General features: G+C 44.6%; 1 protein-coding gene and 1 long non-coding RNA gene across 5 annotated transcripts; both read left to right on the top strand.

The window, feature by feature from the left end:
- The first annotated feature begins 42,616 nt into the window (after positions 1-42,616).
- Positions 42,617-47,209, top strand: DOK2 (docking protein 2). 4 transcript variants are annotated; one of them, XM_011219174.3, is made up of 5 exons: positions 42,617-42,842; positions 43,879-44,175; positions 44,402-44,489; positions 45,385-45,569; positions 46,071-47,209. In XM_011219174.3, exons 1-5 carry the CDS (start codon positions 42,780-42,782, stop codon positions 46,689-46,691), a joined length of 1,254 nt encoding a protein of 417 aa, XP_011217476.1. In that variant the 5' UTR covers positions 42,617-42,779; the 3' UTR covers positions 46,692-47,209. The 4 variants fall into 4 exon arrangements, with proteins under 4 accessions (XP_011217476.1, XP_019650289.1, XP_002914830.1 ...); XM_019794730.2 differs by having other exon boundaries at positions 45,388-45,569; XM_002914784.4 differs by having other exon boundaries at positions 43,879-44,160.
- Positions 47,210-52,395: 5,186 nt separating this feature from the next.
- On the top strand, positions 52,396-58,386 carry LOC117802393. Its single transcript, XR_004625754.1, has 2 exons — positions 52,396-53,599; positions 55,874-58,386. It is a non-coding gene; the product is annotated as an uncharacterized LOC117802393 (long non-coding RNA).
- Positions 58,387-71,725: the final 13,339 nt, after the last annotated feature.

Here is a 71,725-nt window from a genome sequence, read left to right on the forward strand (position 1 = left end):
GAAAGTGCTTCACATCAAAATAACAGTAATCCCACATATAAAGGTGAGCATGGAATGCAGAAAATGGGAACTGCCAATGCTGGAGAGACATCAAAGAAATCCCTGGGCGGGCGCGGAGGGAGATCCTAGGATGATAACTGTGCTATCCATCCAAGCAACCAGCCTTTCTCAAGCAAAGTAGCTCAAGGGCCAAGTCTGGTTCAAGAAGTCATCACTAAGATCCCTCCTGCCATGGAGAATACCTGGGTGAGGATTCTTATGTTAGGAAGATTTCACCTTAATCCACGCTGAAGTAGAAAAGCCCTCAACTGGCAAAGTGACCACTCTCTATTAAACTTTGGAAAGCTTTTCTATAGACTGTGTAATCATTTTAAGCGAACATTCCAAGAACAAAGGCAGTTGTGCAACATTAAAGGATGGCTTTGAAATTAATACTGCATCGTGTGGTTACTCACAGCATTTTAAAAATCTGTAACAGGCTTTAGGCATAAACATTTTGCACCCTATGATTTATAAATGGAGTTCCAATAAGAAAAAAAAAAGGAACAATATACTTGGTTTTTGCCACCTTCACTTCCTTTATAAATAAGGTTGTTTGTCTCTCAAATGCCTTTTATGGAACTTGATTCTGTCATGCTGACAGTAGTAAAAGACCAAAACAATGTACTCTGCTATGAAAATGGCTGAGAAAGAGAGTAGACTATGTAGGCCAAGCATATCACCTTACAAAAGGAAGCCAACACCCAGCCATTTGGCAACCCGAATTTGCAGTACAAAACAACACACCTTTAAATTAGCTTTTTTGGTATATTAACCATCTCCCTAAGACCTCTTTTTTTAGTAGGCTCTACACCCAACATGGGGCCTGAACTCACAACCCCTAGATCAAGAGTCGCAAGCCAGCCTGAAACCTCATTATTAAAAGCAGACCTTGGGGCGCCTGGGTGGCTCAGTCGTTAAACATCTGCCTTCAGCTCAGGTCATGATCCCAGGTCCTGGATGGAGCCCTGCATCAGGCTCCCTGCTGAGTGGGAAGCCCGCTTCTTCCTCTCCCACTCCCCCTGCTGGTGCTCCCTCTCTCGCCGGGTCTCTCTCTGTCCAATAAATAAGTAAAATCTTAAAATTTTAGAAATTTTAGAGCAAAGAAAGGAATCAAATGCAGAACTACCAATTATCTTTGGTCACCAATCACCAAACTTGATTATTATATTTTACAGTGATTAAATAAAAAAGGACTCAGATTAAAGGATTTATACTTAGTTTTACCAACAGGCTATCCAAATAATGTGACTGGCCTGGTGAATAGTCAGGGAATTTCAGGAACCTTAGGGTTTTCCCCCTTCTCTGCATGTTGCTAGTTCTTACAATTTCCATGGCTGATAGGAATTCCATATACAAATAGAATCTAATTTGCTTAAGAGAATGAAAAGACCAGCTACACACTGGGAAATACCTCTGCAAAACATATAGCTGAGAAAAAACTGGTATCCAAAACATACAAAGAACTCTTAAAACTTGACAATAACAACCCAATTAAAAATTTGGCAAGAGACCTGAACAGACACCTCACCAAACAAGATATACAGATGGCTAATAAGCATATGAAATGATGTTCCACATTGTATGTTATCAGGGAAATGCAAATTAAAACAACAATGACAAATTACTACACATCTATTAGAATGGCTAAAATCCAAAACACTGAAAACCCCAAATGCTGACACGGATGTGGAGCAATAGGAATTCACATCCATTGCTGGTGAGAAGGCAAAACAGTACAGCCACTTTGGAAGGGAGCTTGGTGGTTTCTTAGAAAACTAAACATTCTCTTACCATATGATCCAGCACTTGCACTCCTTGGTATTTACCCAAATGAGCTGAAAACTTATGTCTATACAAAAATCTGTACATGAGTGTTTACAGCAGTTAATTCAGAATTGCCAACACTTGGAAGCAACTGAGATGTCCTTCAATAGGTGAATGGATAAACAAACTATGGTATATCTAGACAATAGCACATTATTCAGAGATTAAAAAGAAATGAGCTTTCAAGCCAAAAAAGACATGGAAGAACCTTAAATACATATTACCATGTGAAAGAAGCCAATCTGAAAAGGCTATATATCTGTGTCATTCCAACCATATGACATTCAGGAAAAGGCAAAACTACAGAACAGTAAAAAGAGTAGTTGCTGCCAAGAGTCTGGTGGTGGTGGGGGGGGAGACAGGGATGAAGACTACGTGGAGGTGGAGCCCAGGGAATGTTAGAGCACAAAACTATCCTGTATGATACAGTAATGACGGATGCATGTTGTTATACATTTGTCAGAACCTACAGAATGTACAACACAGTGGACTTTAGTTAACAATTATGCATTAATATGGGCTCATCGATTGTAATGCAAGATGTTTATAAGAGGAGAAACTGTGTGGGAAAGGATAAGTAGGTATGTGGGAACTCTGTGTACTTTCTGTTCAATTTTTCTGTAAACCTAGAAATGCTCTAAAAAGTACATTAAAATATAGTCTATCAAAAACAAATCTAATCTGACAGTTTAAAAGTGCTACTTTCCCTCCTCAAATTTTATTTTAATGTTGTCTGGTTTACTAACCGATGTTCTATAATAAAACATTTATATCCTAGCTTTCACCCTGCTGGTTCATCTGACAGAGCAATAAAATGGTTAAAATTCTCTAGTTTAATACATAGGCATTATAACACCGCTATTCACAAAGATGATGTAACTGACAGGGACGCTCTGCAGATCTAAATTAATTTTTTTAATTAAAAAAAATTTTTTAAAGTAAGTTCTACATCCAGTGTGGGGTCCAAACTCAACAACTCTGAGATCAAGAGTCACGTGCTCTACCAACTGAGTCAGCCAGGTGCCCTTCTGCGTATCTAAATTAGAATCCATGCTGCCCCTGTCTGATAAACAACGTTCTTCTGCTAGAGGATCTACGTAGGAAAAATCGGTAAAAGTTCGATTTATAAGGTCATACTAAATGAATGTTCATTTTAAATAACTTACTGTCACTTTCTTTAAAGATTCATTTATTTGAGAGAGAGAGAGAGGGAACATGCACATGTAAGCAGGGGGAGGGGCAGAGGGGGAGGGAAAGAATCTCAAGTAAACTCTTCCGCAGAGCACAGAGCCCAACTCACCACCCTGAGACAGTGACCTGAGCCAAAACCAAGAGTTGGACACTTAACTGACTGAGCCACCCAGGCACCCCTGTTACTTTTATTACCCCCTGCCACCCAAATATTATATACATATAGAAAAGATCAGCAAAATGTATCTTGGTTTGCCTTATGGATCTTCTATTTTATATAGCCATGTTCCGTCCTTTCAAAATTCTGAATACAATTTTGGCACACTTTGACAATTGAAAGGATTTTCTCTATAACTTGCCGCAGCTTAATCATGCATTTGTCTCAGTTTAAAAAACAAAACAAAACAATACTCACTTCACCTGAAGAACCAAGGTTACTGTACATTTTAGAAGATCTGTTGCTACATATGAAGTAACAAAATGTGCACTAAAAAATGTAGTGTGTGCAACATATCAGTAGTATATTTGGACAGTCCTAATGTTTTCATTCACAAACTTATTGCAGGAAATGACTACTGGTATTTTACCACCTCTGACATCCTAAATTGATATGTTTTCTGAGCTAAATTCTCAAAAGAAATAGGCAGGCCAAAGGAATTTGATATCCTAGAAAAGAAGACAAGTGACAGCTGCTAAACAGGCCACTAATACCAAGGAGGAATTCTAACAATAGCGGGGGATGATACTGAAGAATTTTTATTTAAATTTGTTGAGACTGCGTTGGGTTATTACCAGTCACTTCTATCTTGATTCTGTTGTGTCTCAATTAACTGTTTTGTCTCCATCACCTTTAAGGATTCTCATTGTTCAGACAGCATTGGGATCTTCTTTCGAAGGCAACATATGAGTCACAGTTAACTGTACACTTTATATACTCATAATTAACATAAGATCTTAATGTAAGTTCCAGTACCATAAACAACATAAATACTCTTCAAAAGCAGTTTTCCAAAAATACTGGGAAGGGAACACAAGGCTCTGAAAAAACATTAGCAGTAGCTGAGACCAAAACAAAATAGTTGCTAACACATCTAGATGGCTCTTGGCTTCTCCAAGTGTGACCAAACGCTGGAGGGCTGCATCAGTATTCTAACCACATGGGCAGAATGGCAGGCTAAGGAAAAGAACAGTGAATTTTAAAGTTAGGAAATGAGAGTTTTACCTAGCGGGTTCACGGGCAGCTCTGCTTTAGACTCTTTATGGGACTCTGGAAGTTCCTCAACTTGATACCTCTACTCTATCACATAGAAAACAGGACTCATTCATTCAGTGACAGATATGTGAGTCCCTACTATGTGCCTAGCACTGTTCTAAATGCTTGAGATACAACAGTGAACAAAACAAAGACCCCTGCCCTCTTAGAGGTGACACTATAGTGAGGAAAGACAAATCATAATAAACATAATACATTAACTTCAGGGTATGTTGGAAGGTAATAAATACCTGGAAACAAAGGGAGCAAGGAAAGGATGATAAAGACAGTGTATGTGTATGGGATGAAGGTAGAAGAGCTGCAGGTTATATTATTCTAGGGTAGTTAAGGCAGGCTTCATAGAGAGGTGAAAAAATGAGCCAAGTGTTTAGAAAGTGAGGGAGTTAACCAAAGAGGGCACATCTACTTATGACTCCTAACAAGGATTCCCTATGGATTAAGACAATACACATGAGGTCCTTAAAAGGCAAAGACTACTCACTTGGCTGGGTACCTACCAACTATGTGTTAATCCCTGTGCTACGTACTTATATATGTCTCATTTCCTATACAAATAAGGCAGAATATTAAAATCCTATTGGTAGTTATTGTTATTTTTTAAAAAGTAAAAGGCAAATACAACTTTATATGAGTTAATTTAAAGGTTACCAAAAAAGAAATAGGAATATATGTGTAAATATACATAAAATTCAACCAATCAATGCTGTTTTTTGAAGCTAAGAATGGCCTATTGCAAGATACTTCCGAAGAAAGTCCATGTGACACTTGCAGGCTGGTAAAGATAACCTGAAATTGACAATCTAGCAGCTGAAAAAAACAATAATAATCCCGGAAACAGACATGATGTGACCTAAACCTCTCCACATAACCTCACCAACAAATATTACTTATTTGATGGGGAGAACAATTTACTCTTCCTTTTAGGGACAAAAATCAACTCCTACAGTTTAGGAACATGAAATATTCCTTCATAGAATGGTACAAATGCTAATTAAATCTTCAGACAAGTGTTTCTTTGAAAATGTCCATAAGAGCCCGTGAGACAAATGAGATTAAAGCAACTACTTCTAAGGAAATGAAATGACTTTAGATCCATTCAGTCCAACTAGAAACAAATATTTTAGGATATGACTGTGAGTTAAGCAGAAGACTAACCCATCTAATAGTTTTGTTTTGTTTTAAACCAAACCAAACCAAACCAAACCAAACCAAACCAAACCAACACCAACCAGATTCCAGTAAGAAAGACTGTAAAATTACCTTCTGGAATTTAAACCTGTTCCTACTTTGGTAATTAGGTTTAAAGCAAAGTGCTCCTAACTATACATTTTTAGAAAGCTAAAAAGACTTCCTAAACTGTAATAAAGGAAAGTTCTGTCTGCATTTACCTACCAAAAATAATCAACAGTGCTCCGTAAAGTTTAGAACTGAACAATAAAGACAGCGAGACTCAAAAACTGAGGCGGACAGCTTTTTAAGAACCTTGCCCTTGGCATGAAGAAGCTTTACCTGACTCCTGGCAGAGTTCAGAGCAGCCGCTGAGACACCTAAGTTGTCACAGGGGGAAAGGAAGTACTTAAGCACTGAGCCTTTAAAGCCACAGTTAACTCTACTTTTTAGACCACACTGCTTTCCTCCCCCTCCCCCAATCACATTGCTTTTAACAAATTAATTCCCAAATGCTAAACATGTCTGTAACTACTCTGGCACAATGAATGCACAAATAATGCTTTCATTTGAGTAGTGATGATGGTAGAAGTATTGCATACAGCAGGAATCTCAGTTGCCTGTCAGTTTCGTTATTCAATATGTAGCCTTTGGAGAAAGGTGGCTATGCTAGCAATTGCCTCTGGATGGGCAATGCACTAAGGATGATGTCTGTGGCAGCCTTTTACAGTTACTAGAGCAAGAACGGAATCCAAAGGACAAAAGTTGGTTAAGACAGGGATACTTACGTTACACAAGGAAAAGTCACTTAATTATAAATGTGGAAATTAAACTTCACAGTGTGAGAAAAATAAACTCATTTTGCCTAGGATGTTAATATCTGGAAAAGTGTGTCTGCACTTTTGTATGAGATTTTCTGAAAAGTATAATAGTTCAACAGAAACCAGAAAACAGAGGGCATCTTGAGTTTTGAACACAGAGATTAGCAAAACTTTAGAAAATTATTTTGAGTTGTGGGAACTTTCAGGACCCTGTTCCTATCTCAGGACCCTTCATTTGCTATTGTGGGCAAAAGTCCCCAGGCCCAGGGGCAGTGTTTCTTTGTGATGATTCAAACAACTATGTATGAGACCACACATTCAGTATCAAGACTCTCTAGAGCACTCCTGGCTCTTTAAGAATCCTTGGAGAAGTCAAGATGGTTTCTTTGAAATAAACCCACCACGTCCTTCCAGTCAGAAAATATGTCATTACCAAAGCCTGAGACATCTTCTGAAGTATAAAACATTAAATAAATTAAAGAAGAGTTTGGCACGGATGCTTCTGATAGGATGTTGAATTCTGGCTTACTAATACTTTTTTCTGGAAGAGATAAATTAAAAAAAAAAAAAACCCGAGAAAAGCTCATTTCTTCACCTTGTATTAGCTTGAGCTATATGAAAGTGCCAAATATCCAATCACTCTTGATCTATAAAAGTGGCAATTTTATGTGGCTCAACCTAATACATATAAAAATAACACTTTAAAACGGCATCAAGAAAAGGAAAAAAAGGCTTCAAAGTACTTTGATATCTATGTTCTGCTTCTAATTAAGGGCTGGATTTCAATTTTAAAAAGCACTTTTTTTTCCCTTAAGATTTTATTTTTAAGTAATCTCTACACCCAATGTGGGGCTCGAGCTCACAACCCTGAGATCAAAAGTTACGTGCTCCATAGACTGAGCCATCCAGGCACCCCTTGATTTCAATTTTAGGTCAATGTATTAGAGTGGGTGCTATTTCAAATCTGGTAAACAATCTGACTTGAAATCTATCCATTCTAAACCTACTTTCCACTCACAATACAAGCCCTCTGGTCTCTTTGGTTTTCAAATCCATCATGCTCATTCTTCTGGGCTTACAGAGCCTGCTTACCACTCCAGTTTTCTTTTCTTTTCTTTTTTTTTTTAAAGATTTTATTTATTTATTCGACAGAGATAGAGACAGCCAGCGAGAGAGGGAACACAAGCCGGGGGAATGGGAGAGGAAGAAGCAGGCTCATAGTGGAAGAGCCTGATGTGGGGCTCAATCCCACAACGCTGGGATCACGCCCTGAGCCGAAGGCAGACGCTTAACCGCTGTGCCACCCAGGTGCCCCTCCACTCCAGTTTTCTAATTCTTGTTCATTTCTTTCTTTCTTTCTTTTTTTAAAGATTTTTATTTTTAAGTAATCCCTACACCCAACGTGGGCTCAAACTCATGACCCCAAGGTCAAAAGTCCCACGCTCTGTAGACTGAGCCAGCCAGATGCCCTCGTACTCCTTTCTGCAGCTATTCCATGTGCGCTTAAGACCATGTTTGTGTATGTTCATCAAATCCAACCTGTTAACGTGTATTCAAATCTTCTGTAGCTTTATTCTTTTTGGCTCCTTGCCCTATCAGTGACTCAGTGACTTATATTTTTACTATCCAAATAGTAAAGATTTCTAGTTTTGCTCTACACTTTTACCAGTTTTTATTTTATACATTCTGAAGCTATTTCATGAGGCGTATAAAAGTACAGGCGCCGAATCTTTTGTTATTTAGTGACTTTTTGATCTCTAAAGCCTTTTTTTTAAAACCAGTTACTGTTACCAATCTCTCCTGCTACTTTGCAGACTTTTTTTTTGTTTTTTGTTTTTTCTTTTTTTACTGTTGATGGTGTCTTTGAGGAAGAGAAGTTCTTAATTTTAATAGTCTGATTTATCATTATTTTCCTTTATGATTAGTATTTTGCTTGCCCTGTTTAACAAATCTTTTCCTAAGATCACAAACCTATTCTTCTATATTATTCTTTTAAAGTTTTGTTTCTTTTACTTTCACCTTCAGATCGAAAAGCCATTGGAAGTGACCACGTCGCGGGGGTAGAGGTCAAGCCTTACTTCTTTTATATTATTATTTTTAGTCCACCCAGACAAACTGGATTTTAACTCTGAGATTACTTAGTACTTGTGATTTCTAATGCACCTAGGACTCATTCTTCTTTCTTCCTTTCTGCTACATCTGTCCTAGTTTTCTGTTTTTTCTTTCCATTTTTTTGGATTTAAAAATGTTTTTGTTTGCTGGTTTTTGAATTCTGTTTTTCTCCTCAATACTAGTTATCACACACTCTCAAAAAAGTCCAAAGTTAGGATAAAGTTCCCTCCTCCTGAATTGTTTTTTATTAAAGGAGGGGGTTATCATTTTGGTAGTGGGTCCAAGTCAGGGGGGGGGGGTTGGGAAGATTGGCAATGTCCCATTTCTTTTTTTTTTTTTTTTTAGATTTTTTATTTATTTATTCGACAGAGATAGAGACAGCCAGCAAGAGAGGGAACACAAGCAGGGGGAGTGGGAGAGGAAGAAGCAGGCTCATACCAGAAGAGCCTGATGTGGGGCTCGATCCCGGAACGCCAGGATCACGCCCTGAGCCGAAGGCAGACGCTTAACCGCTGTATAATGGCCTTAGAACATGAACTATGATCAGTTCTCTCTTATGTTACATTGTTATTGTCCATTATTTTGGTTTTTGTCTTTTTAGTTCTAAAAATTAGACATTACTATTATTTCATAAATTTGTTTAGATTTGCTTATATTTACCAATCTCTTTGCTCACCTTTACTTCTCACACAGCCAAACCCTTCAAGGATATTTTCCTTCTTAAGAATACTTTATACAAGTTTTTAAAGATTTACTGATAGTACACTCAGTTTCTGTTTATCTAAAAAGGACTGATAACACCTTCATTCTCGAAAAATTCTTTTCTTGGGCACGCAATTCCAAGCCGACATTTATTCTTCTCTGTACTATCCTTTGGGTTCCAGGTTGCTGTTGAGATGGCTCTCTTCCATGCTTTCCTTCTAGGTATGTTAGATATTCTGCCCTCCATGTCCCTTGACCATTCATATTTTTCCTGTGCTTGGCTCCCTGTGTTGTATTCTGAATAATAACTTCAGATCTTCCAGATCTCTCTCTTCCTCACTGTGTCAAATATACTAACCCATTCACTGGGTTAAAAATTTCAATGGTTATATTTTTAAACTTGTACTCTACTTGATTTTTTATCAAATGTGCCTTGTCATTTTTGATGATCACTCTTTGCTTGATTTTTCTTTTAAACATTCATTACTTTGCTATGCATTTCAAACAGTTTAATTTGTTTTAATTCTCTAATGATTTCCAGTATCTGGGGTGAGCAGGAAGGATGGGGTAATCTAAAACTGTTGCTTCTGGTTTCTGCTAAAGCTCATTTACAGGGGCCTTTTTTGTTTATGGGATAATAGAAACTCCTAATTGCTCAAGATAAGTCTGCGGAAATCCTGAGTACCTATGTTTTCTTATTTCTGCTAGTGGCCAGCGAGAGTTAACAGCTCTAGTTGTTTTCTAGGGTCCTGGATAAACAGAGAAATTTCAGCGTTAGCTTCTTCACTTTGCAGTAGGAACAAGTGTTTCATTTTGGCATCTGACCCTAGAGCAATGTTCACTTCAACACTCCCTCCCCATACTCCAGTTTGGGTGGGTTCACTGAAATTATTTAATAGGGCCGGAGGATTTGGAGATTCCTTTATTTCCTGCAAGCTTGTCAATGCTTGTTCAAATTCTAACAGATCTACTTATAGTGACAATGTACTTCAGAAAAAATAGTTTGCCATACAATAGGAAAGGGAACTCTATCTTCCTACTAATTTTTGCTCCCAAGGGACTTTCCTTACTTTTTTGGTGTAAGGTTGACTATGTATTTAAAAGGAATTATTTTAATTTTAATACTTTAGTAAACATTTTTGAGTGTTGTACAGAAGAATTGTACTCTGCCACTCTGCTAGAAATTTCAGAAGTCCTGTTTTTTTCCCCCAAACATGTAGTTACACTAGATCTCTCCCATTTTATACCCATGTACATGCAGGATGTTGCATTTATTTGTATAACATTTTATCTTGTCAGATTTGGAGAATTTTTCTAGTCAATATATTGAGATCTTTCTAGTTCACATTATCAAACAATCCACCCCTTTATCCTATATATGAACAGTGTGTTATACTTATATTCTAGCAGTTATTTGTTTATATGATTTATTATTATTATTTTTAAAGATTTTATTTATTTATTTATTTGACAGAGATAGAGACAGCCAGAGAGAGAGGGAACACAAGCAGGGGGAGTGGGAGAGGAAGAAGCAGGCTCATAGCAGAAGAGCCTGATGTGGGGCTCGATCCCACAACGCCGGGATCACGCCCTGAGCCGAAGGCAGACGCTTAACCGCTGTGCCACCCAGGCGCCCCTATATGATCATTTCTTTTATTGCCCTTTGAGATTAAAAAATAGGAAATATCTTAATTACTTTTGATTTCTGAGCCCATGTTGGCGTATATAACTCACGGGGGTATTCAATAAATGCATGTTGAATGACTGTCCTTAACTAAGTTACTGCTAAAAATATTAAACAGGATAAGCCCATGACCAAACCCCTAAGCCGTAAGAGGGACTTGGTTCCTAGGTGTCAATAATCCATCAATAGCATTCTTTGTTATGGTCATTCAACTAGTTATCGAATTCAGTGATTCAAAAATATCTAAGACTAAGAACAAATATCTAAGGAATTTTACATTTCAGCCAATTATCTAATGTCTATGACAATATTCTGAGAGATTTTATCAAATGCTTTGCTGAAATTCAGATATATTCTGTCTACGGTATTTCCCTTTTCTACTAGCCTTACTGACTACCTTAAATCCTTCATGAAGCCTTTTTGAATATTCAGATCAAACTGATCTTACAAGCACAACACTGAACTCAGAAACACATATTTTTACACTTTAACTAGAAGCTGCCTTACTGTTCTTTTTGCTTTACTGAGTAGTGAACTTATAATTATCTTCCCATGACATTTGGGATTTTTTTGCCATTTAAAAACTAATTTATTTTAAAAGAATTATATGCACATGATTAAAAAATTCATATAGTAAAAAAAGATTTTTAAATAGTATCTTCCCTCCACCCTAATCCTTTGTTTCATCTTCTAGAGTCAACCACTGTAAAAGTTGCTTTTATCCTTACAGAAACTTTCTTTATGCAACAAGCATAACTGTGTGTGTGCCCACAGACACAAACATCTGTGTTTCTACACAAAGAGAAACAATTTTCTTACACAAACAGGAACATTCTGTATTTAGTTCTAGACCTTGCATTCTTGAATTAATAATACAAATGGGTAATCTGTTTTCATATCCACACATATAAATACACCTTGCATCTGAACGGCTACACAGAATTCCTTTAATCTAGTGTGACGATAAAGCATACCAACAGAGTGATGCTCAGTGCTCCCTGCATTCCTTAAAAACTGCTTAGGGTTTGGGATCCATGACATTTAACATAGTACCGAACAAACAGCAAACAATCAATAAATTACAGCTTTCCCACAGCAGAATGTCTTTCAAACGTATGCTATTTGGGGGAGAGAATGAGAAATCTCATTGCTAGTCCCACCCTCGCTAGGGAAAATGGAAGGGAAGAAACAGGAAATAGAAATTTTATTTCTTCCAACAAAGTAGAGCTACAAACACTTGTGAAAGAGATGTATTCAGTTACAGCAATCCAAAGAATAAAGGAGCCTATACGTCTCTCAGATGATATGAAATAATATTCTGAAACACACTGTCAATCACCATAGCATCCTAACACTACTGTCCTAAATATTTTATTTGATGACACCCAAAGGAACTTCAATAAACTATTAAGTTCTTAACTTGTGGCAAGCCTGGGAAAGCCATATTGTATGCCAATTCCTTAAAAACACAATAAATTATTTCATATCTTTCTCAAAAAATAACCAAGCTCAACAGAACAGCTAGTAAGAAACCATAATGTTCTCTAGTTCAGTGGTTCCTGAAGTATAGTCCATGGACCCCTGGGAGTTACTGAAACTCTTTCAAGTTTATAAGATCCAAGGTACTTTTGAAATAATACTAAGATGTTATTTACCTTTTTTACTGTATTGACATTTGCACCAATGGTGCAATGATGGAACAAAGGCAGTGCTGGGTAAAATTACTGGTGTGTTGGCACAAACCAAGTCAGAGGCATCGAAGTGTACTAGCAATCATTGTACTCTTCTTCACTGCCACATACTTATTAAAAAAAAAAAAAAAGGCCAGTTTTCACTTAACGATGTTCTTGATGAAGCAGAAAAATTATTTTTTACTAAATCTCAACCTTGAGAACATATCTTTTTAATATTCTATTTGACAAATAGAAAGCATGCATTAAAACTTCTGCTGCATGCCAATGGGTTTTCGTGTAATAAGGGCAGTTCAGATATGGTTTCGATTCCACATTACAGCTAACCTTCACAAAACTACTTGTCAAAGAAGTATCGAAGAAGAACATCCATAATTATCCGAAAGGCTATTAAAATATTTCCCCCTTTGCCAACTACATATTTGTGTGAGGCTGGATTTTGTTCATACACTTTAACAGAAACAATGTATGGTAATGGACTGAATGCAGAAGTAAATATGAGAATTTTGGGCGAGCCCTGTTCCGTTTCACACACAGCAGGACTTAACACACTACCTGATTTTTTTCCTTAGGAAGAAATAAAACTTCAGATCACTATTTGCAGGGCGCCTGGCTGGCTCAGTTGGTAGAGCATATGACTCAGTATAAGGGTTGTGAGATCAAGCCCCAAGATGGGGGAAGAATTTACTTAATAACAAAAAAAATAAAGAATTATTTGCTACCTATACATCTTCCCCAGTATTACAATGTAGGACCTAATAAATTATTGTAAGGTGAACACCAGTCAAGTCCAGAAACAGAACTTTACCAGCCACCCCAGAAGCCCTTTCTCTGCTGCTCCATCCCAGTCATAACACCTTCCCACTCTTGCTGCAAGTAACCATTACCCTGACATTTATATTAACTACTCCTTTGACATTTTCTTCTTATGGTGTACTTGCCTTGACACTGCAGCTTTGTTTTTCCCATATGAAAAATTTTAGCGTCTTTTAGGTCTCTTTTAAGCCACAGGAGAGCCAGCATCCCCTTCACTTCCCCATAATTTAGCTCGCGAAGGACCTGGAGCTCCCCAGGCTTGGATTCTGTTGACCGCAGAGTCTTGCTGCACTTCAGCATGTTCCTGTGTTTGGTGTGACCTAAAATTGACAGATGAATCCAGAAACCGGACTACACTCAGGTTCTGTCCCTCTTCGGCAAGACTAGAGGAGACACACAATGCCCAATTTGGTCTTTCTGCAATCTTGGGAGCCACTGAGGCTCACTGTCTGTATCTATTTAGTCGGTGTAGACTGTAAAATATAATTTTATAATTTATTTTTCATTTATTAATTGGAATACATTTTTAAAGCGATTCTCTCCCTCAGCTACTATTGGTTATCTACTGGTTCAGATCACATAGAAAAGGCAGGGGAAATACCTGATGCTTTTCCTTTACAAGTTTTCAAGATAATGAATTGGTTTCCTATCATCCTCTGATGGTGATCAATAATTTTAATTATTACTTTTAAATATCATTAAGAATTAATGGATTTAAACATACTTAATTAATCTTCCTGTCAAATTTTCAAACAGCACATTCGGGCCACCAAGAGCTAGATTTAACTATATTAGATTTAGCTATGTAAAGATCAGCTTCACACCTGAAAAAGTACCTCTCCACAAGCAAAGACATTTTAGTTACGGAAAACACTGGTAACTACTTAGTTCTTAAATGAAAAAATTCAGGGTAGATTAAAAAATATGATTTTCTTGGGGCGCCTGGGTGGCTCAGTCTTTAAGCATCTGCCTTCGGCTCAGGGCTTGATCCCAGAGCCCTGGGATCAAGCCCCACATCAGGCTCCTAGGCTGGGAGCCTGCTTCTTCCTCTCCCACTCCCCCTGCTTGTGTTCCCTCTCTCTCTGGCTGTCTATCAAATAAATAAATAAAATCTTTAAAAAAATTTATGATTTTCTTAACACTTATGTGGAGATAATAAGTTCAGATAAAATTAAAAAGGCTGGGAAGTGTTTCCTAATTATATTTTAAAAAATTCTTTAATGACTTCCCCCTTGATTTTCAAAATACAATGAAATCTCATTAGCTTAGCTCATAGAGCACATCACCATTTGGTCTCTGGCCTCATCTCTGGCCACTCTGCCCCACTAACCCTCTCATCTTTTTGGGTAGTATAAATTAAAAAAAAAAAAGAAAAGAAAAAAGTTGTCTGTTTTGGTGATGTTGTTTCCCTGACACGTTAAAAAAATTATCCATGTACATCTAAACACAGTTCATACTACGATTATTTTATAAGAATCTGACTCCATTAACTTGGGCATTAAGTAAAAAAAAAAAAACACTGCCACTCAGTTGTTGGAAGTAATTATTCTATTAATCTCTACACCCATCACGGGGCTCAAACTCACAACCCTGAGATCAAGAGTTGCATGCTCTACCAACTGAGCCAGCCAGGTGCTCCCGGAAGTAATTACTCTAACGTAATTTTAAAAATCCAAAAGTAAGTTACTGCTTGAAAATCCTGGGCACATTCTACAATTTTTTTTTAAAGTTATAAAGATATATAAGGAACAAAATAAGAATAAAAGAGCTAGAAATGAAGTTATTTCACTTTATTATCAATATGAAGTTTTCAAAAGACAGAAGTATCGTGTTCCCAGTGGGGGAAAAATATGTAAACAAAAACCTTGTTTTTACTAAAAGGAATAAGATTTTTTCAAAAAGATATTTTCCACACCACAGGAAAATTATTGTAAAAATTTTAAAGTAGAAGAGATTTAAAATGCCCATGCTCCCCATTCTCATTAAGTACACACAAGACCTGAACAATTATATATTAACAATGTTTCTCAGTCTGGGATCCTCAGAAACAGTCTTAGTGTTCCTTGCATTCTCCAGAAGAATTTTATAATGATGTATCCATATTTATGATTGTTAAAACAAACAACCATATTTTGGATCATCTGGCTGATCACCTTAATATCAAGTACTGTCTCATGACTTTGGCGCTCACATGCCTGCTTGGGGTTTACTAGTGCCAAGTGTTATACTTTAATAATTGAGGGCTAGTAAAAAAGGTGCAGAGGTAGACTTAATATGTAAACAAGGCATTCTACAAAGTAAAGGTCAAGTTATAGTATAAATAAGAGTTTCCTAGTCCTCTGAATACAGAAAAATGGTGGCAGGACTGGGTTTTCACATGGCACCCAGTAGTCCTGGCATGCTGAACTCAAAACAGAACTTACAGAAACTTCTTAATGGGTATGGGGTCTCCTTTTGGGGTGAGGACAATGTTCTGGAATTAGATAGTAGTGATGATTGCACAACACTGTGAATACACTGGGAAAGTGAGTTATATATTTTGAAATGGTGAATTTTATCTCAACAAAAAAGGAAGAACTCAGAGCACAGCAGTCAGTATTACAGACATCCACACCTGGCATATTAAATCCATGTGGCCAACTGGATATAATTGATCTTGTGGCTTGTTTTAAATTTGTAATTGTTTATAGTGGCGGAAGAGTGACAGCCCGGTGGAATTTATGCCTAGTTTTATCTTTGTTAATATCTCTTAAGCCAAAATAACTTAAATCAATGTTGGCGTTCTGTGACACCATCTGCCCTTTTTAAGAGGGACTACACAGTTAAGAAAGTTTGACAAAAACTGTTATGCAAGATTCATAAACATCATCCACATTCTATTTCTCTGAAACTTTAGAAAGTTTAGTAATAAAACAGTTTAAAACAAATGGGACTTCATACAAATTTTATCTCTTCTTTATAAACTACTCTAAGACCTCTGAAGATTCTCATTTACCCATACAACATTTCTACTGGCAAAAACAGAATACCAATTTGAACATAGCAGCTGCTCAACAAATACACAATGCTTTAAAAAAGAGGAACAAAGATACCAAGAATCAGGCACTGAGAAACAGAAATGCAGGTTTCCGTGTTGGTCCAGGGTACTTCAGTTTCTGCTGATCCTCTACAATTAAACAAAGTTACTAGTCAATAACTTCTAGTGATTTTAGTGAGCCTTTCAGTAACTAATAAACTCAAAAAAGGAATACCATCCCTGCTTTGAAGACTGTTAGGCTGTTACAGATGGGGACACTGCCGTGACTAGAACACTGATGGGAACAGGAAGGAAACAGCTAAGAGCTACTTCAGAATCCTAAACAACTAGACAAGCACAGTTTGAAAACTATCCTAAGCTCAGCTCCTATCGGTCAGCCAGCAAAACTTGAGATACCAGTCTCTCCTATTATGTGAATACTAAGATTTAATCTCCTTGGGAGTAGAGAGAGCAAAGGTGCTTCTGCCTGAAACAGAACAGATCAAGATGTTTTAAAAAGCAAATAAAAAGTTTAATGACTGAACTCAAGTGTGTTTTGGAAATACATTTAATAAGCCCAAATAAGACTGACCGATTGATTCAATCAAAATGAATTTGTGTGTGCTTTATGGTGGCTAAATTATAATCTACCAATAATTATGTAAATCACACACATGCTGTAAACATTTCCAGCCATGTTGAAAATTCCAGAAGATATGCAAATATGAATTTTTTGAGCTCTTATTGTGCTAAGTATTTTAAATACAGTACCAACTTTGGAGCTCAAAGATTTGATTAGCCAAAGTCTGAGTCTGTCTCAAATGACAGGTTCACAGGCTGACGACAAAGTTAAGTTTTTCATTCTGCCTGAGCCTGGTATGTAGTAGCAAGGCGCTTACATAGGCGGCGAGCAGCCTAGCTACTCAACATTTACCTCTCAACTCTCACCTCATCCTCAGAACCACCCAATATGAAGTAGATATTATTTCCTCTTTCAAATGAAAACAAAAACAAAAAAACACAACAGAAAATTCTGCCTACAGAGCAGTGCATGTTCGGCACTGGCTACTAATAAAATTGCACAAATAAAAGAGCTTCCAGTTTGGGAAGTGACAAGTTGAACAGAGCAAAGAGCAGTTTTCACCTGAAGAATTTCTAAGGGTCCCTCAGTGTGCTAATGTACACCCTAAATTTCGGAGAAATACAATATATAGTTTCTCAACTTCTTAGACCAAATAACTGTTTTGTGTGTGGAACAGGTGACAGACCAGTGAGCCAAGAAATACATTACTTCACAAATGCTGCTACTATGGTCTCACAAAATTTGAAGATTCATGAAAGTCTGGGGATTACTCTTTTGAGACTAACAGAATATGTGTCATTTGGTCATTACAGCATCACTGGTTAGGACAGACATCACACATAATCATCCTTTATAGGGTGGAAATCTAGTGACCTGGATGTGATGAAGGACCGCAGATTCAAGCTGCTTCTGTGAAACAAGAGGGCAAAAATTGTTCTGTTGATTATATCTTCTAGATATAAAGAGAGGTCATGGTGGAAGAATAATTACCAGCAGCCCCTAAGGGACTGCTAATCAGAATCACTTGGGGGTGCTCTTAAAAAAAAAAATCACATCGCCATAATCAAGATTCTGATTCAGCAGGTGGAGGTAGGGCCCCAGGTGATTCTCCTGGAGGTCGGGCTAGAAGACAGAGGGAAGAGACCAGAGAGCCTGGTTTGCAAGGGAATAAAACGAAAGGGCAGGTGCCTCCAGCTCCATCTCAGAAGTGAGTCAGGAAACAAATCATGGGCCTCGACCATAAGAATTTGGTGTGGTTTAGTGTATACAGCAGAACTGTAGGAAACAGTTCATTTGTGGGTTCGAATTTCTACTCTGTAACTCACTAGCTAAGTGAAACTGGCAAGTTAGGTAACCTGTCTGTACCTAAGTTTCCTCACCTATAAAATGAAACTAGTAATATGGACACGACTGTGTTGTCATGAGATTTGTATGAGATACTGTATAAACATACTCAGCAAAGCACCCACTATGTGAAGAGGGCTCAGCATACACTGCTGTTGCTACTCCTGACCAGTCCTCTCCTGCTGATCAGGAGTAAAGCCAACAGGAAAGAAGAGGCCTAGGACGGTGTTTCAGGGGAAGACACTGCATAAAAATGTTTAGGGAAAGAAGGCCCCAAGGGACAGAATAGATAGTGGCAACTAACAAAAATAAGGAAAGCAGATTGAAGCCCTGGGATCTGCAGAAACTGAGCAAAGAAGATCCTGCCCATACAGACTCCTCACAGGGACTCTGAATGGGCATGAGAGGGGCCACAGATTTAATTAGGAGGCAGTACAAATACCTCAGACAACATTTCACAGACAAGAAAACTATAGCTCTGACAATGAATCTACCCAAGGTAGCACTGCTATTAAAATTTAGAGATGGCTTCAAATCCAATGCTCCCTCCCCTAAACCAGACTGTATGACAAAATGAATTCCTCTTAAAATCCTATCTATGAGGGGCACCTGGGTGGCTCAGTCGTTAAGCATCTGCCTTCGGCTCAGGGCGTGATCCCCGCGTTCTGGGATCGAGCCCCACATCAGGCTCCTCTGCTATGAGCCTGCTTCTTCCTCTCCCACTCCCCCTGCTTGTGTTCCCTCTCTCGCTGGCTTTCTCTCTGTCAAATAAATAAATAAATAAATCTTTAAAAAAAAATCCTACCTATGAGAAAGAAGCCAAGCTATTTAGTGAAAATGAATATACATACCAACAAATATATCTATTTGTATAAAGTCTATTTGTATTCAGTGGAAAAGAAGGAGTGTTGGCAAGAGACGTACACTTGAGCTTAATATTCAAGTTTTAATCCTAGATCTCACTGACTGTGACTTTGGGCAACACGTTTAATTTCCAACTAGTCTGCTTACCTGGAAGAAGCTTCCACCTTGATATAAAAATCAAAAGAAATCATGTATTTGGAGATACATGCTAATTAGGTTTAGACTTCTGGTTCCAGCAAAATGGCAAACTAGTTAGCTTCCAACCTTCCTGACACAAACATGTAGAACTGCTATTTAAATAAGACAAAAATCCTTTTATATGCATGGCTGTGTCACTAAAAAGCAGAAGAAACCAACAAGGGCCCAAAACTAAGAGAACTAAAAACCAGAGAAGCAAGCATGTGCTGTGACTGTCCTGGTGCAGATGGGGCTTGTTGGCTTTTGGTCTTAGGTTCTGATATCAGTGCAAGAACTGGAGACGCTCTGGGCCTGCACTGCCTGGGGAGCTAGAACCAAGTCCCCAGGGATTCTAGCTTCATACCGGAGAATAAAATAGCTCAAAAAGAGGGTGCACTAAAAATAATAATACTAAAATACAAGTAAAATCTGCTCACCAAACTGGGAGATAATAAGAAAGCTTGTCTACCTTAATCGGAACTCAGTAAAGGAAAACAAAACAAAACCCAAGAATCTGTAACTAAGGACTGATGTGAGACTCCAGTTTAGGAAATCGTAGGTCACAACACTAACAAGGAATTGCCTTTGGGCCAATGATGGGCTAGGTGGAGTTAAATGCAAAACCTCTCTGGAAGAGGATACCTCCAAGCCAGACCACAGAGGTTCCCACACACAAATCTCTATTCCAGTTTAGCTCATAATCTAAGACTGAAAACACATGAAGAAGGCAAGAATCAGCAGACCAACGGCAGAATTAAACCTCTAAGAAATTCACGTAAGAAATATGACAGAGATAAGCACAGATGTTGAAGTAATCAAAACTTTGAGAGAAGACACTATGGAAAAAAAGAACAGGCAGATTTGAATAAAGATGAAATGAAACTGTGAAAATAGAAAATATAAGTCAATTAAATCAAAAGCCTCAGTAGATGGATTAAACACCTGAGTAATCACAGCTGAAGAACGAGTTAGTGAACTAAAAGAGAAATCCACAGAAACTCTACATAATAGAAGAAAAATAAAGACATGAAGTAGGAGAGAAGTTAAGACATACAGGAGACAGAACGAGAAGATCCTCACATGCTTAAAAAGGCCTCCAGAAGGGAAGGTAGAGAATGCAAAAGGCATTATTCAGAAAATTTTCCAGAACTGATAAAAACTACAAATCCCCAATTTCAGAAAATGCAACATATATCAAACAGAATCAATAAAAAAACAAAACAAAACAAAAACCAACCCATCCATTTTGTAGTAAAACAAAGAGGAAATCTTAGAGTGACCACATAATTTATTCTTTAAACTGGGACACTTTCGTCCAAGGCGAATGTTAAACCACATGGGACCCCAGGACAAAAGGAGTAAAAAATTGGGACTGTTCCAGTCTGTATGTCCCAGCCAAAACATGGAGTAGTTTTATTAAAGAAATAAGACTGACAGCAGAATTCCTGACAGCAAAAGACAGAAGACAATGAAATAACCTTTTCAATGGGTGAGAATGACAGTATTTCTCTCTTTATTTCTATATCCAGCTACATGATCTTTCATAAGTGAGGGCTAAATAAAAACATTTTCAGACAAAAGAGGACGGAGTTTCTTGTTCAAATTGTTGAAACAATAACTAAAGAATGCATATATTAGAGAAGGAAATTCATTCCAGAAGGATAGCACAGGGATGAAAAAAAAATTCTACCAACCTTGTCAGTTAATTAGAAAATTTTGACAAAATGACAATTTAGAAAATTACAACTCACCACAAATGACTCAAGAAAGAAAAGCTGAGTAGATCTACTGTCCCACCTTTAAAAACCATGCTAGATGGTTTCATGGTGAATAGTACCAATCATTTAAGTACGAATACCAATCTCATTTAAATTGTTCCAGAAAAGCAAGGAAAGAAGGGAGGGAGGGGAGGAGGAAAGAAAAGTAGGAAGCTCCTCACCTAATTCTGAGGCTAGTATAATCTTGACACCAAAACCAGACAAAGGGAGAGCACAGTATGACAAAGGAAAATGAAAGGCCAATTTTTGCTTATGAAGAGTTACAGAAATCCTAAATAAAATATTAGCAACCCAAATCCAATCTGATAAATTTGACAAACTGATCCTAAAATTCATGTGGAAGAAAAAAAAGGGCCAAGAATAATGGAGACCATTTTGAAGAAGTTTGGGAGCACTGGCCTTACCATCAATTAGGGCAGTATGAGAGGCTCCTGGCTGGCTTAGTCGGAAGAGTGAGTGGCTCCTAATATTGGGGTCATGAGTTCGAGCCCCACAATGGGTGTAGAGATTATTTAAGTAAAGAAAACTTAAAAAAAATTAGAACAGGGGCGCCTGGGTGGCTTAGTCGTTAAGCGTCTGCCTTCGGCTCAGGGCGTGATCCCAGCGTTCTGGGATGGAGCCCCACATCAGGCTCCTCTGCTGGAAGCCTGCTTCTTCCTCTCCCACTCCCCCTGCTTGTGTTCCCTCTCTCTCTGGCTGTCAATCTCCCTGTCAAATAAATAAATAAATAAAATCTTTAAAAAAAAAGAAAGAAAGAAAACAGTTTGATTTTCTATGAAGACAAGAATAAATGTTCCAGCTAGTTGAAACTAAATAATAAGGTATATGCACACATACATATACACACGATATACCAAAACACAACTTGAAATGTATACATACGTAACCAGTACACTCCTTACGGATAATAAATTACCTTGGGGAAAGGGTATTCTTTTTTTTTTTTGTAAGATTTTATTTATTTGAGAGAGAGAGGAGAGTGAGCACACACACGAGCTGGGGGAAGGGCAGGAGGGGAGGGAGAAGCAAACTTCCTGATGAATGGGGAGTCCCATGGGGAGCTTAATCCTGGGACTCCAACATCGAGATCTGAGCTGAACCAACTGAGCCACCCAGGTGCCCCAGGGAAAGGGTATTCTATTCAAAAGAAAATCTCCATCAAGACAGTCATATCCTTTCTCATGACTAATTCCAACAGCTAAACTGAAAACAATATAGTAAGAAAAAAATCACAGATAATCATGATCTACTCTGTGGTAGACTTTTACCTTCTGCTATTACAACTCCGCTCCTGCAACTGAAAATCAGAATCAAGATACCACAGCAAATTTCACTCCTTGCTTTTTCCATTTAATTTATGGAATGAATTTTTAACAAATCACTCAAATCTCTGAGAAATCTGGTCTGAATGCCTACAAAGGAACCCATCACATTCCAGTGCTTGCTAATCTCTGCAGCCTTGTCTCCCTCCTTGGCATAATAAGCTTCAGCCAGGATGGTCTCCTCCAATTCTGAGAGGAGGTTTCCTCCTTCAGGGCCTTAAATATATCATTTCTTTTTGTCCCCTTCCTTCCCTTCATATCCCCACCCAATAATAAAAATAAGAAATCAGGGGCTCCTGGGTGGCTCAGTCAGTTAAGTGTCTGCCTTCCGCTTGGATCATGATCCCAGAGTCCCAGGATCAAGTCCCTCGGCAGGCTCCCTGCTCAGCAGGGAGTCTGCTTCTCCCTCTCCCTCTGCCTCTCTCCTGGCTTGAGCGCTCTCTCTCTCTCTCTCTCTCATAAATAAATAAAATCTAAAAAAAAAAAAATAAGAAATCAGTACTCTCAAAAGATTTCAGTATACCTCTTTCTTCCTATCACTTATCACAATTTGTAAATTTATATTTATCGGTACAATTTCTAGAATATATACGAGCAAGGACCATGCCTATTTTGTTCTTTGCTTTATCTCTAGTATTTAGCACAGTGTCTGACCCATAGAAGTGAAACTGCAATTAAAGAAACCATTTTCTAAACCCATTTTTGTCTAAACCTTCCTTAGACATGATTACTTGTACTTTTTCTTTAATTGTGCTAATTGTATAACAAAATTGAGATTGTTAATATTATTATGGTTGGAAAAGGTTAAATTCTTACATTATCCCTAGAAAACAATACTATAAAGCTAGCTACCCTACAAAAAGAGGGCATATGGATTTTTTAAATTGTGTCATCACACTCTAAGATTCTTCTAGCTTAAAAATTATGTAATTCTAATCCCATTTCATTAACCTGTTAACGGTATCATTCTGATTACCATGGACATGAAACACAATTATTGCAGTCATAAATGAAACATTCTCAATATTCAGTTGTGTGTAAACAAAAACAGCACATTTGGTGGAGAAATGTTAACTGGCTTTAAAATGCTTTCTTAATATAAACACATAAATAAAATATAATATTACACAGAAAGCAACTACTGTATCATTAAAATAGTTGTCTGTTTAAAAACAGGGGTCAGGGCAGTATTCCATTTCAAACAAACCTGTGTATGTGATTGGGGAACCAAAGATTTGAAGGCTTGAATTAGAGGAATTTTCAAACTGTTAGCAACATCACCGGTTAAACAACAGTAACAACATTAACATTATAAAATCCAGGAAAGGGAGGAAGACATTTCAATTGTTTTCTCAAACCTCAGAATTTGCTGCCCACCTATATTTTGGCAGTAAAATACTACAGTATACCATAGGCCACTCTCTCTTGCCCTAGAGAAATACATCCTTGATTCTCTAAAAGAAATCAGTGTGTATATGAACTACACATCAGAGCCAACTTTCCTTGCATGTTCCCATTCTGTGTTTCTTTATACCTGTACATGCTTGTATATCACAAGTATCAAGAATGAACAACCTGCGGTTTCTGAGCTTAGCTGAAATTTAACATTCTGAGATATTAGGACAGCATCTCTGATCTATTAAGACTCACAGTCTAACTACTGATAATAAACTTTCAGAAGTTCGCTAGTAAGAATGAAAGATTTCAGAAATAAAGGTGTAAAGAGGACTGGACTTTTACTGGCCTGAAAATTCAGAAGAATAGCTTCTCAAGTTCTCTTTTCTCAAGAGAAAACCCCAAGCACTGTATGTACTCCTTTAGAAGATTCAACAAAAAAGGAGCATAAGAAACTCAAAACAGAACATTAAAGGAAAAAAGATAAAAGCAATCACAAATACTTAATCTTGGAACCCTGAACTTTGATTCAGAGAAACAAAGAATTCAGAGTTCCATATTTACCCTCTGACAAAAAAACATAAAAAAAGAGTATTAAGTAAACATTTAAGAAGTTTTGGCATACACAGCCCATACATGCCGGTTTTCTGATTCTCTGGAATTCTAAATAATTTTTCCTTAACAGTTTTATAAAGTATCAATTTGCCTTTCAAGTCTACACTACTGTATGATCTATGAAAAATGCTTTCCAGGAACTTACCAAGTCAGCAAATAAAGAGGACCAGGCAAGTTGCAAAACAGAAGATTTAGAAGAATCTTCTAACAGAAGAAATAGGAGGTTTTTAAAAAAAGAAGTCTTTTCTGGGTACCCCTCGAACACTAGTTATAATGGGTAAATAAATAAAAACCCATCTGTTTTCCGAAAGTTAAAAAATGAGATGGGAAGACAAAACAAAACCAAGGGCAGATCAGGTAGATTTTTAAATGCCTTAACTATATATATAGAAACCTTTAAGCCGTATGCCCGGCTAGCTCAGAGAATGAGACTCTTAAGAGGTATTGGTGGCCAGAGTAGTTTAACATCATAACGTTTACTGAAACTCCTGAGAACAGGACCTCTTCTTTTTCGGCATTAACGCATGCCAATTTCACTGCTGTTTGTCAAATGTATTTTACCCCTGCTGCTGGTAATTTGAGGCTGTTCCAGAATACAAACTAGAATAAAACACCAGCTTCACTCAAGGTTTGCAGTTTGCTGTAAACTTACTAAGAAATCAGATAGGTGTGTATTGTGAACAACTAACATTTTACATGTATTTACAACATCTGGAGGCTACTGAAATAGGCTTTCACTATGATTGTGAGTTCTAACCCAAGCTGATAACAGGTAAACACTGCCTACTGGATATCTCCACTCAAATGTATACCAGCACCTCAAAATTTGTATATTCGAGACTGACCTTACTACGGCTTCAACATCTGGTTCATTCATTCACTGTCTGCTTAGCTGCCCAGAAATGTGGAAGCCTGCCCTCTCACTTTATACATTCGACTGTCAAATCCCACCAAGCGTAACCTCCATAAAATCAATCTCCTATTCCCCATCCTCAAAACTATTACCTTAATACAAGTCCCAGTTACTTCTTGCATAGACTACTGCTTTATCTCCTACTTTGTCCACATCCAATCAGTTTTCCATAACCATCAACACAGTGATGCGATTATTCCGTCACTTCTACTTAAAAGCCTTCAACTACACATCTACAGAACAAATTCCTTATTGTGATACAACAGGTTCTTCATGTTCTGGTTCTTTCCTACCATTGAAGTCTCATTTCTCACCTTGCTCCTCTTTATTTTCTATACAGCAGGGATATTCAATTGCTTTCAATTTCCTGGAATGTTCCATCACATATACAGCTTTCCTTATGGTATTATTTCTCTGCTTGGTATGTTTATTGACCTAGAGAACACTTTGTCTTTTTTATTTATATTTCATTTTTTTAATGTCTTTTTAGATCTGGCTTAAGCACTCACCACTTTAAGAAAACTTTCCTGACTTGGGGGCGCCTGGGTGGCACAGTCGGTTAAGCATCGGACACTTGGTTTCTGATCAGGTCGTGAGATTTAGCCCTGCGAGCGCGGAGTCGGCTGGACATTTTCTCGCCCTTCCCTCTCCCCCTCCCACTTGTGCTCTCTCTTTCTCACTCTCTAAAGTAAATAAATTAAAAAAAAAAAAAGAAAGAAAAGAAAAGAAAGAAAAAAAGAGAACCTTCCTGGCTCTCCAAGGGAGGATTGACATGTGTGTCTCCTTATGTTCTGTGCATACATGTGTCATATCACCTGTATCTTTTTACTTCCCTCACTGGCATACATTTCTAGCTATTATGGTCCTTGAGTGTAGGTGTTATACCTTATTCACCTTTATATATCCACCGCCTGCACACAGCACACAATCAAAAAATATCAGCCAAATGAAGTAATGTTTACTGATCTGTGTATTCTAGTCATTTCTCCTATCTTACCAATTCACCAAGATGATGCTATTCTAAACAATAACATTCTGTCAAATAGCAAACAGGGGACACATTTAGGTACACATGAGACACATCAGGACAATTCAAGAATGTGAATTTGAAACCACAAATGACAAGAGTTGTTTAAAAATGTATCTTTCTGGAAGCCTCTAAAATACCCTTTGTTACATATTTCCTTAGGTCCATATACAAGAACATCAATGGAACACCCATATGCCACTTTCTCAGTGTGAGCTGGTGCATTTAGATTCTTACTTCAGCAAAACATTTATTTCTAGGATAGATCATAGTGACATGACCAATCACAAAAACTTATAAACATCTCTATGTTAAGAACAAGATAATTCATCAGGTATAGTAATTACATACTTATTTTCTTCTTTTTCTTTTCTTTTTTTTCTTGCCAAAGAAGAGGATGAACATTTGGTAATGTATTTATTGACCTCCACTTCACTATTCATAATCAGTTCTGCCTGCCCTCAAGAGCAGAATCACAAAAAACAGTTTTTAGTGATGTGAAGGAAAGCCTTTAAATTCAATCTTAAAATAGGCTATCTTAACCATTTTTAACTTAAAATATTTCTGGGTTCTTTTCTTTCTAAAGTTTTATTTGAGAGAGAGAGAGAGAGAGAGAGAGAGAGAGAGAGAATGCATGTGCAGGGGGAGGTGCGGAGGAGAGAGAGTTTTAAGCAGACTGCAACCTGAGCCGAAAACAAGAGTCAGGAAGCCTAACTGACTGTGCCACCCAGCTGCCCCTCTGGGTTATTTTCAAAGCTAATGCTATCATTATGAAAAATTTTAAGGTCAATAATATTTTAAAATTAGTTGAAAGAAACCAGAATTGATACTATATCAAGGCTTAGCACCTTGAATAAATGACTTCATGGTTTTAATACCTTCCTCAATATTCTCTGCCTTTATCTGAAAAATCGTTTTAAAATACACAGGAATTTTAGGTTTGTTTTTGTCAAGTGCTTTGGGGAAGAATACATGCTTAGGGTGTTTTTTGTTAAAGTCGTTAAGATACTTCCTAAAAGTAAAATTCTGAATTTCTTTTATGAGTTGACTGCTTCCTCTCCTCACTTGACTAAGAGAACAGAACATATCCTAGGCTCATGGTATAAACAGTAAGTAATCTTAACTAAACACCTTAAAATAGGCATTTGCATTCACATACCTAGGAGAATGAGGATCTAGCTTACTTTTATAGGCACCCAGGAAAGTAACTCTATAACCTATGTTCCACTTCTGCTTCCATTCACTTTGATTCAGTTGGCAAGTTTTTCTTATTCTAGATTAGCACTGTCCGATAGAAGTTTCTGTGATAAAAGAAATATTCTACCTGCACTGTGCAATATGGTAGTCACTAGCCACATGATGCTAGTGGGTAATGGAAATGTGGTCAGTGTGACTGAAGAACTAAATTTTTAAATTAAGTTTAAATAGCAACATGTGGCTAGCCGTTACCATTTTGGCCAGTGCAGTAGAGATCTGAGAATGCCTGAGAATATGAATGAATGTAGTCTGATCTGGTGCCTATCAAATTGGGCATGGGTTAGAACCACGCTGGGCTACTCCCTCCCCTACCCAGAAGTCAGACAATAGATCTTAAGGAACAAATACCCCAAAAGTCTGCAAAACTTTTTGGTAAAGTGCCAGACAGTATTTTAGGATTCGTGGGCCAGTAAGCCAAAAGGTCTCTGTTACAACTATTCAACTCGGACACTGTAGCATAAAAGCAGCCACAGCCAATTTGTTAAGGAACTTGTATGGCTATGTTCCAATGAAACTTTTATTTAAGAACACTGAAATTCATATTTCATATTATTGTGTGCCATGAAATATTACTCTTAGATTTTTTTTCAACCATCAAAAAAACGCTAAAAACTGTTCTTAGTTATCAGGTCATACAAAATCAGCCTGTGCGGCCAAACCACCAGCCTGGTTTGCAAACCTCTGAAATATATGAAAAGTCAGTGAGCATATGAAGAGATAGTCAACCCCCTTAGTCACAGAGGAAATGCTAGCTAAAACCACAATAAGACCCCACTAGTATGGCAATATCAAAGATTGGTAAAGATACATAACATTTGGAATTCTTATACACTGCAGGTGAGAAAGTAAAATGGAATAGCTGCTTAAGAAAATTGACAGTTTCTTTAAAAAAGTTAAATATACTGGGGTGCCTGGGTGGCTCAGTCGGTTAAATGTCCAATTCTTGATTTTGGCTCAGGTCATGATCTCAGGGTTGTGAGAGCGAGCCCCATGTTGGGCTTGGTGCTGGGAGTAGAGCCTGCTTGATTCTCTCTCCGTGCCCCTCCCCCACCCTCTAATAAATAAATAAATAAAAGTTAAATACACCATAGGACCCAGCCATTCTTTTCCTAGGTACCTAACTCAAGAAAAGTGGAAATTTATGTCTACAAAGATTTCCATGTGAATATTTATAGCCCTTTTATTCAGAGTGACTTAAAACTGGAAACAACCCAACTATCCCTCCAAGGTGTGAACAAATATAAAATGTGATACACTCATTCATACAATGGAATATTACTCAGCAATAAAAAGTAGCCAACTACTACCCAACAACCTGAATGAATCTCAAAATCACATGTTGAGTAAAAGAAGTAAAAAAATAAAAGAGTACACAGTACATCTATTGCATAAAATTCCAGGAAATGCAAACTAATTTATGGTAACAGAAAGCAGATCAGGGTTGTCTGGTGCTGAGGGAAGGATAGATGGCAATTAGGAGGAAATGTGTTGTATTTCGATCATGGTGAAGGAATCACAGGTATGTTTGTTAAATTGTACATCTTAAATGGATGCAATTTACTGCGCACATAAAGATGATTTAAAGGAAAATCTGATTCCACAGGCATCAGATTTACACATAGCAATCTTTATGAACTGATATACTGACTTTAAAAAAAGTGTTATTTAAATTTGAGGAGATGGGTAAGCAAGGGATAGATGCAAAGTTTGTCTGAAGTCTCACACTATCACCAATAAGAAAATGTGCCCCTGGTACCTTGAGGGTACCCAAATCAAAGAGCTTTGAGGAAAGGTTTTAGGAATTCTGAGAACCTACACTTTTCCTATTTACGACATTCTGATCTCCCTGTTTGGAACATGGATTTCAAGTTAGACTACAATGTAGACTTCCAAGAATTAGTAAGTCATCTTTTACATTAGAATAGGTTTTCATTTGTAACACCTTTGGGATAATGTCTTTATTTAAATATACCCTGTTACTCCGGTTCAATTTGTTTAAAAACATTTCATTATAGGTCTTTTGAAAGCTTGATGAAACTTGCTCATCTATGGAACAACGTTATCAGTTCAAAATATTAATAAGGAAAACAAGGTCCCATTTCCCAGGAAGTTTTACTATTCTTTCAAATTCTTGGGTATTCCTCTGACTAGTTTTTGACAAGACCTTACAAGGATTCCTCAGATGGGTCAATGACAAGCTGATAATTCAAAAAAAAAAAAAATCACCTACTAACACAAAACAAATAATATTCTAAATAATTTGTGGCTATACCTTTGGCAAAATTTCGATGAATTTTTTAGCCGAGTACAGATACATGAAATATATATCTGGTTTCCCAGATTCTTTTGGGAGAAAACAATATGTTACAGCTTCCTATAGTCAAATTAATTTCATGCTTGACTTTAGATAATGTTCTTTTGGAAGAGAGAAATAAAACAAAATCCGGAGTCAGTGGAGGTGAATAAGGTTATGAAACCAAGCCCCGAAATGACTTTTGCCTATTGAAATGATATATACTTTCAAAACTCTGCAAAGAATTCTAAAGAGAATTGAAAAACACACTTTAAAAAACCCCGTGTTTCCGTTTTCTGGCCTTAAATATAACCCTTTTAACTGTACAAGTCTCAAGCTTTCAGGCAAATGTCTAGCATAACTCTCAATTTGGAGACTACACATTTCAAGTATCATAACTTACCATATGAAGTACCAAGGAGATCAGTATTTGTGTCCAACATAAGTTCATACGCTTAAACATTAAAAGGCCACTACAGCTATAAGATTACAACTTCCTGAAGTAGCACAAGGGATATTTCATTGATCTAACTGTCTGCAGAGGTATTTATAAGAAAGCATTCTAACTGTTTTTCATCTAACTACTTTTTCTCTAAGAGAGGTTTAAATCCAGGCACTTTTTTTTTTTTAAGTAGGCTCCATGCTGGGCCCCAACTCAGGGCTTGAACTCACGACCCTGAGATCAAGACCTGAGCTGAGATCGAGTCGGATGCTTAACCAATGGAGTCACCGATGCGCCTATATCCAGGGACTTTTAAGTGAGAATAAATTTTTAGTATACTAGCATCAACATCTAACTAATAACGTCAATTCCTTGTCTCAAAAGAAATGTTTTTCACTACTTATTGTCCAACCAAGAGACCTCTTTACTTATTATTTGGGGCATAACAGAGCTCAATTTGTTATAGATAATCAGTTTCTCGAAAATACTCTTGGAGCCTAAAAAATTGGGAGAGAGGGTAGAGGAAGGCATATTTAAGAGAGATGAAATGGAAATATTAGTATGAGCATAAATGTTTTAGGAAAATTCAGGATACTATTATGTATGTATTAAGAACAGAGGGGTTTATTTGGGAGAGAATGGTAAGGATGACAACTGGAAATCCCAGTCAGAATGCACGAAGTGTAAGAGACTTTACAGATCATCTAACCCAGGCTCAAAGAGACTAGATGCGTTGCCCAATTAAATGGCATAAAAGGACTTAGCAGGATGCCTTAACAGATGCTCAATAAATGCTGGCACCCCCCTTCCCCCTCCCCCAACCCAAATCCCACACCAGTTAAGTTTGACAATAACTACCACCACAATCATCACCTAAATTTTCCAACAGTTCTTCAGTCTTCCAGAGACACAAGGTCCTTTCATCAGCCTATATCAAGGAAAATTCCGTGACTATGATCTCGATAATACCTACCTTATAGAGTTGCTGTGAGCATTAAATGAGACCATGTAAAGTGGCAAGCAGCTGAAAATCCAATAAATGCTAGCATAAAGTTTCCATTTCTGCCTTCTCTTTAAGACATCCTTCCATTTATGGTAGTAAGAGTGTGAGTGTGTATGTCTTTGTGTGAGTGCGTGTGAATGTTTATGAAGGGGTGAAGGGCCTGGGATGCAAATATAACATACTTTAGGACCCAGTTTTTGACAATTCTCCTCCTTCCCCCAGGATTTTGACCCCCCTCCCCCAATCTCATTCCACTGAGAATTCCCTGCTATAGTGAGTCACTATAAATGTGAGGCATGAGCTCAGATGTACTGGAAGGGTGGGGGGGAGTAATGGGAGTAAGAGCCCCCTCATTCAGGGACACGTTGAGAAAACCACAGTCTCATTACAAATTTACAACTTAATAACCTGGGCTTGTTATCTCCCCAATTAAAATGCAAGGCCCCTGAAAATAAGACATCACATCTTGTACTTCCTTCCATGTGTCTATATAGCGCTAAGAACAGGACATTAGCAGATGCTTCACAGTCTCTATTAATCAGTCTCAAGAATTCAGTATTTAAAAATTCAATCTGCATGTAACTCTCCAGGAACACATACTGTGATCCTGAACTACCCTTCCACATGGGTCAAAAGAGAAACACTTACAAATTAGTTTCTCAAAAAGGCAGTGGGCATTTTCATCTAAAAAGAAACGTTATATTTAAATTTTAGTTCTAAAGTTCATGAATGGCCTGAAACTGTAGGCGAATTTTTGTGTAGGTATGCTTTTCCTTCCTGGAGAGCACACAGCTTCATCACATTCTAAACACACACACACCAAACTCCCCCCCAAAACTGAAGAACTACTGCTCTATACTGTTTTCCCTGGCTTTGAAGTTCAAGCTCTCATAGATAGGTCTTACTCAGCTTGACTTCTAAACGTATATTTAAAAATCAAATGACAGGATCGTAGTTACCCTTAGGAGGAAGGATGTATGGGTAGTTATCGAGGGGGGCATCAGAGGGACTTTTGAGGCACTGATTATATTATGGATTTGGATGCTGGCTACACAGGTGCTCACTTTGTGAAAACTCATCAAGCTGAACACATGATTTGGGTACCTGTCTGAAGGTATATTTCACTACGAGGTTTAAAAAACACAGTAACAAAGATGGGTCACTTATACAAAGCAGACATCAGTATACAATGTAAAAAATAAGTACTTCAAAACTATGTACGAGGAGAGGCCCCTGTGAAACCTCCCTGTGAAAGAGCCATTGAGGCACAGTGGCCCTCAGTCCAGCAGCGTGCAAGTAACTAACTGGGGCAGATTCACCACCCTCAGTCAAGCCTTGAGACTGTCTGTAGCCCAGCTGACAGCCTGGCTGCATATGAAAGACCCTAAACTAGAATGGTCTAGGTAAGCCACTTTCTGATTCCTGAATCTGAGAAATTCTGTGGGATAATATATGTTTGGGGTTTAAAAAAGAGATGATACAACTTCTAAACACTACCTTCCTTATATATATTGAAATGAGTAAAGAAACCTCAGTAGTTGTACCTGAGACATTAGCTTATTGGTTTATACTGGCAACACTTCCTTCTCGAAAGGCTGTGGTACAACACTGCTTTCAAAACCCAACCAAGAGAGGCGCCTAGGTGGCTCAGTTGGTTAAGTGTCTGCCTTCATCTCTGGCCCTGATCTCAGGGTCCTGGGATCGAGCTCCACCTCGGGGCCCCCTGCTCAGCTGGGAGTCTGCTTCTCCCTTTCCCTCTGCTCTTCCCCACCACTCACACACACGCTACCTCTCTTTCTCTCAAATAAATAAATAAAATCTCAAAACAAAAACAAAAACCCAACCAAGAAAAAAGAAAATATAGCTGATGATTATGAACACCAATTTCTGCATTAGATGGAATTTAGTTTCTCTGTGAGATAGAGAATAGGGATCTTCTCAAAGCTTTTCTCTTACCTCCATCTAAATTAGAGATTCCATTATAACAATGTTTTATATTTTACTGCATAAGTGTTTGAATGATATCACACGCATACCTTAATTTTTCTGAAGGCTTTTCTCACAAGACAAAATATACTAAAGTCAGCATTATTAAGTAAATATAAATTTGTTCTTCCAAAATATGTATGTATCACTTATATAAATCCACAGAAGAGGGCGATGGGGTGAATGAGGGAATATAGCAATTTCAGTATCATCCAACACAAATGTAGCATGTTTTGAAACCAACGTATTAGCTCTTGTATGTGCACGTTTGAAGCCTGCCCAAAGAGAGCAACAGAATTTGACATTTCAGTAGTCTGGCTCCTGTGTCTTTCTCAGCTCTGAATTCTCTGCAGTGCACAGTACAGCAAACGGCCTTGTACACTTTAAGCATTATGGTATCACTGAAAAAAAGTCGCAAAAGTTACTGAGTTTTTCAATTTAAAATCCTCAAAAGTTGTAAAGAACTCCCTTCTCAAAATGACTACCCATTGCTTCAATCATTTCCTTACGTATTTTTGAAAGCTGAAAATACAACTACCAATTTTGCCATAATCAGGCTAAACTTTTGCACTCTTAAATTTTAACCTGCCAGTTGTAAAGATTCTTCTATGTGACTCCCTAAAGTTAAATCAGTGGTCAATATTTAATTACCGTACCTTAAATTTAAAATAAAATATGACTATTTGAAAACAGTATCTTCTGTTATTATGGACATAATGCAGAGCCCAGTTAATAATACTTAAAGATTCTGTGTAAGGCCCAGTGTAACAACATAATAAATCTAACAAAATCCCAGAACTATCCTTCATTCATATTATCTTATAATTATTATATTTTTAGTATACTTATATACTTAAAAATTAAGTAATGCATATTATTGTATATATTATATGCTCTTTCCTTTTCCTTCAAGATCCTGAACACCATCTAGCTCTATTAAAGCTAACATGTGATTCTTCTTAATCTTTTTCATTACCACTGTACACTGAGAGTTGTGTTCTCTTTGCAGTAACTAGCCAGTAACTGAAGATACTGAATCCTCATTTACTTCATCTAACTTCAGATATTAGGGGGAAAAAAAAAAAAAAGGAAGGGGAACAACTGAAGATAAATACAAATGAGTCTGATTTTCTTTCATGGTCAATGCTCTATAATCACTGCCTGCACGGTGGGTATTAGATAAGGTCATCTAGGAGCAAGAGACCCACCACCACAACCTCAATTGCTTACAGCCACTCTTCTAAAGAGGCTTGACTATGACAACGACAGAGCTGAGAGACAGAGCAAGTACTATAATTTTCCCATTACTAATGTTTTGTAACACTTAAGACTTCCATAAAACACATATCAGAAGAAATGCTCAGGACTTCAGCCTGAGAATCATATGACACCCGCTCAGTGTCAGTAAAACACACACACACACACACACACACGCACACACGCACACACAACAGCAACAGCAACAACAAAACTGCTCACCCTGGTGGTTCAGAGAAGTACTAGACACAAAATGACTCAACTATTTAGTAGTACATAGGAAACTTTCAAATAATCACTGTCTTGAATCTGTAACAGACTCCTTTTTAAACATGTTCCAGTAGTGTTATGAGAAAAGTATCACCCCCCAGCGACTTCAGATTTGTCTTTAATCCTTTTATTTACTCATTCCATATTGGGGAGAGAGGTTTTCTGCTACAGTGAAGTACCAGGGAAAAATCTGAGTTCCCAATACTAAAACTAATTTAGTGGTCTAACAAAGAAAAACCACATGCCCCATTCTATCTAAACAGAAAAAAATTCCCTCACAAAATTACTCTTGCAATAAAGACTGCTAATTCAAAGAACACCACACTACAGCTCTTAAAAGTAAAATAAAACACTGGCTGGCATACTCCTCTTTGTTTTGAAAAGTTAGTACATTCTTAACTTTGGTAGACTTTTATTCTTTTAGGTAGGTGGGAGAAAAACATCGCCTTATTAAAAATACGGTAGACCCTCCCTTGAGCCAAAAATGCTATGAAGGTTAATTACTTTGATGCGGCTTCACTTTCTTCTTGTGAGAAACGACAGCCTTTTGGGTTCAAGATATGGGAAATCACATTAAGAGATACTCCTTACAGGAGACAGAACAAGGGCATATTCATAAAAGTAAATGGACTTCCTTTGCTGTCCAAATCATCATTCAGAAAGACTATCCATTCAAACCATGTTTTGGAATGCTCATGGATGCTACTTTTTCCCCCAGTAGAAAACACTAGACCTAGAGTCAAAGTGCTTTTGGTCCACGTAGCTTTATCTTACGTAAATATATTTTGTGCTTTGGTTAGCCTTTAAAAAAGAGAAATAATTCTTACCTATCTACTCTTTAAGGATGGAAAAATTTTTTTAATCACATAAAATCCTTTATGTCTCTTAGAAATGGCTGCTGCAAAACTCAAGGTGCTATGCTACTAATATTATCACCTGTATCAAGCTTTCCTGCTATTTCTGAATAAGGCCATGATACTGGCTTTAAAACACAAATCTTGTGGTCTTCCATCTGCGGTTACAATTTTTTATAATTCTGTCCTGATAACTTGTCCCTCATACTCCAAAGATCTACTCCATTGATCCCTGGGCCTGAAAATTAGTGCCTTCTCTCCCAGTTAAACAACTGATAGAGTCACACCACTCTAGCTTCTTGTACACATCGAATCAGGAATAAGATCATTCTTTTTACTTGAGAAATGATACTATACAGTATGCAAAATAAGGTGACACTTCTTATACTCTCTATACTTCCCAAAACACAAAATCTGTGCAGTTACCTAGAAAATCTGAAAGCTTCTGACAACAGATTTATATCAATGACTGTCATAAAAATACCACGTCTACAGCACAGAGAGGAAAAACTTTATGGAGTTTGCAAGAAATAACCCTGCACTGCTTCCAGTTACTACTAGATTTGGTGTGGGCTGTCCCTCCCGAGGGCCTGTGCCATGTCTTTGAAGAAAAGTGGCTTGGGCCCAAAGCACGCCTGGGGCAGCTCTTGAGCCGGATCAGGACCCTCCACAGCAACGTCTGCGCCCAACACTGAACCTCATTTCAGACACACCCCCCTCCACCCCACGTTTCATAGGAGGTGTGGGCACTCAACTCCTTCACTGTGGATAGGGGGACAGGAGGGAGGGCGGGCCCAGGCCTGAGCACCCATTTTGGACGACTGGGGAGCTCGGCCCCATAGGCTGTGCGACTGGGAGTGTGGGAGTGAAGGGCGCATCCGTGGGAGGGAAAAGGAGGCCAGGTTGGGGGGGGGGTCTCTTATATTCGGGGGCGTGAAGAGGAAGGCGGCGGGAAATACTCTGGAAAGCGAGATTTACCAGTGTGAGGTTTTCTTTTTGTTATGTGTTTAAAGGTGGAGGGTGTAATGGGGAAGACTCCTCAGGACAGAGCCGACAAGGGGGTCTCTCTTCCTTCCCCGTCTTGGGGGGCAAGAGGACTTGCGGAAGGCCTCCTTCCAGCGGGAAGACAGTGACTGATAAGCCATGTAAGCCGTGCGCGCCGCGGCACGGATTCCTGCACCTCCAGCCCTGCGCGAGAGGCGTGGGACCGGGTGGGAGGGGATGGAGGAGGCCCCCGGCCCGGGAGGCGGGAAAGGCCCCGGAGCTCCGGGACGGGCGGCGGCTCCGGAGCCCCGAGTGGCGGTGGCGCGGGCCTGGCGAGCCCCGAGCCGGCTCGAGCCCTTTGGGCCGTGTGCGCCCCCCACTCCCCACTCTCCGCGGCCGCCGCCTCCCCCCCGCGGCTCCTCTCACCTGCACATGATCCGCCATTTTGCTCCATTCANTTTTTTTTTTTTTTTTTTTTTTTTTGTCCCCGCCCAGAACCCAGCACCTGGTGGATTCCTCTCTTCCCGAGTGTTCTCCTTTCTAATTGCCCCTGGATGCCCCCCGCACCCCCGCCGTTCAACTGCTGTTACATCACACCCACAAGGGGTCTTCCCTGCCCACCGCCGGTATCCCCCCCGCCCCACTTAGGATGTCTGCATTATTCTTTACTTTCCACTGAACTGCCGACGTCGACCGAATTCATGTTGTGTCTTTCTAGCTTTTTGCTCCAGTGGATAAGGGCCATTGCTCTCTGATCCTGCGTTTTACCGGCAACCGGAATAGTGATCTCCCTGTTGTCGTGTCTGTCCTTTTCTCCTCCAGAAACATTCATGGGAATAGCCGCCAAATAGTAGTGACAATGGAAACGCGCAGAAGGCACAGTTTCAATCTTCACAAATAGATTATTATCTTAATCAGTACTCTAGGCTGCCTCCTGAGAGGGGTCAGATGCTGGGAAAGGTGGTGGTGGTGGGGTGAGATAAAGGGCCTTTAGGACCCCTGGGCTCAGTCTGACTGGGATAGTCAACCCCCTGGGTCAGATCAGGTCAGTCCCTGCCCGCTGAGGCCAATTCCAATCTTTTCCACTAGGAGTTATCAGTCTTAGATAATGCTGGCTTTTGTTTTCCATTGGATTTCTCTCTTGCTTCCAATCAAGGCCCCCAGCTTAAATTTTCGTTGGATTCTGAGACTATTGGTTGTTTGAATTTTTGTTGACTGGGGGCTACCACTTGCAATGGAAATGAAGGTGGTAGTGAATCACTTTCTGTTGTGGGTAGAGTGAACTGGTGCACAGCATTCCTTTCAACCTGGGTCCTCCTAGTGTTTCGTTCTGGTTTGCAGAGGTAGGACACCTAAAAACTACATTACCCAGACTTCCTTGCAGTTAGGGCTCTGTATGCAAGATTGCCTCTGCCAGTTAGATTCATTGGGAGACGATTTTTGGAGGCAGAAGTGAAGCAGAAGCTTTTGACTTGCTTCTGGCAAGCCTAACCCCTGGAACGTTGTGTTGTGTTGTGCTGTGTTTTGTTTTCCCAACAACCTTCCAGTGTCCAGTCATGAGCTCCCTGCATTGAATTGGGATGGTGAGTCAGGGGCTTCCTGACCTTGGCATAGCAGCTGCAGTGGTATATTCTTGGAGTCACAATTGCAGTGGCAGTCTTCCAATTCCTTAGTTGCCTGATTGGGTGGGAGTAACAGCTCTCTGTGGTCCAGGCCCCCATCTACTCCCCCACCAGTCCTCCTCCCGACCCTTGGTTCTCTCTCCATCCTCCCTTTATCAGTAAATGGTACCACCCTTTACCCAGTTGCTCAGCTAAGAAGCCCGGAATTACCTTGATTCCTAGTATCTCAATAGTCCCCTATATCCAATCCACTTGCAAGTCCCATTTAATCTATATTTAATACATACCCAAATCTGGCCACTTCTCTTTATTTCTACTGCTAACACACTGGTCCAAGCTACATCACATTTTTATTGGGGTCTGGTAATAGATTCCTAACTAGTTTCTCTGCTTCCTGTCTTGCCCTGTGATAATCTGTTTTCCATACAGCTGCAGAACATTTTAAAATCATAAATCATTGCACCCCTGCTTAAAAATCCTTAAGTGGCCTTCGGTTGCATTTAGAATACATTCCAAATCCTTGCTGTGGCCCGAGAAGCCACATAATCTGACCTTATCTCTACCATGTTCCGTCTTGTTAACAATGCTCTGGTCATTCTGACCTTCTTGCAACTCCTCATATTTACAGTGTTTCTGTCTCGGGGCCTTTGCATTTGGTGTCACTTCTGCCTGGTATGTTTTCCCAGATTGTTAAGTAACTAGTTCCCTGCTGTCATTGACTTCTTAGTTCAGTTGTTATCTCCTCAGAGGCTTTTCTCACCATTCTATGAGAGTTGTCCTCTGACCCCATCCCTGCCATACTTACAGCACTGACCACTGTCCAAAGCTATTTACTTGCATACTCTTTTCATTGTCAGGGTCTCCAGTTAGAAAGTAACCACTTTCTGTCTTGTTTATGCTGTGTCCCTAGACCCTCCGTACCAAGTAGATGCTCAAGAAATGATTTCTGAGTTAACTTCTTTATACCTCTGTCTCATTCTATGGTGTGTGTGGGTTCATATGAGAACGTAAAGCAGGGGCGTTTGGGTGGCTCAGTCGGTCAAGTGTCTGCCTTTGGCTCAAGTCATGATCCCAGGGTCTGGGATCGAATCCTGGTCAGTGGGGAGCCTCCTTTTTCCTCTGCCCCTCCCCCTGCTTTTCCTCTCCCCCCCCCAACAAATAAATAAATAAAATCTTAAAAAAAAAAATAAAAAGAGAACATAAAGCATTTGAAATGTTATGTCAATGTTAAATAACATAATTATTACATTCTATTATAAGCCCTTCTCAGAGAGTTTCCAGTGCTGGGTCTTTCCTTTTACTGGGAGAAGTGAAATACTTAATGCAGAAAGGATGAAACTAGGAACAAAACTCGAGAGACTGGTGGTGTGCTCCCTCCTCCACAGTCAGGAGACACTGGCCTGGGGGGAAGCAGGGGAGGATCTTTCATGACCCCAGGTCACATATCTCTTTCCTCAGTTCCCCACCCTTCTCAGGGCCATGCTAGCTCCATGCCCATCGTATACCTCCTTTCCTGTTGTGTGCCCAGTGCTACCCCTGGGGTAGCTGCCCCACCTGTCTGTCGCTTGGGGGTCATCTGATCTCCAAGCCTGCCCAAGGAATCAGACACAGTCTCTGCTCCTTCCTTCATGGCCCCCAAAGACAAAGTCACAAGCCCTTTTGTGTTAAGGATTTAGTTGCTAATCATTGGTGAGAACAATAACAAAAAGTTGCAAGGCTCTTGGAGCTGTGTTCTCTGACCTGCATGGTTCCTAACTCCTGTTGAGAGAAACCAGTGTAAATGAAAGGATCCTCTGGCTTACACCGAAGCATAGGTGAGGTGTGGTATGTTCCTTCTTTCCAATAAAAGCAAAGAGAAACCAAAGAGCACTCCAAACCCCACTTGTGCCTCAGTATAAACCACTCCTCCCTTTAGGATTCTTTCTTTTCCCATCATCGGTGCCTGGGTCACCGAAGGGCCTCTCATTTTCTGCCCCTCAGCTGTGTCTTGGAGCTCTGTCTTCTGGGTCTCTGCTCTCAGGGTTTGCCTGTGGCCAAACAGAAGGTACTGAAGTTAGTACTTCCACTGCAGGGATCCCACAAGGCCTGCCAGGGAAAGTGGGAGGTCCTTAAAGTGTGTCGCTCATAGTACATTACTGCTGTTCCATCTGCAGACAATAGCCACAGAATTTTTCCAGCTACCAGAGGCAAGAGATGGCATGCGGTTGCCTGGAATACCTGGGGCTCAGGCTGTCTGGGTGGAAATAGCTTTCAAGTAATCTGGTAAACTCGGGTGCCCCCCTGTGGTTCCGAGTGGAATGTGTCCAATTTGCCTTAGGGAAAGGCGATCAGAGTAATGGGGGTGGGGTGCGGATAGCTTCTGTTTTTCTGCTTCCCACACTGCGATCTGGCCCACCCGCCAATACTCTCAGCATCTCTGGTCTCACTCCAGACCTGCTGTAGCAGATTCTGCACTTTAAACAGGATCTGCACGTTAATGTTGGAAAGGCACTGCCCTGGGAGCCTCCAGGATGACCCTAACAGCTCTTCTCACTCCATGAGGAGATGCTGATGGCCAAAGACCAAACAGCTCCCAGGTAACATTGTCTCTCCATAGGGACTAAAGAGACAGAGTAGGCCCTGCCCCATTTCCATACTTCCCAAGGAGCTTTTCACACACCAGCATCCTTGGTTTTCCCTTGATCTCTGGATCAACCTGTTCAAATCCAGGCAGCAGGACTGAGTGCCGTGAGCTTTACATGACTCAGCCCTCTCCTCCGAGAGCTCATAACATTCATCTTTTAAAGCTGTTTTGGTAAAGCACATGGCATATACAGCAGATGGCCTGAGCAGTGCTCTGCTCTGCTCTCCTTCCCAAGGCAAACAAACCCCTGTGGTAGAGGAAATGGCCCGGTTATATAAGCACCCATTATGGGGTTACCCCAAGAGTGCTTGTCTAATTCTCTGGTTCCCCAACATTTCTGCACCATGCCTCCATCAGATTGCTTCTCTAAACCATCTGGCTCTAAGTTAAATATTTTCTGGGGACCTTAGATTTCCCCAAAGCAATGTATCTTCCTGCATGGAGTCTGGATTGCACTTATGGGCCAGCAATAAAAAGATCATTGAGTTAAAAACCAGGAGTCCTGGTACTTTCTCCTGTCCCCACCAGTCCTGTGACCCCAGGAGAGTTGCAAACAGGTGGCTTCATACCTGCACCCCCTTCTTCCAGGGATAGATAGTGTAGCTGGTGACACTGTGTGCCTGGAAGCTCCAGCAACCTAAAGAGCACTTTGTTTTGGCAATTATGAAGCCTTTTTTGATTTCTTTAATATAAGAGATTGCTATTGCAACTTAAAAAGATAATCCCCAGATGAAACTCTAGTGCCTTTCTAATGCTTACAAAGGCTAGAAAGGAGGTGAACTCCAACTGTTTGGATGTGCTCTGGGAATATAGGGTGTTTCAGTGTGGGGATGTTCATGTTTCTAGAATCCCAAGAAGGTGCTGTGTGTGTGCAGTTTCTGGGGCAGGGAGTGCTTCTCTCGGAATGAAACACAGTTGCAGCTGTGTGTGAAAGTGGTGAGCTCTGTCTGATGTGTCCGGTATGCTGGGCGTGTGTGCGTGTGTGTGTGTGTGTGCGTGTGTGTGTGTGTGTGTGTGGCTTAGTTCTTATTGAGCCTCAAGACCTGGGTTCCGGTTTGGTGGCCTTGAACATGTCCCTCAGATCTCCTGAGCCTCAGTCTGCTCATTTTAATTTAATTTAATTTTTTCAAGTTTTACTTATTTATTTTAGAGAGAGAGAGCTCATGAGCCAGAGGGGAAGGGGTATGGGAAGAGGGACAAGCTCCCCGCTGAGTGTGGAGCCTGATGACCATGACTGCAGGGCTCCATCTCAAGACCCCAAGATAATGACCTGAGCTGAAATCAAGAGTCAGACCCTTAACCGACTGAGCCACCCAGGCCCCCCCAGTCTACTCATCTTTGAATTACGGACTTAGTGTGGTTGATTTTCAAGTTCTCTTCCAGCTGTGTCATGCTGAGAGCATCCCACTTGATTATGAGGGCCTTTTGCTTTTGGCTTTACTGTTGAATTTGGTTCTGGGTCTCTCTGTTGCTATAGGTCAGCCATTCCTTGTTTGGTTGACTGCTCAGTCAGCTTCTGCACCTAAGTTGTTGCTGTCTGAAAAACTGGAAATTAGCTTTTCAGAAATTCTCTTACTCAATGAAAATGCAGGAAGCTTGTGCATGAAACTCACTCGTCAAACACGCGCGCGCGCACACACACACACACACAGAGCAAGAAACCACAGGGCCTATCGGTTTGTCGTCATCGAGCAGACGAGAACAGTGCAGAAAACTCTAGGCAGAGAGGAAATGAACTTGAGAGAAGGGGGAACACATAGCAGGGAGGAGAAAAAGAGGGCGGGAGTGGAAGCAGAGAGCTGCAGGGCTGGGGTGCCGGCATGTTGGGAGGATGGAAGAAGTGGCAGTGAAACAGGGCTTCCTGTACCTTCTGCAGCAGCAGACTTTTGGGAAGGTAAGAGCAAGGCTGCGCTGGGCTGGGCAGAGGGGCTGGGGGGCTGCTAGAAATTCCTGGGGAGGAAGAGGAGCCCCTGAATGTTTCAAAACCTTTACGGGAAGGTGAGCACTGTGCCACCCGCCACGTTAGACCCAGAGCTCAATCTTAGGAGCAGTCTTCCCTTAGCAGCCACTTGCTTCCCCCACCAGGCCCCAAACTCTTTGCTCTTTGCAGACATCTGCTCTTTGCAGACGGCTGTTCTGTTCGCCAGCGGGGAGAGGGTAAAGGGGGGCCATGACTCCATTTCTTGCCTCTTTTGCTCTGTGGTAACTTCTCACAGGGATGCTTGGGAAGGGAAGGGAAGGGGCAATGGAAGGGATAATTTGGGGTTGCAGTGGAGGCTCCTTCTCCCTTTCCTGCTCCAGTGGGGTTAGTTGGGCTGGAGGTAAGCTTGAGCTGGGGTCTCTGTGGCCAGCCTCCTTTTCCTTTATTGGCCTCCTTAAATGAGGAAGTTCTCTTTCCCTCAGCTGATTCATACCAGGGCTTCTCTGTCTCTCTCATGACCCAACCTGTCAAGGGATGAAGCAGGAAGGTTTAAGAGGGCGGACTAAAGTTCTTGGCCTCTGGCCTTCTGTAGGACCTTGCACAGAGCCAGAACGGTGGTCTCTGGTTGGGGCCCTCATGCCGCCCTCTCATCCTTCCTCTGGGCTTCAGGGACTCGTAGAATTTTTGCCCTTCGACTTGGATCTTGGCTGGGCCTGCCTTGCAGTCTGCCTCCACGGGCTCACTCTTGTGCACTTCTGCCTTTGGCATTCCACTTGCTGTCACTGCCTCTTCCTTGGTTGTGGGGGGCAGATCTCCAACGATTTCTAATTGCTAAGGTCCTGTTATTCTCTCTGACCCCTTGGGTCTCCTGTGATCTTTGCCTCTCTCCTTGTCCCCGAATGCCACCCTATGACCTTTCCCATGCTTCCTCCTCTCCCCTTTGGTCTCCATCTCTCTATTTCTGGGTGGCTCCCTCTCGGCACCCCACCTGCCATGCATCTGGATTCAGAAATGGCGCCGGTTTGGGGCTGTGCTGTATGGAGAGTCAGACTGCGCCTTGGCCCGGCTGGAGCTCCAGGATGGCCCAGAGAAGCCACGCCGGGGAGAGGCCGCCAGGAGGGTGATCCGCCTCAGTGACTGCCTACGTGTGGCTGAGGCAGGCGGGGAGGCCAGCAGCCCCCGGGACACCAGTGCCTTCTTTCTGGAGACCAAGGAGCGCCTGTACCTGCTGGCAGCCCCCGCCACAGAGCGCAGTGACTGGATCCAGGCCATCTGCCTCTTGGCCTTCCCTGTGAGCCATCCACGGGTACAGAAAGGGCGAGGGGGCACGGCATGTGGGAGTGGGGGCACTCGGTACTTGCTGTCGGCAGGTGTTATAAGAGCCAAGGTCAGGATGCTGGGGGCGGTTCCTGGGGGGGGGCAGTCCAGAATGCAGACAGGGACAGCAGGCTGAGTGTGCTCTGGAGGAAGGCCTGGGCCGGAGGTGGGGCTGGGCATGGGTGACAGTGGTGAGACCCTGGCCTCTTCCTCAGGGCCAGAGGAAGGAGCTGCTGGGGTCAGCGGGGAAGGGCAGCCGGCCCTGCATGGAGGAGAATGAACTGTACAGCAGCACGACCGCAGGTGAGGGGCTGCCTCTTCCCCAGGGGGCGCCCTCCCCAGGGCTGTGGTGGGGTGGGGCTGTGGGCCACAGCCACGTCTGAGTCTTCCTGCCCTGTGGTTGCCCCCAGCCTCGGCCAGCCCCCTTATCAGCCTCTCTGCATCGCTTCCGGGAGAGGCCCAGGGTGGGGGAGCCTGGCCTGCCCTGAGCGGCAGGCCTTCACCCGTGGCTCACTCCCTCTTGCCCAGGCCCTGCTACTGGGAGAGGGCAAGGCTGGGGGGTTCAGTGAAGGGGCTGCTCTTGGACTCTCTGTCCTTCTCTGTTTGAGAAGAGAAGGTTTTTTTTCCTGCGGATTTAAGGTGTCCTGTGGCAAGGGAGCTTTCTGCTAACAAGGCAGTCCCTTCTTGTGATGTCTAGCCCCCTGGGTTGGGTGTGTGTGTGTGTGGGGGGGCAGATGGACACAGGGTGACATTCAAGCTCCACCTCACAGAGGGCGCTGGGTGGCGTCAGCAGTGGGTGGGTAGGCTGAGAGCTGGGAGGGCAGAGTCAGCTGCATCTGCGGCCATGACAATAGGACTTGGGGAGGTGGCTGGGTGTGGGGGGGGGCGGAGATTAGATGGAGAAGACAAGGCTGTGGCTCTGGCAACAGCGGCAGGAAGGATGTGGGCACGAGGTTGGGGTGCATGTGGCTAGGGCATGATGCCGACTAGGGTAGGGGGTGGAGGTATCTGGCATTTTGGGGAGTATGACCTATCCTCGGGCAGCTCAGCCTTCAAGATGTGGGCTCTGGAGTCATGGGCACATGGCTAATGCTTTTTCTGGAAGCCTCTGGCACACTTATTTAGAGCAGGGCAGTGTTGAGGCAGGCCAGCTGTTTCCCATTAGCTGCCTTCTCCTCCTCTTCCCTCTTCTCCTCAGTAGCCCCCCGCAAGGAGTTTGCTGTGACCATGAGACCCACAGAAGCCAGTGAGAGGTGCCGGCTCCGGGGATCCTATACCCTCCGGGCTGGGGAGACTGCCCTGGAGCTGTGGAGTGGTCCTGAGCTGGGCACCCAGCTGTATGAGTGGCCCTACAGGTTTCTGAGGCGCTTTGGGCGGGACAAGGTAAGCAGGGGCCGCCACAGGGAGGCTGAAAGAAGGGAGAGCTGTGAGAGAAGTGATTGTCAGGGGGAGGGCAAAGGGGCTCTCAAAGGAGGAGAAAATGGGAGGAGGAAGGAAAGACAGAGATAAAAGCTGAAGAAAAACAGCCAGTGGGGAGAGAGCTGGGGGTAGGGTGGGGGCGGGGGAGAGTGAGGGGGTGGAAGGACAGGAGAACAGGAAGAGGTAGAGAGGTCAGAGGGGTAAATGGTGGCTGGCATTACTGCGGTTGAATGTACACCAGGCTCCGTGCTGGATGGATGGGAGGGAGAAGGAAGGGAGAAGAGTGAGAGCTTTGCTTGTTAAGGAAACAGCCCAGAGGGAGGAGAACCAGCTTGCGGAGAAGCTCCCCCAGTTCCTGTGGAGGGAGGGAAGCTAGAGGTGACAGGTTTGTGGTTGGGAGCTGGGTCCAGGGGAAGTGACCCCACCCTGTGGCCTGGCTAATAATCTCCTTTGCCCTCCACCCAGGTAACCTTTTCCTTCGAGGCAGGCCGGCGCTGCGTCTCTGGAGAGGGCAGCTTTGAGTTCGAAACCCGGCAAGGCAACGAGATCTTCTTGGCCCTGGAAGAAGCCATTTCTGCCCAGAAGAACAGCGCCCCTCCTGGGCCCCAAACCCAGCCAGCCACAGTCCCTGCGGTGCTGCCGCGGCCAGAAAGCCCCTACTCCCGGCCCCACGACTCACTGCCACCTCCGTCGCCCTCTACGCCAGTGCCTACCGCCCGGCCACGGGGCCCAGAGGGGGAGTATGCAGTGCCTTTCGATGCAGTGGCCCGTAACCTGGGGAAGAGCTTGAGGGGCACCCTGGTGGTCCCTCCCCCACCCCCAGCGGACCCTCTGTATGACAGCATTGCGGAGCACCCGGCCCCGCCACCCGACCACATATACGATGAGCCTGAAGGAGTGGCTGCCCTGTCCCTGTACGACAGCCCACAGGAGCCCCAGGGGGAGGCCTGGAGGAGGCAGGCCACAGTGGACAGGGACCCCGGCAGCCTCCAGCACGTCTACCCAGCAGGGCAGGACTTCTCTGCCTCTGGCTGGCCACAGGGAACAGAGTATGACAACGTCATACTTAAGAAGGGCCCAAAGTGATGGGGGTGGAGAAGGCATGGACCTTATCAAATACAGGTGCTGAAGCCTGCCCGTCCTCACAGGGGGTCGGGTCGGAGGCCCATGAGAAGGAGCAGGAGGCTGGCTGGGGGGAAGCCTCCCTTCTACTTTCTGCCGGTTACTCCTCTGGCCGCTGCATTCCAGGAACTTCCTTTTGCTCCTTCTGGAACCCTGGGCTTGGCCTGCCTTAGTCTGGTCTGCGGAATTGACCCTCCCAGGGCCTGCCACATGAGTCACCCTCCCGTGCAGGAAGAGTGCCTGAAAGTGACACACCCTCCTCCTACCCTTTTCCACTTCCTCTTCTTTCCTTCATCTGCCTAAAGGAACCTTGGGCATTGAGGGCAGAGGACAAACGGATGTCAGCAAAGTGCCCTGGACCCTTGGCTTGTGCAGGCCTCCCGCCTGCTGTTCATAGCCCTGGTTCTAGGCACCCGGGAGGATGGCTGTAGCTTTCTGTAGGTTTTGGACTTCTCTGTGGCATTAAACATTTCTGGAATATCTTTGTGTGGCATCAGTGCTGTGGGGTGGGGATGGGACAGCCACAGCCCTCCTGGGGAAGAATGCTTCAAATGGCTGCCATTAATACCTCCTGTGCCAGCAGCAAGATCCTCTCTGAGCCTAGGCTGGGTCTCAAGCATTTGTCCACAGAAGAGCAGGTCTGTGAAAGTCAGGGCACCTTGGGAAAGCTGTTTAAGCATCTCTGACCCTTTGCTAGTTTAGGGTCAAGCCCAGGAAAATAGTGGGGAAGCAGGGCATGTATGCGAACAGTTGCACTGGAGGGTGGGTAAGAGCTGGCACTTACAGAGCCTCTTGTGCACTAGGAGTGGGACTAAGGAGCGGGCTGGCCCCAGATCGCATCGATCCCTTGCCTTCCTATGACTTGTCTTCTCTGTCCACCAGGTATGCTCTGAGAGCCCTTCCTGCTTCGTCATTCTCCAGAGACCCTCAGTATCCCACTTCCCTGCAGGTCAGCCTCTGTGCCCTGTACCCTCCTGTCTCATCAAAACCTGCTCTCAGTTGATGTCAGTATTACGCCGTGTCATGTCAATACACTTCTGCTGCCAGCCAATTCAGCCAATATTCTGGAGCATTGTCAGACTAGACGGCCCTGGCCTCAAGATGCTGACGGCCCCCAGGGGGCTGAGACAAGGATACAGGTGCCTATTACAAGAGGGGGCATTCGTGCCACAAGAGGTGAATCAGGGTCCTGGGGGCCAGAGGAAGCAGCAGTTTATCATGGGACATATGAAGACAGACTTCGTGTGGAAGGTGGGTCTCCAAGGGTGGGAAGGAACCTGATGAAGATTAAAGGAGTGTGTGAAGAGAGCATCATGGGCGGAAAAGTGAGCGTGAGTGGAGGTATGTAGGTGCTCAGAAACCATTTCCACGTCCAGAGTGGAGGGAGCACGCAGCCATCCAGTTGGGAAGGCAGGTTCCAACCATGTTGTAGAAGGAGGGATTCGAGGGGAAGGAAGAATGACGAAGCTTTTGAGCAGAGAGTCCCAGAAGAGCTGTTCATTAGGGCAATAGCCCCACCAGCCCTGTGAAAAATGGGACTGAGGTCAGGATGGTTTGAGGCTGCACTGGAAGGAGAAATTCAGAAAAGAATGGACTCAGAAGATGTTAAGATAGGGCCTGCAGATCTTGGAGTCATATTGGGTATGGAGCACAGAGAAATGGAGTTTCTGGAAAGATTCAGGCTTTGGGAAAAAGGTGAGCTTCGTTTCTGACGTGTAGAGGTTAAGCTGGGTTTATTGTATCCAGCTAGAAGAGTCCGAAAAGCGCTGGAAAGGGGATCCAGAGCTTAGGAGGGAAATGAGATAGAGCCTCTCCGGTATGTTGTGATCCACGTGTTGTTGTTGTTGTTGTTGTTTTAAGATTTTATTTATTTATTTGACAGAGAGAGGCAGCGAGAGAGGGAACACAAGCAAGGGGAGTGGGAGAGGGAGAAGTAGGCATCCCGCCCAGCAGGGAGACCAATGCGGGGCTCGATTCCAGGACCCCTGGGATCAGGCCTTGAGCCGAAGGCAGCCGCTTAACGACTGAGCCACCCAGGTGCCCCTGTGATCCACGTTTTATCTAATCCACGCCTTTGTCCCTTATTAAGGGAAGTTGAGGCAATGGGTGAGCAGGTTAGAGACAGAGCACTGCCTCTTTTGTCTGTGCCAAAGGGCTGTCCCTGTGGCCACTGTCCAGCCTCAGAATACACTGGAGGCAGGAAGGCCGAGGCCTCTAAGGGCTTCAGTCATTCCCCTCCCCAGGCCAGGGCAGGAGCTGGGGGACTCCTAAGCAAGGACGCTACATTCCTCATTTCCTCAGGTGGCACTTGAGGTGGACGTCCCAGCTCATCCCGGCAGGGGGCAGTGTTAGCCTGTGGAAAAGGCCACTGGGGGCTTAGCCGCCGCCAGGTGTGGGGGCTTGGTCCTGAAGGAGGGAACTTACGTGTTCGCTAAAAGAATGGAGGATAACCTGAGGAACTGGTATGTCAGAGCTTGCCCCTTCAGGTACTGAAATCCCACTTGGAGCCCTGCAGACCGTGCCTCCGAGCGGTGTGGGACCCTCAGCTGAAATTGCCCCCTCCTCCTCGCTTTCCTCTCCCTGGAGATCCAGGGACATCTGAGTTCTTCTGTTCTTTGCTCTAAAGGGAAGTGGTAGATGGGCCCCTAGGGAAAGGTGGTGTGAGCGCGGGAGGGCAGGGGAAGTGGAGCATTTGGGGAAGTTGGGAGGGGTAATGAAAGTCCTTGAGGCAGCTGTTAAGGACAATGACTGTGCCGTCGTCTTAGAAGACACGACCAGGTGGGTGGGTCACCCTACAGAGGGCGGTGTCAGGGCCAGTGCAGCCAGCCCAACCACACTGTCGCCTAGGACGTCGTGCCTCATCCCTTAGCCCATGCCACGTCCTGCCCCACCCAGAGCGGGGGAGCGAGGAGGGGAGTGACACAGACCCATCCCCTGCCTTCGTGGGGCCCACACACAGAGTGGCTATGCAGGAGATGTTGGCCGAATGGATTAGTGACCAGGTGGGCCTTAGGGATCCATCTCAAACAGAAACACAGAGGTAAAGCCTTCCTTGAAGAGTTTCTGTGCCAGCCTGGCTGTCAGAGGCAAATTCATAGGTAAGGAAACAGACTGGTCTCGAGGGGACAGGGCAACGTAAGACCAAGTGACCGTTCTACAGGAAGGGTCCTCGAGGCTCCAGGGTCTGCTACCTGGCAGCTGCTCTGCTGTGACCGGGACACTTAGAAACTGCTTTTATTGGCTAATCATTATGCAGAGGTGACACTGGGGCAGGGGAGAATGGCATCATGAATGGTGCCTAGCATGGAGGTGTGTGCACAGAGTCACGTCAGTGCGCAGGTGCACACGCAAGCACACCATGTCGTTCTTCCTGTTTCTGTTCTCTCTCTTGCCCTGTTTTGTATTTTCTTTTTTCGAGAGCATGAGTGGTGTGTGTGTGTGTGTGTGTGTGTGTGTGTGTATTTTGTCCTGTGGTCTACCCTGTAAGTCTGCTCTGGGCTAGTGGTGGGGGCATCCAGGGCCCCCTGGTCAGTTCCCACCTTGACACCTCAGAATATACGGAGGTCCAGATTGCCTGGGCCTCTCTGCTCACTTAGACTCCTCCCTACTGGCTGCACTCAAGCTGTTGCTGCCACCACCTTCAGCGGTGATGCTAACCAGCCTCCCGCCTCCTGCCTCCTGGGCACTGATTCAATTAGCCTAGGTGCCCACCTCCTGCAAGGGCTATTTATAAAATCAGCTGGGGCCGCTGGAGACTTCAGGGAGGGCAGGCCTGGGAAGCGGGGGGGGGGGTCAGCGAGAGACAGAGGGAGGTAGTGGAATGGGTGGGGGGTTGTGGGCAGGGACATCTGATCTGATCAGGCACCGGGCTGGCTTCCCCTGGCAAGCAGCTGCACCTCACTGCCCTGCTCCGACCCTCGGCTCCCAGGCCGGTCCAATGCCAGCCAGCAAGGAGCAGGGCCCATCCATCCCCCCGCCTTGGCCAGGCTTGCCCCTCTCCTGCCGGCCTCTCTCTCATGTCTGCAGCCCTCTTCTTGATGCCAGCTCCTGGATCCCTGGGCTGGACAGAGGTAGCTGGTGAGTTCAGGACGGGTTGTGGGTGGGGGAGTACCAGGTTCGGAGGGATCTGGTGGGGAGCCAGAGTCCCAGGCTGGGGTTAAGTAATTCCAGGACCTGCATCCCGGGGCAGGATGGGGTCAGCCTTCCGCTTTCAGACGGGGCTAGGGAGAGTGGCATGAAGTCGTGCCTGAAGAGACGATGCAGTTGGGGTGACAGTCATGCTCTTGAATGTGCACAGCGTTTCCTGATGTATAAGCGGCTTTGGGGGCAGTTTGGGGGCCTGACGACCTGCATTCAAGTTCTGCCTGCTGCTGTTCACTCTGCATCTTTGTGCATCTGCTGTGAGCATCTGAGTGCACATCTGTAAGATGGAAATACCAACACTGTGCTTCTCAGAGGTTCGTGGTGAAGACTGAGTGCGGGAGTAGCCACAGGGCTCCTAGAGCAGTGCCGGGCACATACAGAGTTCCCGCCTTACCCACCGTCTCACTGTACTTCCCACCGTGCGGTGAGGCACGCAGGGTGAGCTGTCCTCATCTCAAAAGCAAGGGAATAGAAGCACAGAGAAGCAGAGCCCCCTACCTTTGGGGGCTGAACTTGGGCATTCTGGAAGTGGAAGGAGCTGGTTGGGAAGGAGAAGTAGGGCTTTGACAGGAAGGAAGAATATAGTCGAGGAGAGGGCAGGGGAGCCACATCAAAGGCCTTCCAGCGCCAGCTAGGTGGCTTCTCCCGAGGGGACTCTGCCCACTTGGGCAGAGCAGCACGGGCTGGTGCTTTTAAGCCCAGAACTGGGAGAGCTTAGAAGTAGGCTGCTTTATAGACTAGAAGGCCTCTGGCTTGAGGCACAGCCAGAGAGCAGAAGCCACAGGGGAGGTCTCCCCCCTGTCATCTGAGCCTCTGCACCCACTCATGGCCTGGCAGCTGGGACCTCAGGGCAGGCGCAGGCTCCTTGCGGGGTAGGGGCACCTGGTGGTCCCACTGGCCTGCCTGCCAACTGGCAGGGTCAAAACAGCGGCTGTGGAGCCACTGCCCTGCAGGCAGCAGAGGGTGCTGGGAGGGGGAGGCTGAAGGGAAAGTGGCAGAAGGGACGCAGAGACCTGTGAAGGAGTTGGCTCTCTCGAACTGGACTGCAGATGTCCTGAGGGTGGATTCACTGTTTACCTACTTTATTGTTGCCCTCACAGCACAGACCGCAATGCCTGGTTACAGGGGAGGCACAGATAATTATTTCCTGTTGGAAAGAGTAAATGAAGCCCACTTGGCTTGAGGGGAACTCAGGGGGTCCTGGATGTGTCATGGTTTGGGAACCGAGGGACTCCCCATCCAGAAACATTCCCCAACCGACTCCAGGATTCCCAACACCGGCTTTTCCGGAGGCCCTTCCTCTCCCATCAGGCCTCTTCATTTTTATTTATTTATTTATTTATTTATTTATTTATTTATTTATTTATAAAATTTTTAAATTATGTTATGTTAGTCACCATACAGCAGGCCTCTTTATTTTTTATTTTATTATTTTTTTAAAGATCTTATTTATTTGACAGAGAGACACAGCAAGAGGGAACACAAGCAGGTGGAGTGGGAGAGGGAGAAGCAGGCTTCCCACTGAGCAGGGGAGCAGGGAGCCTGATGTGGGGCTCGATCCCAGAACGCTGGGATCAGGGCCTGAGCTGAAGGAGCTGAAGGCAGATGTTTAACGACTGAGCTACCCAGGCGCCCCACAGCAGGCCTCTTTAAAATGCGAAGTGAGGATGGGCAAGTGGGAGTGGCGTGGTCCAACGACTGGGCAGGAGGCAGGGAGGAGGGGCTCAGGGGGAGAACGGCCCTGACTGGTCTAGAGGAAGGGTTTGGTGGGCGCTGCTCCCTGATGCAGCCCAGAAGCCCGCAGCCAGGCGCACTGGCGCGGGGGCGGGGGGCACAGACAGCGCCTTGGCTCAGGGCCAGCTTCCTCGGGGCCCGGCTCTGCCTAGAATGGCAGGCCGGCAGGACTCTGGCTGGTGCCCACCTGTCTTCTGGTGCCCGTGAGGGCGTCTCAGCCCCGCTCCTCCACAGCTGTGCCCTCTGGGGGCCCTGGGAGCTGAGAAACCCCTCTCCTGTGACCTTTCAAGCAGCGGAACATCAGCCAGAAGGGGTCTTAGTAACCCTCTCGCCTGAGTCCTTACCTTCCACTTAAGGAAACTGAGGCCAACTTAATTTTTAATCCCTCTCAGATGTGTTTACATTTTATTAGAGATTTTTACAGTTGTGCTTAATGCAAAAGAACACATCGCTGATGCCGAGTCTTGTGACACCCACAGGGAGATCATTTTCAGTCTTTTAGGTGCATAGAGGAGGGACAAAGGGGCGGGGATTCCTGATTGCCCTACTCTACTATCTCTGAGCAAAGCTGTCTTCACTCCCCCAATGTCACCCCTGCAAGTCCCTGAGCAAATGCCCAGGGGTACGAGCCCGAGGCCCAGGTTAATTAGGGGCAGCTTAGATTGAGGCTGTTCATTTTCTGCTGGTTACCTCACTGATCCATATAGGAAGGAATGCTATGCAGTCCTATTCTCTTTCTATTTTCCTCCAATAACTACCCCCTTCCGGCCCCCACTCTGAGTTCCTTGCCTGTGTTATCCTTGGCCCTAATTCCCAGCGGCAGCATTCCTCAGCAGGGTAGTGGCCAGCTGGGTCTGGGCTCCCAGGTTCCTGCTTCCCCCTGCAGACAGGAACAACTCACTCCATGAGCCTGTATGGGGCAAGGGCAGCTGAAGGACTGGTAGGAGGAGAGGGAGAGTGGAGAGGCAGATGGTTGGACCTGGCTGGATGGGAAGGTATGGAACACAAGAAGGAACAAACTGAGGTGGTGACTGGGCAAGGGACCAGAGGTTCCAGCAAGATGGGGAGGGGGAATCCCTAGGGGAGCTTGGGGGAGAGCAGTTGGGATAAGACCATGCTGCCTAGTCACAAAGGAAGGAGAAGCCTTAAGAAGTTATAGTCTGTGAACAGCAGAGTGGTCACCAAAGCCAGGTTCAAGTGCTGCCAGGTGCTTGGGAGGCTGGTTTGTTTAGAACTGGAGTTATGCCTGAGAACCAGTGAGAAGAATCCTGGTTCTCAAGGACTGCTGGCTGAGATGGAGTGGGAAGCTGGCTGGGTCTAGGGGTGCGAGGTGGTGCTGGGGGAAGGATGGAGGGGGTCAGGGGAGCATGACCCGCCAAGGTGGGCTCATCCGGGCCTGGCTGGGCATCGAGTAGGGGCACAGAGCGCTCAGCAGGCCTTCGTGGACCTGGGAGGCTGGAGAGGAGTAGGCAGTAGGAACTGGCATTCAGAGCCAGGCGTCCAGTGTCTGGGACCTGCAGTGCCAGCTGGGCAGATCTGAGCAGCCAAGCCCAGCCTGAACCTTAGGCAGGGACTGGGCCACCTACCTCCCTGCAGGCATTTGGACCTTCAGGCTTTGTCAGATCCTGATAGCCAACCTGTGCTTTCCTGCTCCTGCTTTCTGGCTTGGCTGGCTTAGCACAGTGTCCTGCCTCCCAGTAGATACAATAGAACTGTCTCCTTAAAAAAAAAAAAAAAGCCTTTGATTCCTTTGATGGTGAAGGCAACGAGGAGGGCAGCAGTACAGAGGGCTCTGGGCTTGGGGCATCTCTGTTCAGCAACTCTGTGCTCTTAACCTTGTATGTTCATGATGGGGACAATATGGGATACCAGACAGAACACTGAACTAGGAGCCTTGATCCCTGCTCTGCCACTAACTGGCCATGGGATGCTAGGCAAGTCACTCCCCCTCTCTGAGCCCTGGTTTTTTCTATCTGCAAAGTGATAGGGCTGGATTAGAAGACCTTTAAGGTTCTCATTAACTCTATAGTCTTTTGTTTTAGGGCAATTGCCAAGGACAGCAAGGCAGCGGGAATGACTTCAACAAGAGGGAGTATGGGAAATAGGAGTTCAAAATCTTAATTTAAACATATAGTGGGCCCACAGCTGGGGTTCAGACGTGTCTGGAGAACTGGTAGGGTGGGTCCTCAAGCAAGGGAGACAGAGGAGCTTCCTGGAAGAGACCTCACCGTAAAGGAAGGAGACGGCATTGCAGCATCTCTGTGTGTGGCTGTACAGGCTGGGCAATGAACAATGCTAGAGGGCTCGTGAACATGACAAGCTTGCTCAAGGAATAGAGCACAAGTTGTCAGACAGATGGGGTGCTTTGAGGCCTGATAGCATCTGCGTGGCCACCATACAGTGCCACAGGCTGTGCACTCCACAAGTGCCATTTGCATAGACCACAGTGGAGCTGTGCTTGGGTATCTATCTCCCGGTCTTGTCTCTCAGCACCCCTCTTTCACTTGGAGTACTGGCTGCACACCTGGGCATTTCCTACAGTTGAGGTTGAGACAGAAAAGGGAAAATGAGAGTTTCCTTGGTTTGTCACAGGATGCCAAGCATGTCAGCAGATCCAAGGGCCTAGTACCTTAGCAGTTTCTGATGCCCAGTGGACACAGAAGAGCAGGAGCAGAAGACATAGGCATGGTGGTCTCAGTGGAGGTGGCATCAGTGCTAGAAGACAAGATGGCCGGTGCCTGAGCTAGCCATAAACATCTGAGGGGCATTTTTCGTGGACTGGGGTCCTTTGTTAGCAGGTGCCTGCAAAGGGCTGTAAAATCCTGTGTCACCTTCCTTGGAGGGTGGCCTCAGAGCTCTCCCTCAGTGCAGCCGCCTTTCCTCCCTCCTATGGTCCCAGCTGGGCTCACCCTCTTCCGGCTCCCAGGAATGTCTGTCTCCAAGTTTTAATCACCCCTGACCCGAACCCTTCTCTGCTCGGTGTAGCTTTCTTCCGTGCTTCTCCTCTCAGCCATACACCAGGTCCTCTTTGTTCTTTTCACAAAGGAATCATGGGGGGAGACTGCAGCTTTGGATTGTGGAAGTCACAGTCAGCCTTCAGGGCTGCCTCGTCACACTGTATCACATTATCCCGAGCACTTGGGTGTGGGTACCAGCTGGAGCTGTGGTGACAATGGCCCCTCTCCTGGACACAGGTCTTCATAGAGCCCAGAGCATTCCATGTTCTCCTCTGTTCCTTTCAAAACAGCCAGTGTTACTGTGTTTTACAGATGAGGAAACTGAAGCTCAGACTTGAGACTTGATGACTTGCTCAAGGTTACAAGGCTCCTAAGTGGCCATGTGGGACTCAGGCAAGCTCTTCCCAGCATGCACCCTGCATGGTGGATGGCACCAGGCACCCTTGGTGACGTGAGAACTTCTGAGAGGCGGTGCGGCGGAAGGGGAAGAGCATTAGTTCTAGCACTCTCTTGTGCTACCTCGGGAAGCGCTTCACCTCTCTGAGCCTTGGTTTTCTCATCTGTGAGGTAGGCTTAGGCACACCTGTCAACCTCATGGGGTGGCCACGTGGCTTAAATAAGATGGGGGGAGGGCGGGTGGAAATCGTGTGCCTCTATTCCATCATGAGTTATTATCATCTTCCAGAGTGCCCCATGGCAAATAAGTGCCTGAACTCTTATCAGCTCATATCTCGGGGGCCAGCTGAGCTTCTGAGAGGCACAGGACCGAGAGCAGTGTGAACGGGACACAGGACAGCCCCTTGGGTGCAGGTGGGAGCTACGAACTCTTAGGTCCACCTGTCCTTAGCGTGGCCAGCTGGCTCCTTCTGAAGCTTGCCAGGCGCAGCACCAACAGCCAGACCCCCTGTAAAGCACCGGGGCAGAGGGAGTCTTTGGCTCCTGTGGGAAGGCTGACGGGGCACCGAGGCTTGGGCCTGGCTCCTTTAAGAGGCTGCCTCTTCCTGCCGATCCAGACAGGGGGAGAGATGATGGATGGTCTGAAGAGGAGGGGATTGGAGCCACAAGCAGGAATGGGATGGAGAACTGACCAGCTGGCAAAATCTCCAGGAGATCAATGGAGACCATCTGAATGGAGGGCCTGCACTTTGGAGACCTGGCAGCGAGTGGCTGGGCTCCCCAGAGCCTGTTATACACTGTCCTGCTCCCAGAGAAGAGAGCAGTTCTGGCTGGAGGCCTAGTGGCCTTTCCCACCCAACCCCCAGTCTAGGATAACCCAGAAGGCTTCTCTACTGCCCTCCCCACCCCTGCCCAGGCTGTGCTCTGTTCAGGAGCTGAGGCGGTAGGTGTGTTCCTCATCTGAGAGCGCACACTGGCTCTTCAAGGTGTGCCCCTGGTAAAGCTGAGCAGGTGGGATGCGAGGCTGTTCTTCAATCACCGCGTCTGGATGCCGTCACCTTCAGAATGTCCAGGCTTGTCGCTGCTGGCCAGTGTGGGCCCCTTTAGGCCACTGATGTCTTGGGTCTTCAGGGCCTCCTCCTGCCCCCAGAAGGTGGTGCTGCAGGAGGGACAGCCCTGTCACACCATCACACCTTCTCCGGGAGGTCTGACCTGAGACACCCTGCCCACCAGCTCACACCATCCCCAGGAAGAGTGATAGAATTGGCTCAGTAGGCTGGGGTCCCCTGATGGGCAAGTTCAGACATCACCTACAAGGGTGATCTTCCTAAGTGAAGGGCCGATCTGAAGGACTCTCTGTTTTTAGGGGTCCTCCCAAGGCTAGGCTCTGCATTGGCTCCCCTGAAGCAACCCAAGCTAGGCCTGATCAGAGCTGTTGGAGGTGCCGGGGGTAGGAGACGGTGACCTGGGGTGCGGGACGTTCCTCTGCCTGGGGCCAAAGCATGTGCTTTGCACACATAGGATGCTTGGTAAGGAGGGCCCATCGCTTGGCTCACTAATCCCCTTGGCTCTGTGCAGTCTCCTGCTTCATCCATAAACATTCCAGCCTTCACGGTGGGGTCCAAAGCCCAGAGGGCCAGCATGCCAGCTCTTCTGGGCTCCTGAGGTTTTGGACCTAGTAATATGAACTAAAATGCCAGGGAATCTCCAGGAGCTTCCGACTGGGCCATTCCTGGCCCTGGTTGGGAACCACTGCTCTGGAGAGCCATAATCTCCTGAACTCACTCCTGGCCCTGGCTACCTAGACAAAGACAAAATGAGACCTTCCTGGGGGACTAAGCTGGGGAAGAGGAGCGAGCTGGACAGCTGATACACCTTTCTTGGGAATCAGGGAGAGCTGAACTGGACTTTAGATGTGGCCCCGCTGTTGGTTGTGAAATTTGGGGGCCTGACTCCCTGCTTTGTGCTCATCTGCTTTGAGGCACTCTGAGCAGGGCAGGAGGGGGCCCCCAAATATCTCCCCCATATAATACACCATTATAGCTTCACTTCATTTGCTCATGAAAGGTTTTATCATTTCTAAAGGCCTCCCTTATAAAATGCAAATACCTTTATAAAGTAGTCATGCCTTAAGATCATTATTGGCTAACATCTCAGTTATTATCATTTCAGTGGGACATAGATAACAGCCAGAAATTTGGTCTGGATAGAGGTATCTATGTGCGTATGCATGGGCGTGTGCGTGTGTTTGGGTTGAGGGTGGGAGATATAGTTTTCCATTCATTCAGCAAGTATTGATCAAACATGGGGAAGTGCCAAACAGTTTTCTTGGTCCTGGGGATCCAGAGTGAACAGAAGAGATGAAAATCTGCACTTGTGGGATTTACATTCTTTTGGGAGAGGGGGACAATAAACAAATAAAAAACAAATAAAATGTATGGGATATCAGTTTGTGCGATGGGGAAGAACCAAGCAGGGAAGGGGCTAGGATTACGGCTGGAGGAGGGGCAAACCTCCTGGTAGGAGGTGTGATAGCCTCTTGGCCTTTGCTGGCGCTGAGGCTAGAAAGGAGGCACTCACTTTCAGGTGTGCAAGTGCCATGGGACTTGCCATCTGTCCCTCCTCCTTCACTAAAGCCCCAGATCCATAGAGCTCTTGGGTCCTAGCACAGAAGACTGCGGGGAGCCAGCCCCCTGGCAGACCGGCGGGAAATGTTCCCTGGGCTGGGAGGAAGAGGGAGCAAGTGGAGCTTGCTAGCTCTGGACCAGTCAAGATTAGTGAGGAATGTGGTGCTTGCTCACCTCGCATGGCTCATTACCCAGCCCTAATCTGGGCGATTTCTCTTTTTTTTCATACCAAGATTTTGGCGGGGGGAGCAGTGGAGATATGTGGAGTTATAGGAGTCACCCTGCCGCAAAAAGTCAAGGTTTGGGATAGCACCGTGGGGGGTGGGGAGTGGGCAAGGGCTTGTTTCCCAAAGTACCTGGTTTCCTTCCCACCCTCCTTCCTTCCCTCCCTCCCTCTGTCCATTTCTCCATTCACTTTTCCTTCCCTCCCTCATTCCATCATCGAGGGTCTTCTCTGGCTAGGTAAGGCGGCAGGGGAAAAAAAGCAACAAATTCTTGATTCAAGGAGTCTAGTGGGGAGACGGGGAGAGACTCAAGCTGTGGTGTGTTTACGTGCTCAGGGGTCTGCACACATAGCACCGGAGTGTGGGTGCCTGGCTCACAGAAGGAGGCCCGAGTCTACTCGGGCATCAGGGCAGTCTTCTGGGGGGAGATGATGCAGCAGTCACACCCCCAAACTGGGAGAGCAGAAAAGGGTGCTGCTCCAGGCTGAGAGACTGCTGAGTTCGATCACTGTGGTGGGTAGAGGGCTGGCTCTGACCCCAAAGGAAACCGCCCCCCCCCACAGAAGGAAATTTGAGGGGACGCCTGGGTGGCTCAGTGGTTGAGCGTCTGCCTTCGGCTCAGGGCATGATCCCAGAGTCCTGGGATCGAGCCCCACATCGGGCTTCTCCGCTGGGAGCCTGCTTCTTCTTCTCCCACTCCCCCTGCTTGTGTTCCCTCTCTTGCTGATTGTCTCTCTCCCTGTCGAGTAAATAAATAAAATCTTAAAAAAAAAAAAAGAAGGAAATTTGAGGAAGGTCGTAGTGGGTCCAGTGGGCAAGGTGAGAGCAAGCCTGGAGCGGCATGCCTCAGAGAGCTGCACTCCTCAAGGGCAGACACAGTGGGATCCCGGAACTCTGGCCCTAGAGAAGTGGCGGGACAATGCAGTCCAGTTCAGTCCAATCCAGTCCTTTACAGATATGGAAAAGCCTGGAGGGGCCAAGAGAACTGCCCTGAGGTCCCAGAGCAGCAGGCGGAGAGGCTTCCCCCCCCTCCCCGGGCGGGGGGGGGGGGGGGGGGGGGGGGGGGGGGGGGGGGAGGGGGATTCTTCTGAGCGTGTATGCATGTATGCCCTGTGGCTGCCTTGCAGGAGCCAAGCTAACTGAGACTTCGTTGTGCCAGGCGCTGTTCCAAAGGCTTTCTGTGGATTAACTCCTGCGTCCTCACAAACCCCGTGGACGTGGGTGGGCTGCTCCTTCCTGATTTTTCAGAGGAGGAACCCAAGGCAGAGCAGGCAAGCAACTTACTCCAGGTCCCACTGCTAGTACGAGGGAGCAGGGGGTGGAGCCCGCAGTTGGCTCCCGTGGTTATCCTCTCCCCCTACAGGTGACGTGGAAAGGTGGCCCAGCTGCCCCTGCCCCACCGGGCTGGCATTGGTGGGCTTGGCACAGTCCCAGAACCCTCCCCACTGCCCCCAAATCTTAACTCCCCAGTCTCCCTGTTGCTTATGATTTTTGCAGACTCTCCAGCAGAGAAGGGTGGAGAGATACTGAATAACCAGCTCTGGGGGTGGGAGATGGGGAGGCCATTATTTTCAGCATTTGCTGATTTCCATGGTGTAAATATTCCGTAAATGGTCATTTCTCAGCCATCAGTTTGACGTCAATTGGCTTGCAAAACTCCTGAAGATCCTGCCATCGGCTCTCAATATGGAGCGACTCCAGTGCACCCCAGCCACAGGCCCCTGTTCCTTCCCCACCCTGCCTGCAGCCCCCCTTTCTCCCGTCCCCTACTCCTCACATACAGTCTGATTAGACTAGGTTCACGTAAACGGGTGTGATTTGAAAGTTCTCATCTTGGGAGGTTTGAAAACGGTTTTATTTCCTACTCTCAAAAAGAAATAATAATAAAAGATTCATGGAGTGCTTCCCACTATAATCATTTCCTGGAAGGGACCTTAGTGATTTAGTTCAAATCTCGGTTTTATAGATATGGAAAGTCTGCCCCGAGAGGAGGGACAGACCCAAAGGCACACAGCCCGAAACTCCGGAGCCACAGCGAGAAGCCTGGTCAGGCTCCTGGTCCCCTGGCTTCCTCCTGCCGCGTCTCAGCACTCTTCTGGGTTCAGTGGGGAGCGATTCACGGCAGACAGAAGAAAAACGCAGGATGAAATTTGGCTTTGCCACATACCAGCCTATGGCTTTGAGCCAGTATCTTAAATGCTTTGAGTCTTAGCTTTATCATTTTAAAATGCCGAGCTTATTAATACTTGCCTTCTGTTTCTCACAGGGGTGTTGTGAAGACCAAAAGAGATAAATGGGTAGCAAAGTACATCTAAGGGAAGGAAATACAAATGGCTCTTAAACGTATACAACGATGTTCAATCTCACTCAGAATGAGAGAAATACAAATTAAAATTACACTGATAAATAATTTTTTCACCTATCAGATTGGCAAGAGTCCAGAAATTTGATAACACATTAATAGAGAAGTTGTGAAGAAACAGCCACTCTCCTGTTTCTCGTGGGAAGATAATGTGTGTAACCTCCGTGAAGGGCAGTGTGGCCAGAGTTTTCAACATTATAAATACACAGATCTCCTGACCCAGCAATTCCACTTTGGGGAATTTATCCTACAAATATATTTGCATAAGTGCAAAGGGCCTATCTTTATGGCTATTTGTTGCAGCCTTGTTTGCAATAGGGAGAGATTCGAAGCAATGTAAATGTCCACCAAGAGGGGTCTTTTTAAGAGATTACGGTTCACCCATGTGGGGGGTACTGTGTAGCTGTAAACAGGAAATAGAAGGGAAGTTTGGGACGATGGACCAGACATACTGTCAAGTGCAGAAAAGCAAGGTAGAGAACAGTATGTACAGCATTCTGCATTTCATGTTTTAAAAAAGGAGGATATAGGAATATTTGCCTGTGTCTACACAACGAAACTCCAGAAAGATCTCTGAGGAACTAATAACAGGTGGCCACTGATAGGGGATGAGGTTGGGATTTGGAAAGGATGAGAGATGGGAGTGTCAGGGAGTGTCCTCACTGTTTACCTTTTAATATGTATTTTTAATTTTTTGAACCTCGTAAGTACATTAGCAATTCAAACATGTGAATAAAACATGGTTTTGTCAACTGGGAAGCTCGGTGCAGATGCTAGTTACCTGGGCCATCGCTAATATAAAAATGAGCTGAATGGCATGACTAGGACCAGAGTCTGCAGGAAGGCAAAAGCAGAATGCTCGGGGGTTTGGGAGAGGGCAGCAGCAGTGGGGGGTCCTGAAGGAAAAGTATTCCTCTGTGTTGTATGGGAAGTGGTCTGTCAGGGTGATACGTGGGCCATGAGGAGTTGCAAGGAGGGCTGCAGCTCCCGCCCAGTTTGGTCAGACTAGCCGTTGTCCGTCCCAGCCACGCTGGCTCATGCACGATGGCTAGGTCGCTTGGGTAATGGCCTCCCCAGTGTGCTCGGGAGCTCTGGCTTCAACGCTCTGGTGGAGAGCGGTGTGCGGGGCTGGGGAGCGCACTGCCGTGTGCCAGGGCAGGAGTGCGAGTGCTCCGCCTGTATTAGGGGGCGTAATCCTCTCACAGTGCTTCCCGGTGGGCCCTGTGATGATCTCCACTTTACAGATGATGCAACTGAGGCACGGAAAGGCCAAGCACTTCATCCGAGGGCGGGGGTGGAGCTGGGCTGTGATTACAGGCAGTCTGGCTCTGGCGTGGTCCTCCCAGCCACTCTTGGGGTGAGGTCCGTGGCTCCCTTGCCTGCTCGGTGCCATCTCTCCAGCTCTTGGTCCTTTCCCCCACTGTGCCTGGATTAGAACATCATTGCTGGGTCAGAAAAGAGACCCTTGATTTCTGCGAAGCGAGGAGAACCATCATGAGTCCGGAGGGCCCCTTTGTTCCTACCAGACCTTGTGGGCATCATCCGGGGGCTGCTGAGCCCCGTGTCCTGCTGCTTCTGCCTCTCCTCTCGGAGGGGAATTGGGGTGAGGAGGGAGGCATTAGAGTACCCCCTCCCCTTTACCTCTCTGACATCCCAGAAACAAATCCTAGCAGACAGAGGCCTCTTGTCAATTAGAGCAAGGCAAGGGCCTTGCTATCTGTGGTGGGATCTGGGGGAGAGGCGGGGCTGCCTGGCAACGTGAGAGCATCATGTCTCCAATTAAAGTTGTGAAGATTCATCTTCTAACTCGGCCCCCCTCAGAAATTGACATTTATTAGGTCGTCAAAGCTGATTTTTCTTCCTGGTCCTTTCCTGCCCCCAACTCTGTGTGTGTGTGTGTGTGTGTGTGTGTGTGAACATGCATGTAAACAAATACCTATATTTTGCTTTTTAAAAACTAAAAATGTGGTATTTAGCCCCATCAGAAATTTGGCTACATGATTCCTGATAGAGTGGAGGGCAGCTACCCTGGGGGGCATGAGCCCCCATAGAGGGGCGAAGGAGTCTGGGATGATGCTTCGTCCTATCATGTGGGATGAAGCCAGCCTCATGCAGAGATGGAGGCTGCCCACAGTGTGATTTTAGAGGTGCCCAACCCCACCACCCTGAAAATATCTCTCCTGCACATGCCACCGAACCTGGACTTCCTCTACTGGGCCATCATTCCTAAGAATTTATTCATCCGTTTCCTGGGGTCTCTCTCAAAGTGAAGTATGAGTCTCTAAGAGGGGAATGCATTAAGTCACTAACATCTCAGAAGCAAAGAATCCAGAGCTGGAAGAGATTCTAAAGATGGTTTTATGTTCTCTCGCAGAGAGAAAGCTGAAGTCCAGGGGATTTGCTCACAGTCACCGAGCATGTCCGTGACGGTGATGCGGCCATTGTCCAGATTGTCTGACTCGAAGCTCAGTGGGACGTGGTTTATCAGATCAGTCTTCCTCGGGGACAAGGCGGGCCTGGCCGTAAGTAGGCCCTGACCCCAAGTGAGGGAAGGCTGATGAGGCAGGAGGGGGTGGGGTGTGACAGGGAAAGGGTGTGGGAAGGCAGGACCGATGTGAAGACAATTTTGCCTATGTCATATTTCCTCTCATTGTACGAGTTTCCAGTCTCATCTTCTTTATTTTGCATGTGTGATGAGGGCCTCAAAGGCATCTGAATGGTGGCTAGCCGGCCTTGGCCTTCCCTGAGAGGGTATGAGCCAAACTTCGATCACCATCCCCACCTTGCTAGTTTTGCATATTTTTAAGCTGCTTTTGTTAATATGACAATATTTTTCTTTAAATGAACTCATTTTAAACCTGATCTATTTAAAAACAAAACTTTGTTTTACTATTGTGCAAGGAAAACCAGTTATCACTTGCCAGAAATAGATGGTAATCATAAAAATAAATATAATGAGATCAAAACAAGGTTATTAAAATTTAGTTATGTGCCTTTCCTGCCAAAAGCTCTTAGCCTGAGGACTGTTTTTGCTTTGTAAAAAGGAAAATTAGCAAGTGTTGGAAAGGCATTAAAAACCTTCTAGCCCCAGATGAGAGCTTCTCAAGGTAACCAGTTTCTGTGTGAACTTCCGCAGGCTGCCACAAACAGGGCAGCTGAAAGCAACACTAACTTGTCCTGTAGTGTCTTACCGTCCAGAATGGAGATGTCAGCGGGGCCGCGCTCTCTAACAACGGTAGGGGACAGTCCTTCCTTGCTGCGTCTGGCTTCTGGTGGTTGGCTGGCAGGCCTTGCTGTTCCTCAGTTTGTGGCCGTGTCACTCCAGTCTCTGCCTTCATGGTCACAGGGCCTCTCCCTGTTTCCATCTCACGAGGCCATGTTCTTGTAAGGACAACAGCCATGTTGGATCAGGGGCCCGCCCTACTCCAGTGTGACCTCATCTTAACTAATTATATGTACAACCAACTTATTTCCAAGTAAGACCACATACAGAGGCTCTGAGGGTTAAGATTTACACATATCATTTTTGGGGGGTGGAAGGGAAGGTGCAATTCATTCCATGATAGCGTCTTTGAAAGAGAATTGAAAAGGAAGAACTTTGTCATCGTGGGGTCAGTGCTCTTGGGTGCCTGTCCAAGGGCCAGCATTGAGACCCAAGGGGGTCCTGGGGGGGTGGGAAGGCGGTGAGTTCCCCCGCCGCCTGGGCTGAGGATCGTGAAGATGTGCCAAGCTCTCGGGAGCAGGTGGTGTTCTTGAGGCCCAGATGGGCATTTTGCTATGTCAGCCCTGGGGCCAGTAGGTGCTGCCGGGGTTGGGGTGAGTGTCCTCAGTGAGGCCCCGTTGGGTCACAAAATTAGCGTCGTAGAGACCTCTTTGTGAGCAGTCAACATTTACTGAGACTCTCTTGGGTGCAAACACTGCAGTTCCCTGGATGTTGGTCTGGAGTGTCTGGTCTCATGGGCCCACCATGGGGCAGAAGGTCAAGTGGAAAGGATCAAACAGGTGGAGAGGTGGGTGGGGGCAGGGAGGTGTAGCAGATGTTGTGGCTTCTAGAACAGACAGGCAGCTGCAGCTCCAGGGGGAGTTTCTCAGAGGTACAGGTGGGAGGGGACTTGATTGAGCACTGCCAGGAAGGGAAGAAGAGAAAGTCCCTGCTTCCCTGAAGCTCTACTGGGGTTGGAGGAGGGGGAGATAGACAGCTGATACGCCAGGTGGCGATAGGGCTAAGGAGAGAAATAAAGCAGTCGGAGAGGACGGGAAGAATATTCCTGGCAGAAGAGCAGCAGCGAAGGTGGGGGCAGAACAGCAGAGGCCAGTGGGGTTGGAGCAGAGTGAGTGGGAAGAAAGAGGCAGGGAAGGAAGGTAGAGAGACAGTGGGTGGCCAGATTTTGGCCGTGTGGGTTGGCGGGGGGGGGGCTGGTAATGCCACGTGGGTAAGGCTGTTGTATTTTATCCTAAGTGTCAATGCAGGATTTTGAGCAGACAAGTCAGTACTCTGACCTAATTTTAAATAGATCACCCTACTGCCGTGCTGAGAATAGTCTTTGAGAGGCACGAGTGGAAGCAGAGAGAGGCTCCTACAGGGATCCAGATGAGCTGAGGGTGGTTTGGACCAGGTGACAGCAGGGAAGCCGGTGAGTGGGGTGAAGTGACTGGATTCTGGATATTCTTTGAGAGCAGATCCAGTGAGATTTACTGGTTGGATTAGCTGTGAGAGACAGGTGTCAAGGCTGGCTCCTAGATTTTTGGCCTGAGCAGGTAGAAGGATGGAGTTGTATGAATGTTGCCATTCTCCAAGATGGGCAAGGCTGCAGGATGTGCGGGTCTGGAGGGAAGATGGAAGGTTCCGAGTGGGGTAGTTAAAGGTAGATGTGACTTTCTGGTGAAGATAGTGGGTGGGCAGTTGCACACACGAGCCTGGAACTTAGCGGGGAGTCTGGATTGGAGATGTGCATTTATGAGTTAGTTATTAGAGTTTTGATGGCATTTTAAAGCCATGAGGCAGAATGAGCTCACTGTGAAAGTGAGTGTTTGTAAAAAAGATAAGCAAAGGATTGATCCCCGGGGCACTGCAATCAGTAAGGCTAGAGGCCAGATCAGCAAAGACACCAGGGAGGGGCAGCTGGCAAGAAGAGAGGAGAACCAAGTGAGAGAGAGAGAGAGAGAGAGACACGCTGTCCTGGAAGCTGTGGGAAAAACGTGTTTTGAGGAGGAGGGGGTGTTCAGCCTGTTAATTAAATGTTGCGGGTGGGTCACTGTGATGGGAGGGAAGGCAGAGAGAGGCAGGAGAACAGATCCCGTGGTGAGAGTCTTGGTGTTCTGGTTCCTTCTCTCTTCTGAGTGAAGTGAGAATCACAGGCTGGGGATGAAGGGTAGGAATGCGGCATCGGAAGTTTGAAGGGAGCAGGCAAGAGAGAAAGAGGGCTCAGGAGATGTGGGATTGCTGAGTGGCGCTAGGAGCCCACGTGACCGGTGGCACTCCAGAATTTCTGTATTTGAAGGAGTAACATAGATCTGGTCAGAAGCAGACCTTGACAGAGAACGTTTGAAACACCCACAGAAGGCTAAGAAATCTCAATTGTCCACATTAGAGAGGAGGAGCTGAAGAGGTTGAAAAATAAGGTGAGTCCCTGAGGAACCCCCTCAGTGGAGGTCTTACGGACGGACAGGAGAATGAGCCTCCCAGGTGGGTGACCCTACAGCTGAGAATCACGCCGACCGTCTGTTGCAGGCGGTGTGCAGTCACGGAAATGCAGTCGTGGGTTGAGAAGGAAGGTATGGGACTAGATGGGAGGGCACCAGGTGACATGGTGGCCACACCACCTCATCTGTCGGAAGAAGAAACTCCTGCGACACCTTCTTCTTCCTCTCCTCTCTTAAAGGACCAGGGCAGACATTCAGACAGATTTTTCTAAGGGCATAGCTTGCCTCTCTGAAGTACCTTGGCTAATTACACACACACACATATGCGTGTGCGCGTGCTTTCAAACATCAAAGTAGTCATCTTGGGCCATGAACTTATTGCAAAGATGTTGCCATGGCAGAAAATACTGCTGGAACTCCTTTTTGGGAAATCCAACTGAGCATGTGACACAGTCTCTGACTGTTCTCTGTGGGGGTCAGTCTTTGCCTTCCAAGGGTAGATTTGATTTCTGGAACAGCCTAAAGTCATTTAGAGCCAAGCGTGATGACTAAAATTGGGGATTAGATTTTTTGTGGCCCCCGATGAGGTCTGATACAGATAGAATAAAGCTAGCCTTGTCTTGTCTAGAGGGGACAATACTTCTTTTAAGGGATTTAAAAAGGTATAGTGTGTGAAGTGTCTGGTGTAGTTTTTGATCCATGGCAGGCACTTCATAATTGGTAATTATTAATATTCCTAAAACAGTGATCCTGAAATGAATAGAAGCATCATTGAAATAAATGATTTGTCCCCCAAGGTGATGGCTTTGAAGGGACAGACTTTATCTAGGATAAATTTTGCTAAGTCTGTTAAAAAAGCAGATTTATAACTTTATAATCGTATCTGTTAATCTCTATCAACCCTGCAAGTCAGAGGATAAAGAGCTCTATATCAGAGAAAAGAGCAGCTGGAGGAGATCAAGGAGAGGAGAATCATGCCAACTCCTCCGGCACCCCTTAGGACCACCATGTCTGCTGGTGGTACCTGGTTATCCAGCACCAGACGTAGTGTGTCACCAGGTATCAAAGAGACCAGATGTGTTCTCTCCCTTCCCCACTGCACGCCTCAATGTTTTTCTGCTGGTTTGCTGATGCCAGGGAAAAGCTCTAGGATGAGAAATTCTTGTCTTTGGCTTAAACTTTCAATCCTTCAGTACAAGAGCAAATAATCAGGAAGAATATAGCATGGGGACAATTTACAGCTTCGTGTGAAGAAGGTTACTAACTCCTTTCCTGAGACCAGGTTTTGATAATGGGAAAGTAGAGACAGCAGAAAGGCCACGGATATTCCTACCAAAGGGACAGTGAAGGAGGAGGCATCACTGGGAAGTTAGAGACACTAAAGGCAAAGTACCTAATTCTCCCTTTTGTGCAGAGTCAGACTTGCTCTGGGCTTCCCTCCCCAAAGGGCACGTGAGGGAGCTTCCCATTCCAGGGCGGTAAATGGTGAAAGCTCCCAGGGGCACCTGCTGCCATGGGGAGCCACAGAGAGACCTGGCCCTCGTCTGAGCTCTGCTTTAGCCAGGCCAGCAACTGTGGCTGCTCCCTCTCTGGGCCTTAGTTTCCCATGAAAGAAAACGGTGGCTTTGGGGCTCTATCAGTATTTCCTAGACTTTTTTTTAAACCTTAATCTGCAGTAAGAAATACATTTTACATTGAGATCCAGTATATGTGTTCATAATTTATGTGGATACATACATAATATAAACATATATATGTATGCATACATACACATAATGTATGCACATAAATACATATATACATTACATAATACGTATATAACGTGTCAACTTGTCTGGTCACAGCTTGCGCAGATGAAACATTATTTCTAGGTATATCTGTGAGAGTGTTTCTAGGAGTGTCTGTGAGGGTATTTGTGGATGAGTTTAGCCTTTGAATCAGTGGACTCAGTGAAGTAAACAGCTCTCCCCAGTGTGGGTTGACACCATCCAATCCACTGAGGGGCCAAATAGAACAGAAGGCAGAGGAAAGAGGAATTCACCCCTTTCTCCTCCTCACTGCTTGAGCTGAGTCATCTCATCTCCTCTTCTAACCTCGGACTGGGATTATACCATTGGCTCCCTGGTTGTGAGGCCTTTGGACTATGACTGAATTGTGCCACCAGCTGTCCTGGGTCTCTGGCTTGCAGGTCTTGCGACTGCTCAGCCTTCTTTACTGTGTTAGCTAATTCCTCATCATAAATATTTCTCTCTCTCTCTCTCACCCTCCCCTTACCTCCAAACATATAGGTATATATGTATGTGTGTGCTATTGTTCTGTTTCTCTGGAGAACCCTAACACACACACATTTGTGTATATATATTTGTGTGCACATTTCTCTATCATTTATCTATCTATCATCTATCTATCATCTATCTATCTATCTATCTATCTATCTATCTATCTAATCTTTCTATCTATCTATCATCTATCTATCTATCTATCTATCTATCTATCTATCTATCATCTATCTATCTATCTATCTATCTATCTATCATCTATCTATCATCATCTCTCTATTGGGACAAAGATTGTAAGACTTGCAGTTTGAAATACCTGAGAGTAGGTGATCAATAATGGCCTTTCTAATTCTGCTATTTTTTAAATTTTTTTATTACATTATGTTAGTCACCACACAGTACATCCCTGGTTTCTGATGTAAAGTTCGATGATTCATTAGTTGCGTACAACACCCAGTGCACCATGCAATACGTGCCCTCCTTACTACCCATCACCAGTCTATCCCATTCCCCCACCCCTCCCCNTTACTACCCATCACCAGTCTATCCCATTCCCCCACCCCTCCCCTCTGAAGCCCTCAGTTTGTTTCTCAGAGTCCATAGTCTCTCGTGTTTCATTCCCCCTTCTGATTACCCCCCTTTCTTTATCCCTTTCTTCCCCTACCGATCTTCCTAATTTTTATGTTCCATAGATGAGAGAAACCATATGATAATTGTCTTTCTCTACTTGACTTATTTCACTTAGCATTATCTGCTCCAGTGCCGTCCATGTTGCAGCAAATGTTGAGCAATTGTTCTTTTTGATAGCTGAGTAATATTCCATTGTATATATGGACCACATCTTCTTAATCCAGTCATCTATTGAAGGTCATCTTGGCTCCTTCCACAATTTAGCTATTGTGGACAATGCTGCTATGAACATTGGGGTGCATATGGCCCTTCTCTTCACTATGTCTGTGTCTTTGGGGTAAATACCCAGTAGTGCAATGGCTGGGTCATAGGGTAGCTCAATTTTTAACTTTTTAAGGGACCTCCACACTGTTTTCCAGAGTGGCTGTACCAACTTGCATTCCCACCAACAATGTAGGAGGGATCCCCTTTCTCCACATCCTCTCCAACAATTGTTGTTTCTTGCCTTGTCTATCTTTGCCATTCTAACTGGCGTAAGGTGGTATCTCAGTGTGGTTTTGATTTGAATTTCCCTGATGGCTAATGATTTTGAACATTTTTTCATGTGTCTGTTAGCCATTTGTATGTCTTCATTGGAAAAGTGTCTGTTCATATCTTCTGCCCATTTTATGATTTGTTTATTTGTTTCTCGTGTATTGAGTTTGAGAAGTTCTTTGTAGATCTTGGATACCAGTCCTTTATCTGTGGTGTCCTTTGCAAATATATTCTCCCATTCCGTGGGCTGTCTCTTAGTTTTTTTGACTGTTTCCTTGGCTGTGCAGAAGCTCTTTATCCTGATAAAGTCCCATAAGTTCATTTTATCTTTTATTTCTCTTGCCTTTGGAGATGTGTCGTGAAAAAGGTTGCTCTGGCCGATGTCATAGAAGTTGTTGCCTATGTTCTCCTCTAGAATTTTGATGGATTCCTGTCTCACATTGAGGTCTTTCATCCATTTGGAGTTTATTTTTGTGTATGGTGTGAGAGAGTGGTCAAGTTTCATTCTTTTGCATGTAGCTGTCCAATTTTCCCAGCACCATTTATTGAAGAGACTGTCTTTTTTCCACCGGATGTTTTTTCCTGCTTTATCAAAGATTAGTTGCCCAAAGAGCCGAGGGTCCATTTCTGGGTTCTCTATTCTGTTCCATTGGTCGATGTGTCTGTTTTTGTGCCAGTACCATGCTGTCTTTGTGATCACAGCTTTGTAGTACAGCTCGAAATCCGGCATTGTGATGCCCCCAGCTTTGTTTTTCCTTTTCAACAGTTCCTTGGAGATTCGGGGCCTTTTCTGGTTCCATACAAATTTAAGGACTATTTGTTCCAGTTCTTTGAAAAATGTCCTCGGTATTTTGATCGGGATAGCATTGAAAGTGTAGATTGCTCTGGGTAGTATGGACATTTTAACTATGTTAATTCTTCCAATCCATGAGCATGGAATATTTTTCCATCTTTTTATGTCTTCCTCAATATCTTTCAAAAGTGATCTATAGTTTCTAGGATATAGGTCCTTTACGTCTCTGGTTAAGTTAATTCCAAGGTAACGTATGGTTTTTGGTGTTATTGTAAATGGGATGGATTCCCTAATTTCTCTTTCTTCAGTCTCGTTATTCGTGTATAGAAATGCAACTGATTTCTGGGCATTGATTTTGTATCCTGCCACCTTACTGAATTGTTCTATAACTTCTAATAGTTTGGGAGTGGATTCCTTTGGGTTTTCCATATAGAGTATCATGTCATCTGCAAAGAGAGACAGTTTGACTTCTTCTTTGCCGATTTGGATACCTTTGATCCCTTTTTGTCTTCTGATTGCTGTTGCAAGGACTTCTAGTACTATGTTGAATAATAGTGGCGAGAGTGGGCATCCTTGTCGTGTTCCTGATCTTAAGGGAAAGGCTTCCAGCTTTTCCCCATTGAGAATAATGCTTGCAGTAGGCTTTTCATAGATGGCTTTTATGAGATTGAGAAAT

Source organism: Ailuropoda melanoleuca, chromosome 5 (genome assembly GCF_002007445.2).
Source record: "Ailuropoda melanoleuca isolate Jingjing chromosome 5, ASM200744v2, whole genome shotgun sequence".
Taxonomy (NCBI): Eukaryota; Metazoa; Chordata; class Mammalia; order Carnivora; family Ursidae; genus Ailuropoda; species Ailuropoda melanoleuca.

Excerpts from the sequence above, each read along its gene's own strand:
- DOK2 (XM_011219174.3), top strand. The coding sequence starts at position 42,780 with ATGGAAGAAGTGGCAGTGAAACAGGGCTTCCTGTACCTTCTGCAGCAG. Across the intron at positions 44,176-44,401 it reads TCCCTGTGAGCCATCCACGG|GGCCAGAGGAAGGAGCTGCT; the intron begins GTACAGAAAGGG and ends CCTCTTCCTCAG. Across the intron at positions 45,570-46,070 it reads GGCGCTTTGGGCGGGACAAG|GTAACCTTTTCCTTCGAGGC; the intron begins GTAAGCAGGGGC and ends CCCTCCACCCAG.